We start from the raw sequence: 72,089 nt of genomic DNA, 5'->3' as shown, positions 1-72,089 counted from the left end.
AGGCCCCCATTGGATCTAGATTGCATCTACGTAGGAATAGATAAACTGTGTATGTACAAATGGCTGATGTCCAGGCAAGATCATTCCAGGCCTCCTCAAGGGTACTCAAAACACGGAGCTGCTAAAATGTGTGCTGAATACCATTTCTCTTGTTTTTAGTAGGTAAGCAGAACAATGCAAGAAATGTTCACGCAGGGCCCCAGAAAGGGAGGCAGGTCTATAGGAAAACATTGCCTATCATCCAGAGGTTGATTCCTAAGTGTCATTCTTCACTGAAAAGATCCAGGGATATTTTGGGAAATGACAGGATCAGGGATATTTTGTTAAATCAGAAAGGAAAGACATCGTCAAAGAGCCAAGCAGAACTAAGGATACCCAAGCTAGCTGGAAGGAGCTGCTGCTACTGATGGATCTGGTACTATTTGGAGTTGAAAATAAGATATAGAAAAATCTTCTTTCTGACTGGAGAACACTGATAGCTAACCTGAGTACAGGCATAAATAGCAGGAGCTAATTGGAATATAATGAAAAACAACCAGAATCCAGACTTGGTGGCTCAATCTAGTAAAACCAATTACTCAGGCGCCTGAGAACAGAGGATTGTGATTTGAAACTAACCCAGGCAGCAAAGACTCTGAGATATTTGTCCTCTCCTTGGTTATTGGTCTTGAACTCTTGGCCTTGGCACTGTTCCTAGACACATTTTCCCAATGTGCACTTTACCTTTAAGCCACAGCTTCACTCCAATTTTTCTAGTGGTTAATTGGAAATAAGAATCTCATGGATTTCCTCCCCAGGCTGGCATTGAAGCACAATCCTCAGATCTTAGCCTCCTGGGTATCTATGGCTACAGGAGTGAGCCACCAGTACAAGGCATTGTAACAATATTGTATATATATGTATATTACATATTATAATATGTATTAAATTTTATATTTATGTTGTATATGTTATAAGTTATTATATGGTCTATGATATATAATATAGCGTATAGTAAATATATCATATTATGTATTATGAGAAATATATTGTGTATACTACATATGGACTATATAGTGTACACTTGTATAAAATGCATAATTATATAATATAAAATATATATAATTTATAATGTATAATATATTGTATATAATACATAATGTATAATATATTATATGAACTATATAAAATATACTCTACATACTATACACCATATATAATACATAACAAAAATTGTATAAGCATATTATATAATGCCTATTATATCATATATTACTCATATGATATATTGTATAAGTTATATATTATATAACATGTGATATATTATATGTAATACATAATGACATAATATGCACTGTTATATGATATTCAATATATAACAGTGTACATAATGTTTTATAGTATGTATATATAGTATATGCAATGTATATATAATATTGCATATTATATATACATTGCATATATATTATATGGTATATATACTATAGTATATATTGTATTATGCATTACATAATATATATTATATAATAATATATTATATATTAATATGTGTTATACATATATAGATTGTGTGTGTGTGTGTGTGTGTGTGTGTGTGTTCGTGCGTGCGAGTGTGTGTGTGGGTACTCTAGTATGGTGCTTGTTTGAATGCATAGAACCAGAAATTAGATAAAGGAAAAAGACTATAGTCGAGCATGCCACATGTAAAAGTAAATATTAATAAACAGAATAAAATTTTGTCTCAAAAAATAAACTGAACAGAAGAAGCCAGTCATAAAAATGACATATTACTTTATAATTCTTTTTACATGAAAGTCAAGAAAAGGTGAGAATAATTGTAGTGATGGTCGATCAATCGTACAACCTGTGACTCAGTATGGAGTTGAAGTTTACTACAGAAAGACACGAGATCTTTTAGGGGGTCAAGGAATACCTTTATACTTTGTGGTGGCTGTGGATAAGTGTGAATTCATGAGAATATTGAAATGCTATATATGTATAGTATTAAGTCATAATTTACTAACGTGATTTAAAACTAGGCAAATGATAGGAACTTTAAAAGAACAATTAAGTTATTAAAAATAGTAAAGAATTCAGATAGGAGTCCATGTCTATACTGACAAGTATGTGAATATTTAATAAATACGAAATGCTGTTCTTTCTCATGATAGAATGCTAACTGATCAATATAAATTGAATGAGAGAATTTAGTGTAGATGCCCCTTCCACATAATCTAATAGATATGTTGTACATCCCAGAGCACTCAAACCTCACACAGTACATAGTGATGTCTGAAATTGAATTTATGGGAAATATGTACAAGTCCTTTTTTACAAGTCATAAGACTTATTTGTGTGTGTATGCCTTATTTGTGTGTGTATGCCAATCCTGGGGCTTGATCTGAGGGCTTAGGCACTGACCCTGAGCTCCTTTTTCTCAAACGTAGTGCTCTACTAATGGAGCCATAGAACAACTTCTGGCTATTCTTGAATAATGTTTGCAGATAAGTGTCACAGATTTCCATTCCCAGGCTGGTTTCAAAACAGCAATCCTCAGATCTCAGCCTTCCCAGTAGCTAGGATTATAAGTATGAGCCACCATTGCCAGCTCTCTCATTAAATTATTAGAGGAGAAACATCAGTACACACTGAAACAATGAATCCAAATATTTCAGAATCTAATCAGGAATACTTTTTCAGAGGTAACCTACAGCAACTTCTTTTGAGTTTTTATTAGCATATATAGAGACATTTTCATGCAGACATAAAATGTACTCAAATCAAAAGTATTCATTTTTTCTATCCCTTCTTAAGGCAATTTTGGTAACTTTTACTTGGTTTTATTTTTTTGGCAGGTCCTGGATCTTGAAATCAGTGCCTGGGAACTATGCCTATGCTTCTTTTGCTCAAGGCTAGCTTGCGACCAAATAAGCCACAGCTCCACTTCCTTTTTTAGTGGTAGTGTACTGGAAGTAAGACTCTCACAGACATTTCCTGCTCAAATTGCCTTGAAATAGGATCCTCAAATCTCAGCCTCCTTCTTAACAAGAATTACACTTGTCAGCCAAATTTTCCAGCTTCATTTTTTTGTCAGTCCTGAGGCTTGAGCTATGGGCCTGGGCATTGTCTCTGATCTCTTCAGCCCAAGGCCAGTGCTCTATCGCTTGAGCCACTGCGCCACTTCCAGTTTTCTGGTGGTTAAATGGAGAGAAATGTCTTATGTACTTTCCTGCCTTGACTGGCTTTGAATCATGATTCTTAGATCTCAGCCTACTGAGTAGCTAAGTTTACAAGCTTTGGCCACCAAAGCCTGTCTCATTGTTCATTTTTATATGTGCATATAAAGTACTTTGACCTATATTTAGCCTGTCTACTTGGCCTTCCCCTCTCTCTGCTACCCCCTGATAGCCATATAATAGCTTTCTTAATCAAATGGTTAAAGTAAACCAATCAAAGGGAGAAATAAAAAGGTTGTTCTGACATGAGCACACTATCACTTCAAGTTAAAAATCGATAAACAGCAAATTAGGCAAAACATCTAGGAGATTCAAATTGCGGGATATTGAACAAAGTAAGTCCTCATCTTCATGTTTCAAGTCAAATTAATAGGAAATCAGAAACTGCTGTAGGCAGTTCTAGGCAACCAGTGAGCCTGAGTAGCCAACTGAGTATGTGATACTGTAGTTTGAAGGAGATATGGATAGTAGTAATGTATTGCTTTGTAAAGTCCCTGACTTCAGTTGTGCTGTGATGATGTTGAGAATGTCTTTGTTCATAAGATGTATGTTACGTCTTCAAGGGTATTGACACTGTAATGGCTTTGACTAAAACTTCATTGGGAAATCCTAGCTACTCACAGGGTGAGATCTGAGGATCATGGTTCAATTGTCTCCATTTAACCACCAAAAAATCTACAAGAGGAGCTGTGGTTCAGGTGGTAAAGCATTAACTTTGACAGGGGAAAAAGAAAACAGAGACAGATCCAAGACCTGAGTTCAATTTTTTAAAAAAATGATTGGGGAGAAGGCAAAAGGATGTCAAAACCAAGAGTGAAATATGTTATCAGAGTTTGGAGATTACCATCTAGGATGCCTTTCACCACGAATGCCTCTTTTAGATGACTTTTTCTTGTGATTTTTGTTTGTAGGCAAAAAGTATTGAATTACAGAATAAAAATATGTCTCTCTTTACCTAAAACAAAGTTCAAAAAGAAGAAAAAGCCTACCTTGTGCATGCCTATAAAGCGGTAGTCACTTGAGGGGATTGAAGAGAGCATAAATAACTTAGTGCCTGCAGAGAATAGGGTGTCAGACCAGAAGAGCAAAGAAGCAGCCCAGGAACCATTGTCACTCTGTGGCCTCACTTCTGTGATTATGTGGAGAACCATGTGTCCACTCACTGAGTCTAAGGATTTTGTCATGGTTAGGAAACCAAGCTAATTCTTTATTCAATCTTCTCAATCTCCCCTGTCTGATTTCACAATTTCTTAACTTAGCTCGTGTCTTTCATGCTTTTTGGAAATCATATTAATTTTTCTTAAAGCTTTATTGCTCTAAAATAAATATTATGCATGTTAAAGGAGATTTGGTGGATGATTGAAATGGAAATAGTGAAGTTCTGTTAAAACAACAAAAGAGTTGCGAAGAGTAAGACCATGGGAAAAGGTGCAATAAAGATAGTGTCTACATAATCTCTTCATGGGAATAGTCTTAGCTGTGTGACATCTTCAGCCCATCTATATGAAGCCACTGTTCCTTATAAATGGTGGCCTTGGGAACTACCACTCCACAAGGAACTGACAAGTGTCACTGCTTTTTTTGTTTTGCCTTTTCTTTTCTTTTTCTTCTTTTATTGTGAAAATACCATACAGAAGAGTTACAATTACATGGGCAAGGTAATGAATACATTTCTTATCAAGCATTGTTGCTTCCTCCTTTGTTTCACCTTCCCATCCTTTCCCCTCGCCCTCCCTTCCAATCTCACTCCCCCAACGCCCAAAGTTGTAAAGTTTGTTTTTTGACATAATGTTTTGTACATCTCACTGTCTTATACAAAGCACATTCCTGGCTTTTGTTATTCTTAGAGAGGAAAAAATTATGTGTGATTTTTATTGTTTTACATTCAGTTAAGCTGGGGTATAAAAGGTCTCAGGTTTCTCACAGAAGAGGACATGACTACTTTTCCATGATTAATTCCATTTCAAGAGGAAAAGCTGTGATTGGGTAAAATCGCACTCATATATTTAAACTAACTATCTGGTGCTATTGATTACTGAAATGAATGAATAAATATATCAGACAATACAAAAAGAGAATCCTATAAATTATTTATCCTTAATCTAAAAGAAAGGACGTGGGTTTGGGGGGTTGGTCCTGGGGTTGGAAGTTGGCCTTGTCTTTCCAAGAAAGTTCTGTGCCTCTTAGAATCAAACCTCTGGCCCTATGTTGAAGTGGGAAAATTGAAGTGGCAAAAATACATGGTTTGCAGGCAACTCTGATCCTCTATTCTAAATTGTGACTTTTGGACCCATAGCTTGGGTAAGTAAAGCTTTATAGATATATTCTAGCCTTATCAAAATGCTTCTGTATCACCAAATGACTTTACGGTATATTTCTCCCTTTTGATCATCAGATTACTTTTTTGGGAGGTGTGGGGTTGGGGGCTAGTCTTGGGGCTTGAAATCTGGGCCTAGGCACTATCCCTCAGTTCCTCAGCTAAAGTTTCGTGTTCTAGCCCTTGAGCCACAGTGCCATTTCCAGTTTTCTAGTGGTTAATTGTAGATAAGAGTTTCATGGTCTTTCCTGCCCAGGCTGGCTCTGAACTAAGGTCCTCAGATCTGAGCCTCCTGAGTAGCTTAGATTATAGGCATGAGTCAGTGCTGCCTGGCTCAGATTGCTTTTAAGTTTGTAACTTTAGAATTGTGACTCTATATCACATGTAATTAACATTCTCTATTAGAAAAGTCATTTTTTGTATAATTATATTTACAATTGGCACATGGTGATCCAAATATTAAGCACCATGTCCAAGTAGTAAGTACCTGAGGAAACAAAGTTTAGTTTCTCTGATACAATGTTGGAGACACTAGTGGTTTAAAAATTTCCTTAGTGAAATATGTAAGAGACAATTTTCCAATGTCTGCTTGGTATGGTAAACAGGATTTCTTAGGCATGGTAACACTTTTCATTTTTCAAAACACATATATTTTATATAGTCCTTACCCCTACCCTAATTCCCTACTATGATTTTGTCATCCCTGTCCAATACTTCGGGATGTAGTCCTCTTTTCTATCATTCTAAATCTCATCTCTATCATTATATGTTTATCAGAATTTGTATTTTGCCCTAATTTGGTGGACATAAGTCCACTTCTCCCACTCTTTACCCCCTCTGACAGATTTTATAGGTAGAAAAAGTTTTTTTTTTCCTTAGTGAAAATATTTCTAATCAGATGCCGGTAGCTCACACCTATAATCCTAGCTACTCAGGAGACTGAGATATACGGATCACAATTCAAAACCAGCAGGAAAGTCCATGAAAGTCTCATATCCAAATAACCACCAGAAAACTGAAAGTGGCTATGTGGCTTAAGTGGTAGAGTGTTAGCCCTGAGCTAATGTGCTCATGGTCAGTCCCAGTCTGAGTTCAAGTCCCATGACCGACTGGAAAGAAAAAGAAAATATGCCTAACAAGACATTTAAAATATTGTCTGGAAGCTTTTTATTTATGGATGTATGGAGAGTATTTGCTTTTTTAAATTTCCAAGACATTTAAAATATTGTCTGGAAGCTTTTTATTTATGGATGTATGGAGAGTATTTGCTTTTTTAAATTTCCAAGCCACTATTTAATGACCATTATTTTAGTATTGGGCAAGTTTACTATTTTAATGTTTTTTTTTCAGTCAGGGGGGCTTGAACTCTCATCGTGGGCACTATCCGTGAGCTCTTCAGCTCAAGGCGAATGCGTATGTGGTGCTGAGGAATTGAACACAGGGCTTCATGCCTGCAAGCAAAGAACTCTACCATTGAGCTACCTTCTCAGCCCACTATTTTAATTTTTATAGGCTGGAGGGTTGTTTATTTTGTTTTGATTTTGCTCATAATTGTGTATGAAGTCAGGGTCCCATACTTACCTTGCTTACTTAGCTGGTAGTCTACCACTTTAATCATAGCTAAAGCATTGCTGTGCTTTGTTTGTTGAAGATGAAGTTGTACACATTTCTGCCTGGGTTGGCTTCAAACCACCGTTCTCCAGATCTCAGCCTTCTAAATCACTAGGATAATAAGCCTTAGCCAGCAGTGCACATATGAATTTTGTTTTCAAAACTGTGGCATGTAAGTCAGATGTGGGTAGCTCACATATATATTCCTAGCTGTTGATGAGGCTGAGATATGATGCCAGCCCGAAGAAGGAAATTTTTTGACACTCTCATTAACATACTACTCAGAGAAGACCCGAAGTGGAGCTGTGTCTCAAGTGATAGAGTGCTAGCCTTGAGCTGAACAAGCTCAGGGACAGTACCCACTCCCTGATATCAGACCCCAGGCCCATCCCGGGGCAGAAGAAGGGAAGAAGGATGCCACATACTAAAATGTGATTCTTACAGTAAATTGTAAACTCTTCTTCACAAACTCTCATACCTAGTCTTCCCTCTTCTCCTTTTTAGAGGCCACACTACTACAGTTTTCTTGTGTCTTAAAGAGGCATAGACACTTGCACTATTATGTAGTTTTTGTTTTACATTTAATTAAATTTAGAACTTTAAATAACTTCTATAAATTATGATATAGATTTACATTATTTACCTTATTGAAAATTAATTGATATTTTTGAAAAGCATAGAATACAATCTTTTTGTCATGGGTCCGAGTGTATACTAAGGAACATTATTGGCTGGAAAATAATTTGGTTGCTTGTTTGTTGCATCGTTTAAACATATATTGAATTTGGTGGCTTTAACCATTTTTCTACCAAACAATGAACAAACTATAAACTATGTTTTCTCATTGGATTTTGTTTTGGTCTTTTGGGCGGTTTTGGCTTTTGGGGTGCTAATAGGCCAATATAGGGCTTGAACTCAGCCTGAAGCTCTTGCTTAGAAATTTTTACTCAAGGCTTCCTTTGTACCATTTGAATAGCATTTCCACTGCTAGCTTTTTGCTAGTTCATTGAAGATGACAATCTTGAGGACTTATTTTCATGGGTTGGCATCCAACTTAAATTCTCAGATCTCAGCCTCCTAAGCAGCTAAAATTACAAGATTTAGCTGAACCCTGGCTATATTCAGCTACTGTTGAAATACAAACAATTATTTCTGTTGGAGTCAGCAAGGGCACATTATTCTGAAGCAATTGTGTATGATTATGTATTTGAAATATATAGTGAAATACAGTTATGTAAGTGTGTGTGTGTATATATATATATATATATATATATATATATATATATATATATATATATATTCGTCAATTTAAATGTGCAGAGGTGAATGAAGATGTATGTGTTGATCTTGAGGAAAGATTTCACCTAGGGCTCTTCACAGACATGGTTAACGAGTACAGAATGCTTGAGGTTAAAATTTAGGAAAATATAAAAAGCATCCCAACCATATGTTTCCCTCCCTAATGCATGCATATCCTGCAGTGTTATGATGGTTACATTAGTGTGTGTGAGCAAGTGCTGGGGCTTGGATGCTGCCCCTTAGGTATGTTACTCAAGGCTAGTACTCTGCCATTTATACCAACTTTCTGCCTTTTACTGGTTATTTGTGGAGATAGCAGTCTCATGGACTTATTTACACAAGCTGGCTTTGAACTGGGATCCTCAGATCTCAGTCTTCTGTGTAGCTAAGTATACAGAGCTGAGCCACCAGTGCCAAGTTTTTCATCATTACTTTTACAACCTACATACATATTCACATCTCTCTCATCAAAAGCACTCACTTTTCACTCTAACTGACAATGTGTGAGGAAAGATGATTAAGCAGATAAGTTAGAAAATGGGCTTCTAGTCCCATTAACATCATTCTGGTAGGTTTTTACCCTTCAGGGAGGGAATACATATTTCCTCTTTCACTCTGTCTTTTTCTAGAAGTCAGTTAAATGTTTCTTACATCTTTCAAAGATATCACAAACACTAGATAATATGTTAATATATGTGAAATTATTTTTGGGTCAGGGGTCTTGTGTGTCTGGAGCTTCAGAGGAACGAGGTTGTTAAGCTGGGCTGCAGGCACAGAGCTTATGTTTTCTGTCTGCTGGTTGCAGATAGGAAGGTTTCCTTCCTGGGAAGGTTTGAACCCATATCCTCTGATCTCAGCTTTTGCTTAGCTAGGATTACCAGCAAGAGCCACCAAAGCCTACCTCAGGTTAGAAGGCTTGTTTTTCATTCTTTCCTTTTTGTTTCCTCTAAGGTCAAATAGGTGGCCTCGTTGTGTGTCATAATAAAGTGTTTTGTATTATGCCTCTTTGCTTCTGGCTTTTCTGAAACTCATTTTGTCAGTGCTTGGTGAACAAAATTGTTCTGAGGCCAGTAGCATTTTCCTTCTGAGATGTGAGGTAGTTTACTTCAATCACTTATCACTTTGGCAAAGCAAGCAGGATTTTTCTGTTAAATCCTACTTCATGAGAGAGCATTATGATTAGAAGGTATGTTCACACTTCAGTATAGTCCCTATTTTATAAATTTAGGTTACAATATTGGGTGGAAGAATGATTACTGTTAGATTAGTTTGATAATTATTCTCTAGGTTTTACTCCTTAAGGATCATTAACTCAAAAGGGGATTAAATACATTCAGACAATAGTAGAAGGTGACTACTACTAATTTGATGTATGTGGGCAGATGATCAGAATTCTCATGATTACTAAAAAGATTTCTTCCAATTTTCGGTGGTAGACTGCTATGCTATCTGTGAGGAGACAGTGATGCTGGAGCTTTGAAAAGTGGCTATGAAGCAGGATTTGGGAGGAGAGCATTTGGTAGGGATACCTTTTCCAGGGCTCGTGAACTAGAATCCCCAGGCATGAGGACTCAGAGTCACATATTGTTTGTTCCCTATCTTGGAACTTGAATTGAGAGCCTGGAAACTGTCCCTGACTATTTTTTTGCTCAAGGCTAGTTCTATACTACTTGAACCACAACTCCACTTCAAGATTTTGGGTTTTGAATTATAGATCGAGTCTCATGGAATTTCCTGTTTGGTCTGGCTTCAAATCTGATCCTCAGATATCAACTGTAGAGAGCTGCGTGCAGCCGCACCTGGAAGATGGCACCGGCTTCTGCCCTCCGCCTTCCCGATGGCGAGTGCTCTCTGTGGTAAACAACTCCTTATATGGCTAAGGCAAAGAATCTGGCTTGCTTCTGTGCACCTGAACCTATTGGTGGTTCCCACGTGACGTATCAGGGTTGGCTACCCAGCAGGTACTTAAGGCTGTGGGGAATTCTCCCCGAGGTTGAGGTCAGAAGATTGCTCAAAGGTCCTGAATAAACTGCAGAGAGAAGAGCTCGGTGTCACGTCTTCCTTGCTGGTTGAGGAGGTCGTGACAGGTGGTAGCTCATACGGGGACTCAGCCATAACCCCAACGAGGACTCAGAACTCTCTGCGGTCAGGGTGGTGCACCGGTAAGTTCCCAGGTAAAAGGGGAATCCGTGACAAGAGCGGGGGGGGGGGATTTTTGCTCTTCTCGGTAGATAAAGAGAGAGCGAGAACCCGGGGCTAGTCAATAGAGTAGCCAAAAGTGAAAGTAAAAGATTGTTTACCAGGTTAAGATTTTTAAAACATGGGCTCTTCTTCTTCACACCCAATTTTTTGGCTCTTAATGAGCTACTGCATTCAAAAAAGTTAAAAATAAAAAAGAGTACTTTAGAGAGATTTTTGGATGAATGTGACATCATTGCCCCGTGGTTCGCTGTTTCCGGAAGCCTCATGGTGGCCTCTTGGGAGAAACTAGGGAGGGACCTAGATTTTGCCTCTGAACAAGGAACGCTTAAGAGTGGAGTGAGACCAATATGGAAACTGATAAAGGCTGTCTTGAGGACCAGCGCTGTGGTGGGGCAGTGGAGAATGGTCAGGCCGCCCTAGAAATGCTGCAGGAAGAAAGATCGGAAGGGGCTGGGAAAGTAGGGGGCTGGGAAAGTAAGGGGCTGGGAAGGTGGCTCAGTGGTAGAGTGCTTGACTTGCATGCATGAGGCCCTGGGTTCGATTCCTCAGCACCACATAAACAATAAGAATAAAGCTGGAAGTGGCTCTGTGGCTCAAGTGGTAGAGCACTAGCCTTGAGCTGAAGAGCTGAGGGATAGTGCCCAGGCCCAGAATCAGGCCCCACAACTGACAGGAAACAAAACAAAACAAAACAAAACAAAAGAAGGGCGGACCACTAACTAATGCTGAATTAGCTGCTGCTGTGGTGCAATTAACCCAGAAGAAAGGGGGAGGCTCAGGTGCATGCTTTAGATGCGGCAAGATGGGACACATAAAGCGTAATTGCCCTGAAAAGGGAAAAGTGATAGAAACAGGAAAAGGGACAACAGCCTAAGCAGCCTGGGCTATGTCCTAGATGTAAAAAGGGGAAGCATTGGGCAAATGAATGCCGATCTGTGAAAGACATCAACGGTCAACCCTTAATGCAGGCCCAGGAAAAAACCTATTCAAAAAACGCTGCAAATTTGTCTAAACAGTTGTCTAGTTATCTTTTAGGTAATTGAACTGGGGAGTTCGACAGCCTGATGGAAGAGCTCAGGGTTGCCATCGTCATGGTGAACTCGACCCGAGTGGATGCCGGATTGGCAGAGGGGTTATCTTCATGGATCTCCACTGCTATGAATCAACTTAAGGAGTGGGCGGGTTTGGGAGCCCTGACAGGCCTCCTGGTATGTCTGTGATGCATTTGCCAAATTAGAGGTTCTCAGGATCGCAATGCAGCCATGATTATCCAAGCCTTTACAGCCATTGGAGCAGGACAGTCCCCCCATGTATGGCTTGCTAAGACTGGCCTTTTTTGAGCACAGGATGCGAGGCTTGAGCACTGCACTTGGGGTCCACCGATGTCATGAGCCCCAAGAAGAGCATGTCTGATTGCATGTGGGTTGATACCCTAAGTCCTACCTCTGTAAAAAGTTATCGGACGAGTCTGGTAATCATTCGAGTGGATAACACCTGAGTGAAGATCAGTACAATGTCCCAAATTTCTTCTACAGAGATCAGACCTCTACTCTTGCCTGTTGCAAAATAAAAAAGGGGGAACTTTAGAGAGCTGCGTGCGGCCGCACCTGGAAGATGGCGCCGGCTTCTGCCCTCCGCCTTCCCGATGGCGAGTGCTCTCTGTGGTAAACAACTCCTTATATGGCTATGGCAAAGAATCTGGCTTGCTTCCGTGTACCTGAACCTATTGGTGGTTCCCAGGTGGCGTATCAGGGTTGGCTACCCAGCGGGTACTTAAGGCTGTGGGGAATTCTCCCCCGGGTTGGGTCAGAAGATTGCTCAAAGGTCCTGAATAAACTGCAGAGAGAAGAGCTCGGTGTCGCGTCTTCCTTGCTGGTCGAGGCGGTCGTGACAATCAACCTCCTGAGTAGGTGGGATTCCAGGTGTGAGCCACCATAACTTGGCTAGCATCACATTTTTAAGTGTTCTCTAGGTTTTTCTGATATGTGTGGCTACCATTTGAACAATTTGGCTGCAGTGGGTCACATCACAATTAGAATAAAATCAATTGTTTCTCATTGTAAGCTGCAGAACACAATATCTATCTAATTTATTCCTGTCTTCCTCTCTATTCTGTTTCTTCCATATTGTACCATTTCTTTCTTGCTTCGTGAGCTTCAGCATGTCAGTGCTATTTACCTTTTTTGAAGCAAGTCAGGTCCTTTGCCTTCATTGGGGTTTTACTTGCTGTTCTCACTGCCTGGAGAACCTGCTCCTCAATAATTGCAATGATGGTGGCCCTGCTCTCAGATAAAATGTCTCCTTCTCAGGGATGTCTCCTCATCCCCACTGTGAAGTTGTTCCCACCACATCACCAACCTTATGCCTCTGATTTATACAAATTATCGTAGTGATTTCTGTTTTTTCTTCTCCAGTGTGAAAGCTGCATGAAGGCAACTGCACTCACTTCCGTCTCTCTAAAGACAACAGTATCCCTGGTCTTTAGATCACAGGAGCCTTGTGTGGAGTTGAGCCTGCTTCAGTTCTGGTAATCTTAGAATCCAGTCAGGACAGCTAATCAAGCTGTAGTCTGGTAGCCAGATGTCATTTCCTCTCATTCTTTCTGCCTCTCGGGGTAGCTGAGTCCACTATATGGCAAGATTAGTGCCTGACCCCTATTTACTCTCATGGCAAAGGTGGCTGTGACATCATAGAAGTTTATGGCCTGAGCTGGGAGTTTGGATTAGTGGCAGACTGCTTGCCTACCATGCATAAAACCTGAGGTTCAGTTCTTCAGTAGCACACAAACAGAAAAATCAACAAGTGTCACTGTGGCTCAAGTGGTAGAGAGCTAGCCTTGAGAAAAGAAAGCATAAGGGCAGTGCACACACACTGATTTCAAGTCCCAAGTCTGGCAAAATATAAGAAGTAATATATGACCATTTTTTTGAAGCTGTGGGGGGGACCCACACCCACACCACACCTATACCACCACCTGAGGCACCCAAGACAGTGGGTTTCCACACCCAGGAATCCTACTTACTCAGGATGCTGAAGTGTGAGGATCAAGTTGAAGCCAGTACAATAGCTCAGCAACCAATCACTCACTCCCTGATATGTTCAGACTCAGTGTAGGTGCTTTCATTCTTTCTCTATATCTTTTCTTCCTTCCTTCCTTCCTTCCTTCCTTCCTTCCTTCCTTCCTTCCTTCCTTCCTTCCTTTCTTTCTTTCTTTCTTTCTTTCTTTCTTTCTTTCTTTCTTTCTTTCTTTCTTTCTTTCTTTCTTTCTTTCTTTCTTTCTTTCTTTCTTTCTTTCCTTCCTTCCTCCCTCCCTTCCCTCCCTCCCTCTCTCCCTTCCCTCCCTCCCTCTCTGCCTATTTCCCTCCCTCCCTCCTTTCTTTCTCTCTCTCTTCCTTCCTTCCTTCCTTCCTTCCTTCCTTCCTTCCTTCCTTCCTTCCTTCCTTCCTTCCTTTCTTTCTTTCTTCCTTCCTTTCTTTCTTTCTTTCTTTCTTTCTTTCTTTCTTTCTTTCTTTCTTTCTTTCTTTCCTTCCTTCCTTCCTTCCTTCCTTCCTTCCTTCCTTCCTTCCTTCCTTCCTTCCTTCTTTCTTTCTTTCTTTCTTTCTTTCTTTCTTTCTTCCTTTCTTCCTTTCTTCCTTTCTTCCTTTCTTCCTTTCTTTCTTTCTTTCTTTCTTTCTTTCTTTCTTTCTTTCTTTCTTTCTTTCTTTCATTTTGTCAGTCATGAGGCCTGACTTCTGAACACTGGGTTTGGGCACTTTCTCTCTGCTCTTCAGCTGAAGGATAGTACTCTACCATTTGAGTCACAGCAGCACTTCTGGCTTTTTTCTGCCTATGTGGTGCTGAGAAATGAAACTCAGGCCCTCATGCATGTACCACAATCACTCTACCCCTAAGCCACCTTCCCACCCCTCATTTTATTTTATAAATTAAGAAAATTAAAAACATGCATTCATTGATTTCTCATTCAAATTATTGAAATATACTATATGTTATTTAAGCTGTTTTAAAAATGTTTTTCTTGTAAAAATACTGTACAGAAGGGTTACAGTTACATGAGTAAGGATTCCTAACGAGCATTGTCACCTCCTCCTTTCTTTTTTCCCCTACCATCCCTTCCCTCCCCACCTCACCAAATTCTCCCACCCACCCTCTACCAATGTTGTAAAGTACAATTTCAACAAACTGTCTTGTACATCCCATTGTTACAAAGGGATAAACACTATCCTTATTTAAGCATTAAGTTATTTCCTTTCTCCTCCTCACATAAAAAATATACATACAAGATGCAGGTCACTAGAAACAAATACAGTGAAAACAGGTGTAATACTGTGTTGGAAGAACATACCAAAGAAACAAAAAATGAATAGAATATTATAAATACATTAAAAACAATAGCAAGAAAGAAAAACATTAGAGTTCCTGTCTTGGAGTTCATTTCGCTTAACGTTATCTTATAAGGTCATATGTACTTAGCTTTTGAGCTTTTCTGCTTGCCTTAAACATATATTATTTATTGCTAAAAAGGGAGGCCTGGTATACTTCACTTAATATATTTTTTATTTTTTAATTTAGTTTTATTGTGAAAGTACTGTACAGAGGGGTTACAATTACGTGGGCAAGATAATGAGTCCATATCTTATCAACCATTGTAGCCTCCCCCTTTGTTTCCCCTTCCCATCCCTTCCCAGCCTCCCCCCATCACCCCCCACAATCCTCCCCCCAACACCAAAGTTGTAAAGTTCATTTTCGACATGACAACGTGAACTTCTCATTGTTGCAACGGGTACACCAGTCTCCTTATTTAAACGAATTGTTTTTCTCATTCCCATCCACAAATTATACCGACATCAAATACAGTGAAAGCAGGGGTTATACTGTGGAAGAGGGACATACAAAGCAACAAAGAAATAATCTTATAAATGCATTAGAAACAAATGCATTTAAGAAAAAAAAACATTTAAATACATATATTAGGCTTGATTTTTCCTAACATCACCTTATCTGACCATTCCTGCTTGACGCAGACATATACTAGATATTGCAATTAAGGGAAATCATGGGACCAATGTTTCTTTGGGCTTGGCTTACTTCAATTAATATAATTTTTTCCATGTCCTTCCATTTCCTAACAAATGGGAAAATGTCATTCTTTCTGTTGGAGGCATAGAATTCCATTGTATATATAAATGCCACATTTTCTTGATCCATTCATCTACTGAGGGGCATCTGGGTTGGTTCAATATCTTAGCTATAGGAAATAATGCTGCAATAAACATAGTTGTGCTGATAGCTTTAGTGTTGTCTTGTTTGAAACATTTGGGTAAATACCCAAAAGTGGGATTGCTGGGTCATAGGGGAACTCTAGCTGGAGTCATTTGAGAACCTCCATACTAGTTTCCAAAGTGGTTGTACAAGTTTATACTCCCACAAACAATGGAGTAAGGTTTCCTTCTGTCCACATCCCCTCCAGTATCTGTTATTAGAGTTCTTGATTTTTCTCATTCTAACTGGGGTGAGGTGGTATCTTAATGTTGTTTTGATTTGCATTTCTGTTACGGCTAGGGAGGTTGAGCATTTCTTAATGTGTCTACTGGCCATCCTTCTTTCTTCTTCATAGAAGTTTCTCTTTAAGTCTTTAGCCCACTTATTTATTGGGCAGTTGTTTCTTTGAGGATTTGTTGTTGGGGGATTTAATTTTTTGAGTTCCAAGTATATTTTAGATATGAGACCCTTGTCCGTTGCATGGCTAGGGAAGATCTTCTCCCAATCCGTGGGCTTTCTATTGATCTTGCTAGCTATGTCCTTTGCCATGCAGAAGCTCTGCAACTTCATGCAATCCCATTTGTCTAACCTTTCTTTGATTTTTTTATGTTTCTGAGTCTCTATTAAGAAAATTTTGGCCTGGGCCAAGAAGACCTAGAGTTTGTCCTATTCCATCCTGTAATGATTTCAGAGTGTCTGCTTTGACACTGAGGTCTTTGGTCCATTTGGAATTGATGCTGGTGCAGCATGAACTATATGGATCTAGCTTTCGTTTTCTACAAGTAGTTGACCATTTTGGCAGCACAACTTATTGAAAAGGCTGTCTTTTTTCCGTTCTATTTTTCTTAGCTACCATATCGAAAATTAGTTGGTGATAGGTCTGTAGGTTCATTTCTCTGTTTTCAATTCTATTCCATTGGTCCTGAGGTCTGTTCTTGTGTGAAAATTGGTATTGATATTACTCCAGCAGTGTTCTTTCTGTTGAGGGTCGTTTTTGCTATTCAGGGTCTTTTATTGTTCCATATGAATATTTGGATTGCCTCTTCTATTTCCTTGATGAATGAGGTTGGAATTTTGATAGGTATCACATTAATTTGTAGATAGCCTTGGGAAATATTACCATTTTCACGGTGTTGATCTTTCCAATCCAGGAGCATGGGAGATTTTGCCACTTCTTAAGTTCTGTTTTGATTTCCTTCATCAAGTTTTTAAAGTTATCATCATAGAAGTCCTTCACTCCTTTGGTTAGGTTAATTCCTAGTTATTTTATTTTTTGTGGGGCTATCACCAAGGGAGTTGCTTTCCTAAATTCAGCCACACTTTTCTCATTGTTGACATACAGAATAACCATTGATTTCTGGGGGTTCATTTTCTACCCTGCTACTTTGCCAAACCTTTGAATCAGCTGAAGAAATTTGGGAGTGGAGTCCATGTGATTCTTTAAATACAAGATCATGTCATCTGCTAAGAGGCAGAGTTTTACTTCTTCTTTCCTTATTTGGATCCCCTTTATGATTGAATCTTGTCTTATTGCTGTAGGTAGGCATTCTAATACTAGATTGAAGTGGAGAGAGTGGACATCCTTGTCTTGTTCCTGAGTTAAGAGGAAATGGCTTTAGTTTTTCAACATTATTATATTGCTGGCTGTAGGTTTGTCATATACAGACTTTATTGTATTGAGGAATATTCCAAGGATTCCTAATTTTTCCAGAACCTTCATCATAAAGGGGTTTTGGATCTTGTCAAATGCTTTTTCTGTATCTATTGAGATAATCATGTGTTCCTTATCATTGCTCCTATTGATGTGATGAATTATATTAATTGATTTGCATATATTGAACCAGATTTGCATCCCTGAAATGAAACCTGTTTGATCGTGGTGTATGATTTTTTGGATGAATTGTTGAAGTAGACTGGCCAACATTTTGTTAAGAAGTTTTGCATCAATATTCATCAAAGAAATGTGTCTATCCTTCTCTTTCTTTGATGAGTCCTTTCCTGGTTTTGGGATGAGGGTTATGATGGCTTCATTGAATGTGTTCTGTAGTGAACTTTCTTTTTCAATTTTATTGAAGATTTGGAGGAGTATTGGTGTGTTGGTGCTTTGAAGGCCTTGTAGAATTCCGCTATAAAGCCATCTGGTCTTCAACTTTTCTTAGATGGGAGGTCTTTTATTGCTGTTTCTATTTTCAGCTTGATATGGGCCTGTTAAGATGGTTTAACTCATCTTGGTTTACTTTTGGCATGTCAATATTTGCTAGGAAATGGTCCATTTCTGCCAAGTTCTCAAACTTATTAGCATAAAGTTTTGAGAAGTATTCCCTTATAATGTTCTGAATCTTGGTTGTTTCTGTGGTGATGTTTCCATTCTACTCTCTGAGTTTATTTATTTTGGTGTGTTCTCTTCTTTTTCTGGTAAGATTTGCTAACGGTCTGTCAATTTTGTTAATTTTCTCAAAGAACCTACACTTTGTTGATTCTTTCTATAGTTTTTTGGATTCTAATTCATTTAATTCTGATTTAATTTTAATTATTTCTTTCCGTCTATTGCATTGAGGTTTATCTTGCTGTTCTTCTTCAAGGAGGTTCAGATGCCTCATTATATTGTTGGTTTCAGTTCTCTCCAATTTGTTGATGTAGGAACTCAGAGCTATAAACTTGCCCCTGAGTACTGCCATTGCTGTGTCCCAGAGGAGCTAGTAATTTGTGTGCTCATTTTTGTTGAATATCATGAACAGTTTAATTTCCTTTCTAATCCCTTCCATGACCCACTCGTGACTCAGCAGGGTGTTGTTCAGTCTCCATGTGTTATACCACTTTCTTTTGTGGCTTTTTTTGTTGAGTTCTGATTTTATTCAGGTGTTGTCTGAGAGAATGCAAGGTATAACTTCAATGTTTCTGAATTTGGGCAAGTTTGCTTTGTGGCCTAAAATGTGGTCTACTTTAGAAAAATTTCCATGTGCTGCTGAGAAACACATGTATTCTGATGCTGCTGTGTGAAATATTCGATAGATGTCTGTTAAATCTAGTTGAACTATATAGTTGTTTAGATCTGCGGTTTCTCTGTTGAGTTTTTTGCCAAGTTTATCTATCTAGTGGGGAAAATGGTGTGTTAAAATCCCCAACAATTAGTATTTGGATCTATGTGTGATTTTAGAGAAAGTAGTGTTTCTTGAATAAATTTGAGTTCTCTGTTGTTTGGCGAATAGATATTTAGAATTGTAATATCCTCCTGAAGGAGAGATCCCTTTATTAGTATGTAGCGACCTTCTTTTTCTCTTCTCACGAATTTGAATTTGAAGTCTATTTTATCTATTAGAATCGCAACTCCTCCCTGTTTATGGGGGCCGTTTGCTTGGTAGATTTTGTTCCACCCTTTCACATTGAAAATGTGTGTGTTTTTATGGGCAAAATGTGACTCCTGAAGTCAGCAGATAGTAGCATCTTGCTTTTTAGTTCAACTAGACAGTCTATGTCACTTAATTGGAGAGTTAAGTCCATTAATGTTGAAAGATAGGAATGAGAGGTATTTGGGAGTTCCTGCCATTTAATCCACCTTCTTTGGGGCTGATCCACTGCGTTCTTCCTATGTTCCTTGCATTCTCAGTTTGGGTGAGGATTCTTGGCCTTTGCTGTGGTCTTGTTTGTTTTCTAAGTGCAGCACATCTTCAAGAATTTTTGCCGGGCTGGTTTGGTGCAAATATATTGTTTAAATTTTTCTTTGTTATGGAAGGTTTGTATATTATTTTCAGTTAGGAAGGACAGTTTAGCTGGGTACAGTATTCTTGGTTGATAGTTGTTTGTCTTTAGGGCATGGCATACATCATTCAAGGCTCTTCTTGCTTTGATTGTCTATGCTGAGAAATCTGAGGTGATTCTCATTGGTTTTTCTTTATAGGTGATTGATCTTTACTCGGTGACAACTTTAACGATCTTTTCTTTGGTCTGAATTGATCCTGTGTGGATTATAATGTGACGGTGTGATGTCCTATTCTGGTCTGTTCTATTTGGAGTTCTCAAAGTCTCTTGTATCTGAATAGGCCTATCTTTTTGCATGATTGGGAAGTTCTCTGCTAGGATCTTGTTAAATAAATTTCCTAACCATTAACTTCTGTTTCTAGGTGCTCCTCTACACACATTATCCTCAGATTAGGCCTTCTGATGGTGTCTTCCAAGTTTTGAATAGATCTATCATATTTCTTACACTTATCTTGGATGGTTGTATGTTCTTTCTCTGTAATATCTAGGCTGTCTTCAATCCCCGAGATTTGATCTTCTGCATGGTCTAACCTGCTGTCAAGAGTTTCGACTTTCTTTTTTATTTATTTTCCTTGTAATTGGTCAGCTTTCATGGCTTCAAATTTTTGTTGCAGCTTTGTTTTACATCTTGAATGTACTTCTTTACTTCCTTAATTTGGTGTTCAGTGTTTATTCTCAAATCACTTAGTTGATTGGTTATGGTTTCCTTGGACTCCCATTCCTTCTGTTGGGTTCCGTTTAGTATTCCCTTTGTGGTCTCCCCGATCTCATTCAGCTCTTTGTTAATGGATTCCAACAATGCCTTTAGTGATCTTTATGCATTCTCATTTTGCTCTCTCAATTCCTGTATTACTCTTTGCTTAGCTTCTCACGTTCATGCCATTCCTGTAGTTCTCTTTGAGTGTTCTCAGCCTGCTCACGCCATTCCTGCCTTTCTCTTTGAGTGATCTCAACCTGATCAAGCAATTCCTGTATCAGTTTTTGAGTAGCTTCCTCACGCTCATGATATTCCTGTATTAACCTTTGGTTTGCCCCTTCTCTCTCCCTATCACATTCATAGAAAGTCTTTGCAAGTTTTCAATCTTTTCCTGTATTAACCTTTGGTTTGCCTCCTCTCTCTCCTTTTCATGGCCATATAGAGTCCTTTGTTCATTTACCATGTTTACCAGCAGTGTTTGTAGAGCTATTTGGGAACTCTCCTCTGGATTGCATTATCTGTTCTGTCCCCTGATTATTATGAGTGGGAGTTAAGATACCCACAGTTGTCTTTTTTCTTGTGTTTTTCTGGCTTACTCTGCCCATTTTGGATGAAAGTAACACCAGTTTGGTGCTAGAACACTATCTTAAGACAAGCATCACCCAAAATTTGTAGTTGCACTGTCCAAATTCTGCAGATACAATCTAATTCAACAGATATATCTCTTCAACATCAAACAACTATATATTAATGGGCTATGAACAGCAAAGAAGAATTTGGCAAACCAGAAATTATTAGGTTTAGGGAGATATGTGGGTAAAAATAGGAATCGAGGGATGTGGGAAGGCACAGGGAGAATTAACTTAACTAAATCAAAATCTCAAAGCGGGAAATAGGTTGGATAGTATGAAAATAGAGAGAGATAAAAAAAGAAGAAAGAGAAAGAGAAAAAAAGAGACACGAAAAAATAGAAAAGCAAAATTTAAAAATTAAAAAGTGCAATGCTTAAAAATTATGCAAATATAAAAACGAAATATTCAGAGAAGAGTGAGGATATAATTAGAGAAGTGGAGGGATATAAAGGAGACGTGAAAAACTTAAAAATAAAAAAAATTAAAATATTATATAGGTATAAATAGTACTGCTATTAAAGAATGTAAGTCTAAGAGGTTTTGAATTGATGAATATATTTCTTGATTAATTGTGTACTCTGTGGGGGATAAGATCTAATAATCAACTACAAGTAATCTGAGGATGTACAGAACAGCAATTAAGTCATACAAAGAAGAATGAAAGAGACAAAAAGGTGAAAAGAATGAGGAAGAAAAAAAGATTAAAAGTTAAATAGAGCTAAACAAAAAACAAAAAAATAAATGTTTTTTTTTAAAAAAGAAAGAAAACATGCACACACACATATACCCCTAAAATAAAAATTATAAGAGGGAGAAAAAAAGTTACTAGAAAACAATTTTTTAAAGGTAAGAATTAAAAGAAGTTTTAGAAAAAAAACTTATGAAAGTTAAAATTTTTTTTTTTTGATTTTTTTGGGTAGGGTTAGGAAAGTCCTGTATTTCCCTTGTGTCCATAACCAGCCTCTTGTTGGAGTCTCTGGTCTTCTTGTGGTGTTTTATTTTCCTGTGGCTTGGTTGGTTTCTTAAGTCAGTTTGTTTGAGAAGGCACAAAAATGCTCTGCTTTACCCAGGATTTTGTGATCCTTCTCCCAGTCTTGTTCAATGGGAAGGAAATCTGTTTTGAGTATCACAAGAGGGAGATGGCTTGTTCCTCTACTTTGGAGATGCTGTGATGAGGCTAGGTTCTGGGTAGAGTGGAGGCCTTTCAGCAAAAAGTAGATTTTCCCTGAGGGGTTAGCTCCTGAGACACTCACAGAGCCCAGCCTGGAGCCATTCTCAGGATTTATGTTTACTGACTTTCAATTGATTGTAGAGGCTGCTAAAGGGATGGACAGACTGTTGCTCTGTTTCCTAGTGAAGAAAGCCACTCCTGGGCCTGGCAGCCTGAGCCGGGTGACTTTTCCCTGGGTTGAGCTGAGTCTGGCACGTCAGGTTAGGTTCTTGTGAGCTCCTAAATGACTCCAGTTTTCTTCCAAGGCCTGATTTGGAGCTAGCAGCTCAGCCAGGCCCTTGTCAGTATCAAAGATGGAGATCTCCAGTAGTGGGGGATGAGAGGTGGCTTCCCTCCTCTGCTCTCTGAGAAGGAGTGAGGACGTCAGGCTTCTACTCACGCCGAGTCTTGGTTCCTGGGCTGTCTCTGATCTGCTAACTGCAGGATGAAGATGTCTTCTCCTTGTCGGTTCTTGCTGGTGTTGAATAGAATCTGCTCACTTGCCGCATCTGGCTCTTTCATCCCGGACTCTCTGTGTTGCAGGTATGGCGGCTATGGCTGCAGCTGCTGCAGCCACAGCCATAGCCGCAAATGCTGGCAAGTGCTCAGATCTGTCTCCTTGCCAGGATTTTCCTTCTCTGGCCTAACTCTCTGTACTGTGATGGCACACTTGTGATTCTCTGACTTAGGTCTGTTCACTGGAACACTAAAACTGCTTTCTATGGGAGAGCTTGTTTAACCTCCAGTTTCTCCTCTGCCATCTTCCTGGAACTCCAAGACTTCTTCTTATAGCCAGACTTTCTCTGCTTTTTCATCTCTGCAGCCTTCCTTGATATTCTCACAAGCATCAGAACAATAACTACTGCTGAGGGAATGAAAACAAGAATAGAAAGAAGGGCCACAGAGGACAGCATGGTATCAAAACCCCTTTCTGTGATTGTTAGTTCCATCAGGGGGATGTCATGGTGCACATCTGGGAGATTCTTCACAGAACAGCTGAATGTCCTATTGTGTGGAGAGCTGCAGGGGCCAGACCAAAGATGGCACTGGCTTCCGCCTTCCGCCTTCCCGATGGCGAGTGCTCTCTGTGAATAACAACTCCTTATATGGCTATGGCTTGGCTACTGGCTTGCTTCTGTATTTGTGACCCTATTTGTATATGCCGCATGGCACCTCGGGATTGGCCATCCAGGAGGCTTATAACCGGAGTGCGGGTGCGGGGAAGGAGAAGCTTGCAGATGAGGTTCCCGAATAAACTGCTTTGAGAAGAATCCCGGGTCATGTCTTCCTTGCTGGTCGAGGTGGTCGCAACAGGTTAGGGTTGCTTATGCTTATGGATGTATCCCCTTTGTATACATTTCCAGCCCAGGAGATCTGATCCTGAAAAGTGCCTGCTGTGGTTGGGTACTGGAAAGACTGATAGTGAAATACAGATTTTGTGCGACTGCTGCTGGGAGGACGGTACTTACAGTCTATGGTCAGTTTGTCAGTGACATATGAAGATGACTTGAAGGTACATCTCAACTTGACATTTTCTCCAACATAACCTGGTAGGTCAAAAGCTGCACTAATCCTGCAAGAGTAGGATGCCTATCAGGGCAGAGAAGGTGCAGCCCTAGCCTCAAGCGGCTCTGATCAGCGGCATCCCGGCTGCTCCTCAGGTATCTGCCTAATTCTTTCTGATGGAGGCATGGAATTCCATTGTGTATATTTTCTTGATCCATTCATATACTGAGGGGCATCTGGTTGGTTCCATATCTTAGCTTTGGTAAATAATGCTGCAATAAACATGGTTGTGCTGGTAGTTTTAATATACTCCTTTCCAAAGTGGTTGAACAAGTTTACACTCCCCCCAACAATGCAGGACGTTCCCTTTGACCACATCCCCTCCAGCATAAGTGATTATAAAATTTGTGGCTTATAGCCATTCAAACTGGGGTGAGGTGGAATCTCAACATTGTCTTGATTTTCATTTCTTTTATGGCTAAAGAATTTGAGCATTTTTTCATGTGTCTATTGGCCATTCCTATTTCCTCTTCAGACCTTTCTCTTTAAGTCTTTAGCCCACTTATTTATCAGGCAGTTGTTTCTTTGAGGATTTGTTTTTGGAGGATTTAATTTTTTGAGGTCTAATTATATGTTAGATATGAGATCCTTGTCCATTGTAAGCCTAGTGAAGATCTTCTCCAAATCGTTGGGCTTTCTCTTGATCTTGATAGCTATGTCCTTGGTCGTGCAGAAGGTCTGCAGTTTCATGCAATCTCATTTGTCCAACCTTTCTTTGATTTTATGTGTTTCTGGGTCTTTATTAAGAAACTTTTGGCAAGTGCCATGAGCCCTGGAGTTTCTCCTTTTCCTTCCTGTAATGTTTTCAGGGTATCTTCTTGGGCTCTGAGGTCTTTGATCCCTTTGGAGTTGGTTCTTGTGCAGTGTGCTTTATAAGGGTCTAGTTTTAATTTTCTACAGGTGTGAAACAGTATATGTTTTATAAGTCATTGTCCATCTCTGTAGAGCCCTCCACAAGTTTATATGTATTTGTAGCTTGGGAAGGGAAATAAGAGTTAAATCAGGACAGTTGGAGGCTATGGTTTATAGGGCTCATTTGAGACGCTTTTGGAAGGAATGATAACTTTTTCCATCTGATGCACTACAGATGGCAGTCTTGGTACAGGAATTGAGTAGACTGCTATTGGATAGGAAGCTTGTACTGATTCCTCCTGATTTTCCCCTGAAGACAAGGAGGGTGAAGTAGCCATGGGCATGAATCTGTGTGGGGTTTGCAATAAATATCTATTGACTGTGTATTTCTAATTTCTGTTGCCACAGGCAAATGAATGAAAGGATTTTTCCTTTCGTACTTTAGCTGTAACTAGATATTTTTCATTTTCTAAATCTTATTTTATTGTGAAGATTCTATAGAAAGGCTACAGTTACATGAATAAGGCAATGAGTACATTTCTGGTCAAGCATTGTTACCCCTTCCCTTGTTTTTTTCTACTATCCCTTACCTTCTCCTCCACCCTTCCCCACCCAAAGTTGTAAAATTCATTTCTAACATACTGTCCTATGGATATCATTGTTGCAATGGGTCATCCTGTGTCCTTGTTTCAGCATTTTTGTTATTTTGGTTCCCCTCCCTAAATTAGAAAAATGTATATACAAGGTGCACGGTAACAAAGTCAAGTCAAAGTCAAAAGGGGATATATTGTAGGAGGAAGAATATACATGATATATTTAAAACAACAACAACAAATGAGCCCCAAAATATAGTACCTTGTTTATATACGACATTTAGTCTAAAACTCCTTAGACATATTAAGTTTGGACTATTTCTTTTTTTTTCTGCCAGTCTTGTGGTTTGAATTTGGGCACTCTACTGCTTAAGCCCCATTTGAGCTTATTCTGAGTAGTATATCTTATATAGAATGTGATAACTTTTCAGCCTGGGCAGGTTTCAAATAATGATCCTTAGATCTCAGCCTCTTGAATATCTAGGAGTACAAGCATGAGCCACCAGCACCTTGCTTGAATAATCCCACAGTTTTAACTACAGATGTTTTCATATCCCCTACCAACTATGCTTCCTGACCCTTTTTTAAAGTTATTTCTAAATAGCTTATGGAGGATTTTGAGCATTGCTTAATCATTTTTTCACTTTCATTACTAGTTGCACACTCAGAGGTTTGATGGAGTTACTTCCACACACACATATGATGTACTTGCTCATATTCACCCTGCCTTCCCAGTGTCCAGCCCCTTAATTCAAGGCCCAGAACCACTGTACACGTGCAAACATCCACTGACACTCTCAAACACACACACACACACACACACACACACACACACACACACACACACACACACACACACAGCAGAACAATTAGCAAAGGATATAATGTGGACCAGGAACTGCAAGGAAACATGGGAAGGTAGATTGTCTTTTCCCAGTTCCTCTGCCTTCCTCAATTCTCTGCTATTCCTTAGAACAATTCAAGCCTTACACAACTCACATCTGTCTGTTGTGAACAACCTGAGCCTGGATTCCAGTTTGCATTCATAGGAAGCTGCCGTTGCTTGGATAGCTGGTCCTCAGAGTAAGCAGAGGCTCTCAGGTCATGTTTTCTTTTTCCATGTGTAGTGTCAATGCAGACCCTGAGACAGTTAGCAGCATCTTGAAGTGTATTGACATCTGTGTGAGCTACAAGACTCACCTCAAAAAACTAGCAAAGGAAGTGGGATGCAAAGTAAAAATCCTGAACCAATGGACCTATAGGTGACTGAGAGTCAATTTCCACATTACTGAATAAATACAAGGGCAAGTCCATTTGAAGAGGCGTCTCCAAACATTTCATGGGCCCACATGACATGTCTGGCAGAAAGCCACTTGTGTGTGTGTGTGTGTGTGTGTGTGTGTGTGTGTGTGTGTGTGTGTGTGTGTGTGTGTGTGTGTGTGTGTGTGCCTGAAGGCTGGTCTGGGGCTCAGGCTCAGGCTGGGTGCTGCCTGTCCTTATGCATTTTTTGCTCCAGCCTAGTGTTCTACCACCTCAGCCACAGCTCCACTTTTGACTTTTTTGGTAATTGATTGGAGATGAGAATCTGATGGACTTTCCTACCCAGGCAGGCTTCAACTGTGACCTTCAGATCCCAGCCTCCTGAGAAGCTAGTATTAAAGAAGGGATGCACTGGCACCTGTCAAGAAGCCTCTTTTTGGGGGGGGGGTTGTCCGGTTGTGGGGCCTGAACTCTGGGCATGGGTGCTGTTCCTCAGCTCTTCAGCTCAAGGCTAGCACTATACCACTTGAACCACAGCGCCACTTCTGGCATTTTTCTGCTTATGTGGTGCTGAGGAATCGAACCCATGGCCTCAAGCATGCAAGGCATGTGCTCTACCACTGAGCCACCTACCCAGCCCAAGGAAGCCTCTTAAATAACAGATCTATTCATAGGGAGACAGGAATTGCCTCAGTCCAAGAGATGGTGTTGAGTTTTCATGTTTTGAAAGAATAATTACACTCAATAGCAAAGTATGAAGTAATATGGAAGGAAAGAAGGCAGCAAAATTTCATAAATCTGGGGTTGTGAAAGCCCATCGAACATGAGACTTTCATATAGGAATAAGAATAACATCTATGTGGCAACATTGAGGCTCACCCATATGGTCACATGTACTGTTTGAAGCCCTGTTCTCACATGATATGTTTCCAGAAATCTGGGATTCTGCTCTGTAGAAGATGTTTCCCAGTCACACTGGTAATTCTCTTAGTTCTGTTTTTCACACTTCTCATCCTTCATTCTTAGTATTATCCAAGTATCTTTTCCAATGCTGCTCCAGAAGATGCTTTCAATGTCACTGTAAGGATTCATTTAATAAGAGAAATATGTTTGAAGAACTTTAATACTTATATTAATAATATAATTACTAATAAAGACTAATATTCAAGAACTATTATAAGATCAATAAAACATGATTTGTAGCAGCTATGTGGCTTTGGTATTAAAGCTGATAGCAGACATGTATTCCTAGACCATTATGAATCTGTAGTTATTGCAATCTTACAATGAAAAAGTTCTTAAGAAAGAAAATGTCTTGATAATATAAGCAACCCAATAGTTGTTGAATAAGACCTATATAGTGAGGACTTCTGTTGAGCTGGTACAAACTGGTTCTTGCCCTGAAAGCATCACCTATCTGTTCTGAGAGTCAGTCAGGGTTAAGTAGGGACACATGCTTCCAGATGACTGATCTGCCTGGCATTCACTGCATAAGTCCATTCAGGCCCACAGCCCTATAACCAATATAGGACAACATTCAGAACAGTCTTCTTGTCTTTCAGATTCAAGCCTGTAATCCTAACTCATTAGCAGACTGATATCTGAGGATCACGGTTCAAAATCACCCTGGGAAGCAAAGTCTGCAAGATTCTTATCTCCAGTTAACCAGAAAAAAGCCACAAAGGTATAAACTGAGAAACAGTAAAGGGGTGTAATTGTCCCCCCAAAATGGATTCTTTACCTGACAACTGTTTAACTGACTTAACTGTTATTCCTCTGAACATCATCTTCCTAATAATATTTTTTTAAGAAAAGGAAAGATGAGGCTGGGAAGGTGGCTCAGTGGTAGAGTGCTTGCCTTGCATGCATAAGGCCCTGGATTCAATTGCTCATTACCACTTAAGCAGAAACTATGCTGGAAATCACGCTGTGGCTCAAGTGGTTGAGACTAGCCTTCAGCTGAAGAGATGAGGGACAGTGCCAAAGCCTAGAATTCAGGCCCATAACTGGAAAAAAGGAACAAAGCAAAAGAAATAAAAAGGAAGAGAGTTGTTGCCAGGCTCAATGGCCAATCCTCTAATCCTAGCTATTCATGAGGTTGAGGATCAGTGATTGAAGCCAACTTGGGCAGGAAAGCCTGTACGAATTCTATTTCCAATTATGTCCAAAAAACTAGAAGTAGAATTGTGGTTCCAGTGGTGAAGTAGTAGCCTTGAGGGGAAAAAATAAACTTCAGGGATAGTGTCCATTTCCTGAGTGCAAGAAAAGACATTATGAACTTGGTTTATCTGTAACTGTGATGCCTTTGTTACAGACGATTATGGACTGAAACTCTGAACACGGCATTCTAGGTCTGGCATTTTTGTGCACAAACTGTGTGCATAACCATCTTAACTCCTTTGCTATTCTATAGTTGCAGGTTTAATTATCTTCTCACCATGGAAGAGGTTTCAGTATTTACTTTCTCTAGAGTACCTGCTTCCTTGTCCTCTGCTCTTTACTCACTGACAGCAGTATTTTACCTGAGAACACAAAGAGGAGAATTGGCAAGACCTTGAAAGAAGGGAAGTTGCTAGAAGTGGGTGAGATGCTTGAGATAATGCCCAGGACCAGGTCAGAATTTTTTTGTGAAGACTTGCCATGGTGTGTCAATCTTTATCAATATGCTGAGGGTACTTGGACATAAAGAGGAGGCCTCAATGCCTACTGGTGTCATTCAGACTACACAGATATAAGCCAGCTAATCATGCTCTCACTTTCCCAACATGGAGTTTTGGTCCCTGCATGTCAAGGGAACTCAGGATCAAGCATGGACAGCTATCCACACAACATCCAGTTGTGACCTCTACATTGATACAGCATTGAAAGCAGTTCAGCATGAATCACATGGAGCTTGTCAAAATCATTGAAGGGATGGGAAAGTGGTTCTTTGTTGTATGGACCAAAGCAGAAAGATCACCATACAAGTTTCCTTTTAGAGACCCCACTTCTGTTCAATGGCCAAGAGAACATACATGAAAACCTCCAGAATGAGGAGGTATGTATACCCCTATGTTTCTAACCTGGACCCTTTACTGCATGATTTCCCAGAGCTTATGGAAACAATGAAACTAAATCTCTCGAAGATTTGGCACTGAAGTCCCTCAGAGACCATTGCCTACAACTGTGAGGAGAGCATAGGAGTTAAAATGGCCTGTCAGAGAGGGGAATACCCACAGAGTGTCTTCGTGACATCGCAGGCATCCAGGATTCAGATAATTTGGGAGGGGTTTTGAAAGCCTCTTTGGTGTGGATGGTGAAACATTGAAGCAGTTGGCACCGAGGATGGGAAAGCCAGTTGAAGAGTACATGGGTCCCATCAAGTCCCAAGATGGGCAGATCTACTATCAAGAGAGCTGGACATTGTGATGGATATGTTACATAACTGCTTTTGCTCATGGACAAGTCTTAGGCACATGTTATATTAGAGTGACTCTGCTGTCTACTACCACAAATGCATGGAAGAGAGATAGAAACTTGATACAGTTGCTGACATCATCAAGATCATCCTAAGGAAGAACTTGATAGACATTATCATCTGATTGTGTGTCTGGGTGATGGATGGGGGGATGTGTATGTGTGGAAACTAGGGCTTAAACTTTGGGCCTGGACACTGCCCCTGAGCTTCTTTGGCTCAAGACTTGCACTATAGCTCTTAAGCCATAGCTCCATTTCCAACTTTTGTGATATTTTATTGGAGTATCACAAGTACTTACTTACACGATAAACTTTAATTATGAGGTGATATGATTTTAAAGATGACATACTATACTACTATGCAAATGTAACATATAAAAATGGGAGTCAAAAAGACACTCTAAGGACTATGTAGGAGGTTTTATGAAAGCCGTGAAGTTATATCTAAAAAAAGTGTTATTAGAGACTTAGACAACAGTGTTAAATTTCTTGTACCGGATAAAAGAATGCAGTCAGTTATTTCTGTTTAAAGGTCTAATATTATTTTTTCTCTTTTTACTGTGTTTGTAATACATGCTACTAATATTAATATGTGTATTGGACTCAAGCTGATTTGTTGAATCTAGAAAAGTTTTGAGAGGTTGAACATCACCTCAATAGTACTCTGAAAGATGATATCTGGCCATGGAAGGGTTAAAACAGAGCTCCGGAGAGGGTTAAACTATTGCCCTTTCCATAGTGCTTTAAAGGCCTTGAAACCTGGGAGATAAAAGAGAAGTCTCCTTTCTCAAAACAATAAGGGAACCAGTGTTACTCACTGTGGTGGCTCTGATTGTAATATTGATGCTTCATTTTTGCATGTATCCATGGTAACCTTCCCAGTGTGAATTCAAATAAATATGATTGCTTGTGTGACCTGGAGCCCAGGTGCCATTGAGCCTTGGTACCCTGGGTCCTCATTGATTTTGTTCGTTTTGTCTACACTTGTCTGTGTATTTTCTAATATTCTTCAGCTTGGTATCCAATTGCACTGCCTTGGGTTACAATTAGCATCAAATAAGAATATTCTTGAACTGTAAAAGATAAAAAGCTTACAAACTTTCTTATCCCAAATGACTTCAAACCACAATCCTCAGATCTAAGCCTTCTGAGTAGCTAGGATTACAGGCATGGGCCCCTGGAAACCAGCATTCATAAGAACACTTGATGTCTTTCTTGGGCAATGTCTGCACATCTCAGTCCTCCTCAGCTCTGTTCCTTCCTGTTGCTCAAGCAGAGTCCAAAACTTTCACTCCTTTGTGTTCAAAATCCTTGAGGTTATTAAATTGACTTGCTCACCATATACCTCCTTTCTGTAAATCAATAGAAGGTTTTACTCCTTACCATCGATTAATTTTATTAACTAAATTAACTGGGATCCACACAGAGGTGACATGTCCTTTTCTGGATTGTACCCTGTACACCTATGTTTTACTTTATCTAATAAAGTTAACATTATTTACCTTGTTTGATGCTTCTTACTTTTTCCATATTTATTCCTTCTCACCTCTCTTTCCCTTGCACAGAAGGAAGAACCATTTGGAATGGTGAAGAGTGTGTTTTTAGTCATTCTCTGAAAAGCTTTACCAATGGATCCTGATTCCCAAGTCCTGTGTAACTGGCCTGTAAAGTCTTGTTCTTTAATCTCTCCTCAGCTTACACAAATGACCAATTTTATCTAAAAAAGGCTATAGGAGATGAGTTTAGGAATTCGTTTCTGGTTATCAGTCAGGAATCCTTATTACCTGGTCACTGTGCATAAGTTGTTTCTGTTTCATTTTTATTTGAATAGAACAAGCAGTGTGTACAATTAGTAGCCGAATTAGATTTACAAGTATTTTTTTTTTTTAATTCAGGGATAGCAGGCTCTCTTATTTGAACCACAGATCAACTTCTGCCCCACATACTTTTCTTTTGGTGGTAAATAGGACGGTGTCCCACAGGAAGCCAAGGGAACTACACAGTATCCTTAAATCTGAGGACTGCAGTTCACAGTCAGCCTGGACAGGAAAATCTATGAGCGTCTTATCTCCAACTAATCAGCAAAAAGTCAGAAGTTGAGCTGTGGTTGAAGTGGTACAGCAGCAACCTTGAGCATAAAAAAAGCTAAGTGAAAAAAAGATGTAGCACTAAGAAAACCACAAAATAATTTTTTTAAAAGTGGAAGAGAGCACAAAGAGTCTACTAAAAATGATAAAATGACCAAGAATCTGGTGGATCACACTTGTAATTCTACCTACTCAAAACACTGAAATTGAGGATCACCATTCCAAGCCAGCCAGGACAGGAAAGACCATTGTGTGCGTGTGTGTATGTGTGTGTGTGTGTGCATGAGTGTGTATGTGCCTTTCTGGGATATGAACTACAAGTATTTTTTGACCATTTCTGATCTTTTGGAGGTTAATTTGAGATAACAGTCTCATGAACTTTCCTTGCTCCTGACGTTGAATCACAATCAGCACAATTCAGGACCCTATGTTAATCTCTATACTTACTTCCAGCTAACCACCAAAACCAAAAACTGAACCAAAGTGCAACTGTTTTAGAGCATGCTATCCTTCAGCAAGATTGGTGAGGCCCTCAAAACAAGCCAGAGAACCAACAAATAAACAAGTGAATGTATGTGAAGAAGAAAAGAGTCAATGAGTTTTTAAAATATAGACGCATACCTTTAATCCAATCTGAAATCTAGGGATCACAGTTCGAAGCCTGCCTGGGCAGGAAAGCCCAACTAACTTGAGTGTGCTAGGCATGGGCTAGAACTTGAGATTTTTTGCTCAAGTTTAAAACTACTACTTACCGTCTCATGTGGTTAATTGGAGATTAGACTGATGGGCTTTCAAAGCCCAGACTGGCTTTAAACTGTAATCCTTAGATTTTAGGATACTGTGTAGTGCTATTGGTTTCCATGGGACTCTTATTTCCTATTAACCACCAAAAAATAAAAGATTGAAGTTAAGCTACGGCTCAAATAGTAGAGCCTGCTAGCTTTGAAATGAAAAACAAAATACCAAAAACAAAACAATCCTCAGCGAGAGTAAGTAGGCCTTGAATTCAAGCCTCTGCCCGCTCCCCCTCAAAAAAAAAACCCTCAAGAGTAGAGTTTTTGTTCGTGCTAGCTTTGAGCAAAAAAAAAAAAATGATTCAAATGGTTTTTCTTTCTTGCTATTTTTCTTAACATATTTATAAGATGATTTCTTTGTTGCTTTGCATGTCCCTTCCCCATGGTATTACCCTGTTTCACTGTATGTGATGATGTTATAATTTGTTGAGGGGAAGGGAGAAAATTGTTTAAATAGGGATACAGGTGGACCCATTGCAACAATGAGATGTACAAGATGTTATGTCAAAAAACGAACTTTACAACTTTCGCGTGGGGCGGGGGGTGTGGGGGGGATGGGAAAAAATGGGAAGGGGAAACAGAGGAGGCAACAATGCTTGATAAAAAATGTACTCATTACCTTGCTCAAGTAATTGTAACCCCTCTGTACAGAATTTTCACAATTAAAAAAAAGCCAAAACTCTCATGGACAGTGAAGTCAGTGAACTAGTGTGGCCTAAATGTATAGCTTGTTAGTTTTGATCTAAAAAACAAGCCAGGTGCCTCTGGCTCATGTGTGTAATCCTCGCTACTCAGGAAGCTTAGATCTGAAGATGACAATTGGAAGCCAGCCTAGGCTGAAAAGTCCCCTGGTGACTGTTTTGTCCAACTAAGTAGAAGTGGCACTGTGGCTGAAAGTGGTAGTGTGCCTGCTTTGTCCCTGAAGGCCGGTGCGTAGGCACTGAGTTCAAGCCCTACAATTGACAAAATCAATCAATCAATTAATTAATTAATTACTGAGCCTAAATGGGTATGCCCTAATAATAAAAGACATGAACTTTCAAAAAGGAGGAAGAGACAATCAAATAAATGAAAAGGTGCAAAAAGGAGGATATTGAAGCTTTCTAAATAAAAATTGTAATCCTACCTGTTCTGAGGACAGTGGTTCAAAACCAGCCTGGGCAGGAGACATTTTACTGTGTTCAATACTGAGGCTTGAACTTGCTATGCTTTGCTCATTGCTGGAGGTCTACTTCTTCCTACGTGTTGGTGCTTATTAGATATAATTGTCTCATTGACTTTGTTGCGCAAGACTGGCTTTGAACCATGATTCTCAAATTTCAGTCCTCTCTGTAATGCTCTTGGCTTGCTATTGATATTTTAATCTCCTATTAACCACAAAAGATGCAGAAGTTGAGCTATGGTTCAAGTAGTGAAACCAACTACCATTAAGGTAAAGGTAAATAAAACCTCAAGGAGACTCATCATGACTTAATTTCAAGACTTAACAACCACCACTCAATTAATCAAACAAACAAACAAAAAGAACCTCAGTCACATTTACCTGAGTTTGAGCCCTAGAAGAAGAGCTACAAAAAAGAGAAACAGCCTGTAGTTTACCTGTGGTCAAAGTTGTAGAGCATGGTACTTTCAAGAGGAAAGGAAAAACTGAGCATGAGAGCTAGTGCCTAAGAACAAATGACAAAAAAAAGAAATAATAAATAACTGAAAAGGTGAAAGAAGAGGTAATTAAAGATTTCTAAATGTTGACTCACAGTTATAATCCTGAAGGCTAAGGCCGCTGAAATCTGCAGATCATGGTTGAAAGCCATGTTGGGCAGGAAAGTACATGAAATTTGCTTCACTGTGTTCAGTTGAGGGACTTAAAGATGAAGTGTTTTGTTCATGGCTACAGGTCTACTATCTTCTGCCTATTAGTGTTTGACTGGAGATAAGAGTCTCATGGAATTTCTTTACAAGGCTGACTTTGAAATATAATCCTCCAATTTCTAGCCTCTCTTTACTGTCCTTGACTACCCATGGGACTCTTGCCTCATTTTAACCACATAAAAAAGGCAAAAGTTGAGCTGTGGCTCAAGTAGTATAGCCTTCTACCCTTCAATTAATTAAGTAAATCAATAAAACCTCAGAAAGAGATGGGAGGGATGAGAGCGAAAGTCAGAACATCTTACAATAAGCAAAAGGAAAGAAATGTAAATATCACCTGGAAGAAATAATTGTATTGTCAAAGCTTATAGAATTGTATTGTCAAAGCTTACAGAATTCACAAAATTTAGACCATGATAATGACAATTTACCTTGTGAAGGTTAAAATATATTTGTGACTTCAACTAAATATTACTTTTCCACAATTCTCTGCGATAAGAGAAATTTATGTAATCACCTAGTCACAATAATAATATAAACCTCAGAAAGAGTCACTAGGAATTAATTTCAACCCCCAACTCAACAAAATTTCCCAATGAGGGCCTTAAACAAAAATATACTATGAGCAGGAGCTGAGTTTTCACACTCTGAGCAAAAGCCAAATGAAACAAAAATTAGACAGTGGTAGACCTATGGCCCAAGTAATAAAGCAAGCTACTTTTCTTAATTTTAATTTAAATTTTTTGTGAACATACTGTACAGAGGGGTTACAATTACATGGGCAAGATAATGAGTACATTTTTTACCAGGCATTGCAGCCTCCTCCTTTGTTTACCCTTCACATCCCTTTCCAGCCTCCTCCCTGCCCTCCCACCGAATCCTCCCCCCACCCCCTGCACCAAAGTTGTAAATTTCGTTTTCGACATGACAACTTGTACTTTTCATTGTTGAAACAGGTCCACCTGTATCCTTAAACAACTTGTTTTTCACCATCTCCTCCACAAATTATACCGACATCAAATACAGTGAAAGCAGGGGTTATACTGTGGGGGAGGGACATACAAAGAAACAAAGAGATAATCTTTTAAATGCATTAGAAACAAATGAATGAAAGAAAAAACATTAAAATACATATATAAGGGTTCATTTTCCTCACATTACATTATCTGAACTTTTCGGCTTGACTCATACATATACTACATATTGCAAATAAGGGAAACCATGGGACCTATGTTTCTTTGTGCTTGGCTACTTCACTTAATATAATTTTTTCCAAGACTTTCCATTTCCTAATAAATGGTGCAATGTCATTCTTTCTGATCGAGGTATAGAATTTCAGTGTGTATATAGAGCACATTTTCTTGATCCATTCATCTATTGAGGGTCATCTGGGTTGGTTCCATATCTTAGCTATGGTAAATAATGCTGCAGTAAACATAGTTGTGCTGGTAGCTTTAGTGTGGTCTTGTTTGTAAACATTTGGGTAAATGCCCAAAAGTGGGATTGCTGGGTCATAGGGCAGCTCTATGTGAAGTCTTTTGAGGAACCTCCATACTGCTTTCCAAAGTGGTTGAAAATGTTTACACTCCCACCAACAATGCAGTAAGGTTCCCTTCTGTCCACATCCCTTCCAGCATCTGTTGTTGTTAGAGTTCTTGAATTTTGCCATTCTAATTGGAGTCAGGAGGTATTTCAGTGTTGTTTTGATTTGCATTTATTTTATGGCTAGGGAGGTTGAACATTTCTTCATGTGTCTATTGGCCCTCCTTCTTTCTTCTTCAGAGAAGTTTCTCTTTAAGTCATTAGCCCACTTATTTATTGGGCAGTTGTTTCTTTGAGGATTTGTTGTTGGGGGATTTAATTTTTTGAGTTGCAAGCATATTTTAGATATGAGACCCTTGTCTGTTGTATGGCTAGTGAAGATCTTCTCCTAATCCGTGGGCTTTCTATTGATCTTGCTTGGTATGTCCTTTGCCATGCAGAAGCTCTGCAACTTCATGTAATCCCATTTGTCCAACCTTTCTTTGATTTGTTGTGTTTCTGGGTCTCTATTAAGAAAATTTCGGCCTGTGTCAAGGAGACCTAGGGTTTCTCTTATTCCATCCTGTAATGTTTCCAGAGTGTCTGCTTTGACACTGAGGACTTTGATCCATTTGGAGTTGATTCTGGTGCAGGGTGATATATAAGGATCTAGTTTTAATTTTCTACAAGTAGTTATCCAATTTTGCCAGCACCATTTACTGAAGAGGCTGACTTTCTTCCATTCTATTTTTTTAGCTCCCTTATCGAAGATTAGATGGCTATAGGTCTGTAGGTTCATTTCTGGGTTTTCAATTCTATTCCATTGGTCCTGAGGTCTGTTCTTATGCCAGTACCAAGCTATTTTGATTGCTATGGCTTTAGAGTAGAGTTTCAAATTTGGTATTGATATTCCTCCAGCAGTGCTCTTTCCGTTGAGGAGCGTTTTTGCTATTCAGGGTCTTTTAATGTTCCATATGAATTTTTGGATTGCCTCTTCTATTTCCGTGAAGAATGTGGTTGGGATTTTGATAGGTATTGCTTTGAATTTTTAGATAGCCTTGGAAAATATTGCCATTTTCACGATGTTAATCTTTCCAATCCAGAAGCATGGGAGGTTTTGCCATTTTCTAAGTTCTGTTTTGATTTCCTTTTTCAAGATTTTTAAGTTTTCATCATAGATGTCCTTCACTACTTTTGTTAAGTTAATTCCTAGGTATTTTATTTTTGAGGGGGTTATTACAAATGGAGTTGCTTTCCTAATTTCAGCCACACTTTTCTCATTGTTGGCATAAAGACAAGCCATTGATTTTGGGGAGTTAATTTTATACCCTGCTACTTTGCCAAAGTTTTGAATCAGCTAAAGCAAGCTACTTTTAAGAGAAAAGAAAAAGAAAACCTGAGTATGAAGGCAAGGCCCTAAGCCCCTGACTTCCCAGAATGGAAAGTGGATCAGTCACGGAATCCAACAGTTTGTGCTTATTCTTTTTATCACAGCTGAATAATGCCCCTTCAGTTCTAGGCCCTCCAATAGGAAATGGAAGTTAGGCTTGTTCTTTGCTTCTGGCACACAAATAATTTGTGTAGAAGAAACCTATCCTCTTGCTTCCTAGATTCCAGGGTTCAGCCTCTCTTGTGAATCACGGTGGGAGGTGGATGGCAGTGTGACAAGAGGTTCCAAATAGAGTGACAGCAATGATAATGAACTTGCAGCTGGCAGCTGGATGCCAGGGCTAGGTGGCAACTTGTAGTGCCCTCTGATTACGCAGCAGTAGGGAGACTGAGTTGGAGCACCTGCTGGCTCTGCCTATCAAGTCCACCCCACCACCAGAGGTATAAATGGGGATCTGAGTTGGCTGTGTCAGATTCCTGCTCCCCAATGCTACCTGTTTTCCTCTGTGCGTAACACTGCTGAGGACACACATCCAACTTTTCTATAGCCTTGCACAATGAGGAAGATTGTGTACATATAGGCAGGCTAGAGTGGCAACCAGATTGGCGCAAAGATGAGCATGGCATTGGCCTAGGATCCTAGTCTCAAATATAGGGGGAGGAGGAGGAAGAGCACAGGGTTGGAGGGTGGAAAAAGTGGTGGTCTTGGCTAGGCTGAGGTAGGTGGGGCTCCATAGTGGTCCCTAACCTTCTGCAAATAAAGTCCCCCAGATAGCTTCCCCAATTTCCCTAATTTGTGTGCCCCGGGTGGGTGTGGTTTTTAAGTAAGGCTGGGGTAGTTTCAAATCCTTTGCATGACTTAGTCTTACCTGAGATTCAAGTCATTGTACTTAGTAACCTGGGAAGAGAATAATGCATTTTGGGTCTGGTTTGAATGAAAGGAATTCAGTGTCTTTGAGCTGACAGATATGGAGGATTCCCTTTCTGCCAACTGATGAGTGTCAAATAATTGAGAACAGTTCTTCCATCTTAATGGAAATTTCTCTGAGTTCTCATGCCTCATTTCAGCTCCGTTAAGTTGGGTGATCTCTAAATCAGTGGTTGTTGGTGTATGCTCTGAGGACCCTTGGAGTTCTGGAGACCCCTCTAGCTGAGTCTTCAAGATACTGCTTTGGCGGATGGCCAATAGACACATGAAGAAATGCTCAACATCCCTAGCCATAAAAGAAATGCAAATGAAAAACATTGAGATACCACCTCACTCCAGTTAGAATGGCAAAAATCAAGAACTCTAACAACAACAGATGCTGGAAGGGATGTGGACAGAAGGGAACCTTACTGCATTGTTGGTGGGAGTGTAAACATTTTCAACCACTTTGGAAAGCAGTATGGAGGTTCCTCAAAAGACTTCACATAGAGCTGCCCTATGACCAAGCAATCCCACTTTTGGGCATTTACCCAAATGTTTACAAACAAGACCACACTAAAACTACCAGCACAACTATGTTTACTGCAGCATTATTTACCATAGCTAAGATATGGAACCAACCCAGATGACCCTCAGTAGATGAATGGATCAAGAAAATGTGGTATATGTACACAATATAATTCTATGCCTCCATCAGAAAGAATGGCATTGCCCCATTTGTTAGGAAATGGAAAAACTTGGAAAAAATTATATTAAGTGAAGTAACCCAGGCCCAAAGAAACATAGGTCCCATGGTTTCCTTTACTTGCAATATCTAGTATATGTATGAGTCAAGCGGAAAAGGTCAGATAAAGTGATGTGAGGAAAATGAACCCTTAGATATGTATTTTAATGCTTTTTTCTTTCATTCATTTGTTTCTAATGCATTTATAAGATTATCTCTTTGTTTCTTTGTATGTCCCTCCCTCACAGTATAACCCCTGCTTACACAATATTTGATGCCAATATAATTTGTGTAGGAGATGGGGAAAAATATGTCGTTTAAGGATACAGGTGGACCTGTTACAACAATGAGAAATACAAGTTGTAATGTCGAAAACGAGCTTTACAACGTTGGTGCGGGGGGGGGGGGAGAGGCTTGGGGGTGGCTGGGAAGGGACGTGAAGGGTAAACAAAGGAGGAGGCTGCAATGCTTGATAAGAAATGTACGCATTATCCTGCCCATGTAATTGTAACCCCTCTGTACAGTATGTTCACAAAAAAAAATAAAATAAAATAAATTAAAAAAAAGATACAGCTTCGGCAATATTATCTCCATATATGTCCACGTTCTCATCATAGAATCTAAACAGAATATGGTGTCATATAAGATGGAATACTCATAGAAGAATGTAGAGGTCTTTTATTCAGCCAGATCACAGAGATTAACAAAACTAAAATACCACCAATTTCTGTGCTTTTTTAATTTAGAAAATGTAATCATTTTTTACAAATAGTGTCAACAGGACACGCGTTTCTTATAGTTACATTAAAATGCATTGTTCGGGCAGTTAACGTCCTAGGCCATAATACACTTCTCTTTCCATCTCAGTTTTAGGAAATACTAAACGATGAGCACAGCATTGACTGCACTGGAAACTACTATGGAGACAGCAGCTTACAGCTGCAGAGAATCAAGGTATATTACAATGAGGCAGCTGGTGATTGTCTCCCATCTGGCTTCCCATACCATGGCACAATAATTCCCTAAGGAAACAAGGAAGGAGTTGGTGCCTTTCTAAGGGTAGTATTGTAATTTGAATTTGGGACCTTCATCTTGTAAGTCAAGTGCTGTATCCTCCTGAGCCACTCAACCAGATATCTTAATTTTTGAGTATACTCTTGGGAATTTAAATACAATCCAAGATAAGGACTCAAATGTTTTTATTTCTTGGTATTGTTTCTAACATATTTATAAGAAGATTTCTCTGTTGCTTTGTATGTATCTCCCCCATGGTATAACCCTGTTTTCATTGGATGTGATGTTGGTATAATTTGTGGACGGGAAGGGAAAAATCAAACTGTTCACAAAGGTATGCAGGTGGACCCATTCCAACAATGAGATGTTCAAGACGTTATGTAGAAAACGAACTTTACAGCTTTGGTGTTTGGGGGGAAGGAATGTGAAGGGATAGAAGGGGAACAAAGGAGAAGGCAACAATGCTCAATAAGAAATGTATTCATTACCTTGTTCATGTAGTTTTAACCCCTCTGTATGGTATTTTCAAAATAAAAAAATTGTAAAAAAAACAAATACAACCCAATGCCATTTTATTGTGTGCGAGTCATCCTTCTAAGCTGAAAATCTTGGCACTGACCATGAGCTTCTTTTGCTAAAGGCTAATGTTCTACCATTTAAGTCACATCTCCACTACCAACTATTTTGGCTAATTTCTTGGAGATGAGAGTCTCCCAGACTTTCCTGCCCCAGCTGACTTCAATTTGTGATCCTAAATTCTCAGACCTTTGAGTAGCTAGAATTACATGCTTCAGCAACCAGAGTCCAGTTACATTGCCCTCTTTAAAACACAGATTGCATTTCTAAAAAAAATATTTTAATTCAAAATTTAAAATTTTTGGGGGGTCCGGATGTGGGGCCTGAACTCTGGGCCTGGATGCTGTCCCTGAGCTCTCCAGCTCAAGGCTATTGCTTTACCACTTAGACCACAGCACCACTTGTGGCTTTTTACTTTTTGCTTATGTGGTGGTGAGGAATCGAACGCAAGGCCTCATGCATGCAAGGCCACCAGCCACACTCAGCCACCTTCCCACCCCCAATTTTAAAATTTTAAAGAGGGATGTTCAGTCACTAATATGCATGAGAATAGTCCAAATTACAAAGTATAAACTAATTGTCTCACCCTGAAATCTATAACACTTCTGGTCTTGAGCATTTTGACTATGAATACTTAGCCAACAATGATTTTTTTAAGGTTTTAAAGTAAGAAAGCATTCTTCTGATGTAGAAAAACTAATGTGTAAACATTGTTTTAAATGATTAATATTGTCTTTCCTAATACAGACAGCCTAACTGAAGTCTACAGATTAGATTTTGAATTTTTGTAACAGTCAATGTAAAGTTCATTTAATTTTATATTAAGAGTTTCCATTCTACATTAGGGTATAAAAACAGAATCATGGAAACTTGGCTTTCGTGTGTAATAAACCAATAAACAAGTTCAAACAAAAGGATAAAGCTATTTAATTTATTTGATTTGTGGATCTACATTTTGGGATGTTCTCACCTTGATATTTTGTGTAAATATTGTTTAAGTAACGTCTAAGATTCAATCTTCTAGTTCCTTGGTTGAAAATGGTTGTGTGGGATTGTGTCACTCCTATGAACAATATTTTAGATTGTGTCTTTATTAGATCCTGTATATCCAGCAAGATGGCCAGTTTTCTTTATGTGAATGTTTAGAAAAGGGGGCATTTTCAAACTGGTATTTTATCATTTTAACTGATGTCCCTTTGGCCAACTCAGGTTAAATGGCTAATTGCAAGTAATTGCCCAAGTTTCTTCTGAGTATTTGAATACAGGGATATGCGCTATTTGATAACCATTATTGTAACATTATAAGACAAAAAATATATATTGTGTATATTTTTCCCCAGGAAAGACTTATACTTGAATTCCCCCTATATCTACTTGCTGAATAGCCACACTTGGCTCTTTTATTTTTGTCGGACATGGGGCTTGAACTCTGGGCCTAGGCATTGTCCCTCAACTCTTCAGCTCAAGGCAAGCAGCTCTACCACTTGAGCCACAGTGCCATTTCTGGTTTTCTGTTAGTTTATTGGAGATAAGAGTCTCATGGTTTTTTCTGCCCGGGCTGGCTTAGAACAGCGATCCTCTGATCTCAGCCTCCAGAGTAGCTAGGATTACAGTCATGAGACACTGTTGCCTGGCACCTGTCTCATTTTCTTGAGAAAGCTAATTGGGGAAGGGAAAGGATAGTGGGATAACAACAAAGGGAGCGGTAACAATTTTTGAGAAGAAATGTAATTTCCTTACTCATGTAACTGTAACTCCTAAATGCAGCACATTTACAATAAAATAAAATTAACAAAACAAAAAACAAAAAAAAAAAACAAAAGTTTCTTGCTTATAGGCGCTGGTGACTCATGCCTGTAATGCTAGCTACTCAGGAGGCTGAGAACTGAGGATCAGGGTTCAAAGCCAGCCTGGACAGGAAAGTCCCTGAGACTCTTATCTCCAATAAATCACTGAAAAAAACCTGTAAGTGGGGCTGTGGCTCAAGCGATAGAGTGCTAGTTTTGAGCTGAAGAGCTAAGGGACAGTGCCCAGGCCCAGAGTTCAGCCAAATGACCAACCAAAAAAAAGTGGTTCTCATATTTCTTTTGCCCTGTAAGGCTCAAACCCTGATGCTCATCTTTGCCTCCTTAGTAGCTGAGAATTTGGCCACCATGCCCAAACAAAGGAATGAATATTCATGGAAATAGACAACTACAAATGTTAAAGTTGCTGAAACCTTTTGCATGTTGATTCATGCTCAAGATTTCTTTTGTTTTTCCATGTCCCAAATGCTGTAATTTCTGTAATAAATGCTGAGAGCCACTTAGAATCATAAGCTCTTCCCCTAAGTTCCTTGTCAAATATAGGTATAAGTCAACACTTGTTCCCACAGGCAACAAATAAGTTCCTAGGGACATCATGGTGGACCTAGAGCCTGGAACCTTAGCCTCTGCCCAGAGCTTTAGGGCATACAACTTCATATTTGGCATGTCATAATGGTCCATGGGTCCTAACATCAAGGCACCCCAGTTCCCTTTGCTAGACAGAGCATTTATCCATCTAGATATCATCCACACATAACCCACCTATTCCAGTCCATGGGAGTCATGCACCTGGCCACTCAAACAACTCAGATCAGTGCCACTCTGCAAGCCCTCCATGACAGAGCAGCCTCTGAAGGGAAAGAACAGCCAGCAGAGATAACCTCCAGCAAGGTTTCAGGGCTTCTGATCATTTCAAAGGCCTGGCAATAACAGGGAACCACTTCAGGACACCAGAAATGAAAACACAGCAACGTGTGAGCAAGGTTCAGACAAGTGCTTGCAGCTTAGCTTCCCTCTGACGTCATTGTGATCCTGTCCCTCCTGTGAAAGTAACTACATTTCCAGTATTGAGGCAGGGTTTGTTTTTCATTTCTAGAAGTACTTAGTTGGGTTAAAATGTATCTTCCTCCACATTGTCTTTACTTACTTTACAACCTGTGTGATTTTTAGAGTCCCAGAAACATTGAAAATATTCCCTTTATTTCACCAAATTGTATCTAAAAGAATAGCAGTGTTTGCTCAGAAGAGTCCTGGATGAGATGGAGTTCACTGAGGATGAGAGAAATATAAATGACCTAGTGTCTGAGTACCAGCAGTGACAAGATTCCACTACTGGTGAAGAAGGGGAATTTGAAGAAGACTTGGTGGAGGAAGAGGTTTAAGCCTTCCCATTGCTAGCAGTGCAACGGGAGTGCCAGAGCTTGTCTACTACTTCTCAATTGAATGGTACTATCCTGAGCACTTTATATCCTGCAGTGCGGTCCTTGCTGTATATCATAATGCCTAGCCTTGTCTGTCATGAACTCACTTACAGTGAATGTCAACAAGTGGCTTTATTTTTTTGGAGGGGTCCAGTCGTGGGGCCTGAACTCTGGGCCTGGGCGCTGTCCCTCAGCTCTTCAGCTCAAGGCTAGCACTCTACCACTTGAGCCACAGCACCACTTCCAGCTTTTTTTTTCTGCTTATGTAGTGCTGAGGATCAAACCCAGGGCCTCATGCATGCAAGGCATGTGCTCTACCACTGAGCCACCTTCCCAGCCCAATGTGTGGATTTCCTTTAAATAGGATTGTTTAAAAACCCCATTTATATAAATAGTAATTGAAGTGGACCCTGAGATGAGGCCGAAGCTGGTATGATTTCATTTTGATCTAGGCCTTTGTTTTAGGGATTTTAGACTTGGTTGGCCTACTTCCTGGAATGAAGAAAATCCATCTGGTCCCCCTCCCCTTAACAAACTAACCCACCCTTGACCAGTTAAAGACTAACCCATAAAACAGGTTGTAATCTGGCTCCAACTGTTGACATCACTTGCTTACCATAAACCCTGCCTTTTGCACATGCTTACGTTAAACTCTGCCTATTGGCCACCTGTGTGTGGTCTGGTATGACTGTACAATCCTTTGTTTGTGTTATGATCCCAATGGTCAACTGAGGGTGACCAGGCTTAACCTCATAGGTTTTTGCCTTTAAAAACCAAAGAATGGGGTCACTAGGGGTCCCAGTATCAGCTCCCGATCCTGTGCTGTGGCTCTTACTGGTCACAGTAGGAACTTCCTCAATAGAGTTGCATCTTTGTTAACAAGTTTGTTGTGGTGGGCTCTGTCACTGTGGATGACTAGGTGGGTTTGCCTGCCTGAGTAGGGGTCTTCCTACTACATTTAATGGGGATCATCCAGGATAGAGTTCTTAGCTGCTCCAAACGGAGGGGGATTGAAGTCCCAGGCATGGAAGACAGTGTGTGGGCACTCAGCTGTTGGAGAGAAGTTCTGAGAAAATCCTCAACGTAAGCGCAGTTGACCTAGATAACGAAGTCGCCAGAATGAGGTCAAAAGTTGAATGAGTCTGAAAGCAAGAGAGTCCCCTCCAGCCAAGGAGGTCCAGGGACTCCTGGACCCCTCAATTCCACCAGTCTTAGCAGTCCTAATTGGATGGGGGCTTGCTTGTGGAGAAAATAGGTTGAGAGAAAAAGTAACTTTTGGTTTGGGGATCCCTCCTCATTCTGTGTATAATCGTTTCTGTCTGTGTCTCATTGTGCTTTTGCTTTTGCTTGCCATGTTTGTAATTGGATTTACTTTATGGGAAAAATATGGGACAAAGTAAGTCCACTCCTGGGACATCCCTAGACCTTGTCCTACTTCATTTTAAATATTTCAAAAAACAAACAAACAAACAAAAATCCCTGCTAGTTCTACTTTTGTAACTTGCTTCTTTGTCAATTATGAAAATGACTCTGACCACCTGCAAATGTCCCCAGTTAGATCTCAGCCTCAGGCCTCGGCTGAGGGTATGAGCATGGGGACAACCTGCCAGTCTGAGGGGACTTCTTTCTCTTGACCCAAGATGACAGGGAATTCTCCTCTGTCTTAGAAGGCCCCTGGGTCAATGTTTGCAGGAATCTAAAAGAAAAATCCTCCGGAGGTGAGCAAATGGGGTTCGAGTCCCTTGGTGAGTGAATGGTGGTGAGATATTGCCGCATTCACTGAGATCTGATTTTGTCTTTGTGGCCACTTATCTGTCTTGTTTACTTTGGTGTGTTTTCTGTTCTATGTTTTCTGAGGTAGGGAAGTTCTGGGTGCGAGTTGCAGGCTCACTCAGCAGACTCTGGATTCAGCTTCCTAAGTGGGAGCAGCACAGAGTTCTGGTAAGGATGAGATGGGGCCAATTAGTCCCCAACTCAGACTTTGGTTCTTCTCTTGTCCTGTTTTAAAATTGGTTCTAGTTTTAAATGAGGATTCTTAGTTTTTGTGTTTGTGTTTTTGTTATTTATTTGAACATCTCTGGGAGAATAAAAGTTCCAGCCTCCAGCTAGGCTTAATCAGACCTGCTTTATCCCCCTCTGTGAGGCATGGAAGTTTGATGGACTAGCTTGGTCTCCTTCAAGCCTCAGACTGAATTTTCTCCCTATGGAGGTTGCCTGAGGGGAGGGTGTAAACTGCTGTGAGCCTGGTTGAGAGACATTCAGCTGGTCCTGTTTAGTTTCAGGTGACCCCCCCTCCCAGCCTTCCTCCAACTAAAGGTATTCAAAAGATTATTTGGTGAAATGCCTTAGGAAACATTCAAGCCCTGGGAAAATGAAGCTCAACAAAGGTGTTAAAAAAAAGGAAAATCTTGTCTTAAATTCTTGTTATCTGAAGATTTTAGAAATTGTACGTACATGATGTTAATTTTTGTGCACTTTAAGATCAGTGTGAGTGTGTTTTTTATGTGTGTGAACATGTTCAAGATAAGAATTGTCAGCATATCATAACAATTGGGTACGTTTAAGTTTAAAATTCAAAAGGTTCTGAGGTTTGGATATTACCAAATATTTTGAAGAATCTTTTAAAAAAAAGCATAAAATGCTTTTTAAGGATTATTTAACTTGAAAATTAAAAATCTGGTATTTTGAAATCTAATATTTTAAAATGCACAAAGCTGTTTACACTGTAATCAAGTTATCTGCCTTAACAAAAATGTATTGGCTGGTTGAGATTTAGTTCCCTTAGTTAAAATTTGTGGATAAATATTGGAAATACAAATATAAAGTTAGTTTAACACTGTCAAAGACGTTACCTGTACTGTCTGTTTAAAACTGTGTATTTCATTCAAGAACCAAGAGAAAAGAAAGGGGAAAAACTTAGAAGCCAACAAAAGACCTATCTTTAGGGGTGAGGCAGAAATGCAGTTCAGCTGGTCATATATGGTGGGACAGGTTTGGGGGGGAGTCCACAAATGGTGAGATGGGCCCTGGGAGGAGTCCACGCATGGTGAAAGAGGGCAAGCTGGCACAAACAGTTCATCTAACCCTAAAGATTCAGATTGGGTGTGTACCCATTCCATAGGAGGAGCCAAGTGGCCCATCTTTGTTCTATCCCTTTTCCTGTAGCTAGACACTGGAAACATGATGGTAAAAATTAGTGTTGTGATGATCTGATTAGTATTCCTAAAACTGCTCCTTGGATGTGTTAAAATTAAATTAAAGAGGTGTTATAAAGAGGATTAAAATTTTATTTGTATAATGTGAATTGCTTTCAATAATCTTCTACAATTAGGATATGTTTTTACAAGTCATAAAGGTGTTAAGTCTAGCTTCTTGGTACAGTGATGGTGATTGCAATTCTTGCATTAGGGAAAATTTATCATTTGTGTTTAAAAATTTTATTGTATATCTGTTTTAAATCAAGCAGCCAGGAGACAATGAATGACACTTGGCCTCAAGATTTCAAGGGATCTTTGTGAAATGCAAATGAAAACTAAAGTATAAAGTATTAAAAGGGATTGAGAAGAGGCTTAAAAAAGTAGGAATTGATTTTTGGATATAAAGTTTAAAAGTAAAATCATTCTGAATATTTGCCCCAAAGTGCACAAAGGAAAAATTAGGATTACCAAAATAATTTTGCTATTCCAGTTTGCTCTTATGTTTGTTTGTTTTTTTAACAGTTTCCAGCAAGCCCAGAGAAAAGCACAGAGGATTTTACAAGTTTGTCAGTTGTAACTCTGGCTCTTAATAAGTTCCAGGTAAGAGCATGCTTAAAAGTACTTCTATGTTGAAAACCATGTTGCTTTTAATTGGAGTAAAGTGGTCTTTTAGTTTAAATAGGGATACAGGTGGACCCATTGCAACAATGAGATGTACAAATCGTTATGTGGACAAATGAACTTTACTACTTTGGTGTGGGGGGTGGGGGGGATGGAGAGGAGATGGGAAGGGGAAACAAAGGAGGCAACAATGCTTGATAAGAAATGTACTCATTTTCTTGCTCGTGTAATTGTAACTGATCTGTACGGTATTTTCACAATTATATATATATATGATTCATTGATCTGCACACAGGTTCAAAGCCATCCCAGGCAAAAAAAAATCCCTGCGAGACTGTCACCTCTAATCAGCCATCAGAGTGCTGAAATTGCAAGCAGAGTGGCTTTGGGACTCAAAGTGGCAGACTGCTAGCCTTGAGCTGGAGTGCTGAAGGACAGCAATCAGGACCCAAGTTCAAGTCCAGCAACCAGCTAAGGGAAATGCCAATGTGGGATTTATCTCAGTGTGGAGAAGACACTCCTGGGACAAAATCAATGGAAGGGCATCCAGAGGCAGTAAGCCACTGCTTGGGTGGCAGAAATAATGTCATATCCTAGAGTCATTTGTGCATGGCCCTTCACAAATTGGTCAGAGCCAGGAGGTTATGAGAAGATAGTTTGTAAGCATTCCTAATGTCCATGACTAACTACCTTGTAAGGGACATTAACTTGCCAATCCTCTGTGATAGTAGTAAAGAGCTAAAGTTATAAATTGTGAGGGATAGTTTAATTCCCAAGTCCTGTATGTGCTAAAAGCCCTAATTGGCATTAACTGAGCTGACACCAGCCTCATGAAATTCATCTGTCCCAAAAAAATGGGGGGATTATAAAACTGAGTGTGTTTCTATTGACATCTTTCTAAAGGCCTGCACAGATAACTTAGGCATTGTAAGGTCATGAGAGATCACATTCGTAAGTCATCCAGAAAGATGCTTTTGCAAACCAGTGTGCTAAACAAGCTACACTGCTGTAGCTGGAGAAATGGTCTGTAGAGTTGTCAAAAGTTAAAATATTGTTCTTAGTGAAATCTTACCCTAGTAGCCTCTTTGTAAAATAAGCTAAGCTTATAAGTTCCTGGCAAGGTAGGATCAACGCCCCTCATGTCAGCTTGAAGAACTTACAGAAGATGGACCTTCGCCCATAACCCCCCTTTTAAGAACAAGAGTCCAGAGTCCATTTTGGAAAAATGAGGCAAAATATATAAAATAATAATTATTATTACTTTTTAGAAAAAGGTATAAAGAATAGTGTTAACAGGTGTGCAAAGGTGGAGACTGCATCTGTCAGAGATGATTACATCTAAGTCTTCTGTGTCTGTTTACCAAAATATCTGATTAGTAAAACGTTTGTCACTTTGGTAAATTATTCTAGGCTATTGTCTAAACAGTATTAAAAACCAACGGGGCCACAGCCTGCCAAGCCTATGTAATGTATCCTTAACCAGTCTGTGTAGGAATTTGCAACCCAACACGAGTGTGACAGTCCTTTGGAGCCACTGCTGCTGCTACAGCCTGACAGTCACCTGGAGAAAATCTACATAGTTACCCTGACCACCTCCACTGTGGAAGAAGTAGACCGAACTCCTGTCTGATTTCATCACCTGATACTGCATCACGGTTGAAAGCTGCTAAAACTAAGATCTTGTGGGACATTCTAACCTGGACTATCCTGAGTAGCAGTGAACAGCTAAGTACCTCTACGCTCTTGAGTTCAAGCAGTTAATCTGATAGCTTCTAATAGATTACAAAACCCACCATTTCTAAAAAGAAATTGATTATATGTGTATGTAGAGGAGCCCAGTATGACCCCTGCTGTTACGCTCAGATGAAGTGTTGCTCAAGCAAGGCCAGAGGCTTGTCAACATACAGACAACACTTGTCACCATCTAAGCAATAATAGCTGAACCCCATTATAATGTCATCCCTCTTATTGTTCTCCTCCCTGATATTTTCAAAACTTTCCATAAATGTGTACAGACTTGCAGCATCCAGTGCTGTGGAAGGAAGGGTTGTTTCTGTTAAGCATGCTGCTGCCTTCTAAAATTACAGAATCTAAAGGAACAGTGGAGAAGCAGGGATCCCACTGAAAAAGAACTGTAACAAAATTAAAGCTTCTTTCTAACATTGAAATGTTGGACATTGCAGTTTCCTATCGGCAGACTTACTGACTTACACACAGGAGGACGAATGTGCATGTTCTGTGCAAGAGTTCTATCTGTTCTTTGCCACCACCATGTCCTCCTCCACAATGTGGCGGCTTAGATTGGACTTCATACTTGGAATTTCTTTCAAAGTTAGAGTTCAGGCAGCCAGTGACTTCTCTAGTTCCTGCATTTAAACATAAGAAAGATGATTTAAAGGAAACCTTAAATCAAGCTGCTGCTGTTCTCACACATATAAGCAATTCCTTTGTTTAGACTCAAGGGGAGGAGGACCAGTCAAGGAAAGGCACCTTAGGAATGAGAAACAACCCTGGCCTCTTAAAGACCTACCTTGGTGGTCAGCCTCAAACCAAGTTGCTCTGAAAGGAACATTTATTCCTGCTCCCCTTTTCATTGCCTCAATTATCTCCCTAATGTTTAAATAACTCACTCTGGTATAAAATATAGGTCACCACTTCAATTTAGAGGACAGTGAAGTTAATATTTAGTTGAAATTTATTTAATAATGCTATATATATATATATATATATATTTAAAAGTTGATAAATAGGTGACATCTCCTTTTAATAAAACTAAAAAATGTATTGAAGTAGTCATCACATACAATTTCTCTTCAACAGTCATTATTTTTAGGCTAACTTTCTAAATGAAAGAGTATAAGACTTTTTAAAAATATAATTAGTGCAGATATATCAGCCAAAGTTTCATCGGCCTGTGGATACACAATTTGTTGGTTTGTCTATTTTTCTTTGTGGTGGCTATTAGGAAAAGTAGGAAACTATCCATAGTGATACCTGGCATTATTTTTTGCTGTATTTATTTTAATTTTTTGTGCTGATCCTGGGACTTGCACTCATTGCGTGAGCACTGTCCGTAAGCTTTTTCTGATCAAGGCTATGACTTTAAAACTTGGGCCACAGTTCTACATCCAAACTTTTGGTTGTTAGTTGGAAATAAGACTCAGACATTCTGTCATTGGGCCCAACATCAAACTGAGGTTCTTTTGTCTCACCCTCCAAAATATCAAGGATTATAAACACGAGCCACTGTTAGTCATATTATGTGTTTTTTAAAGAATCTGTCAATAATAATAATAGAAAACTATTACTATTACTAAAGGCTCAAACCTGTAATCCCAGCTATTTCAGACCTAAGATAGATAGGATCATGGTTTAAAGCTTGACTGGTCAGACAATTCAGAGTTTGTTATTTTTTTAACCCGTTGGCCCCAGGGTTTAAATTCAGGCCTAGGCACTGTACATCAGTTGCTTTTCATTAAGGCTAGTGCTCTACCCCTAGAGCCACAGTGATACTTGCAGCTTTTCCTGAGTAGTTTATTAGAGGGAAGAGGTAAGGAGACTGCACAGTTTGGCTTTGAACTGCCCTCCAAAACCTAATCCTTGAAAATAGCAAAATAGTGATGCTTACCATCAATTAAGCAGCAAAAAAACCCCTGAAGATATGGCTCATTTCTTCAGTGGTGTAGTGTCCACCCTGCTTGGAAAAAGTTACAGAAATTCAAGCCTCAGTGTTGGCACATATGTACACAGAAGCATGAACACACATACATACATATAAAGGTCCTATACACAATTCCATGGGATGAAAAAAGAGGTAAAAAATGCTGGGAAGATGGCTCAAAATATTAATTTAAATTAGGAAAAAAATAAATAATTTCAATTGTTAAAAAAATACTACCACAGCCGGGTGGCAGTAGCTCATACATGTAATCCTAGCTACTCAGGAGGCTGAGATCTGAGGATTTCAGTTCAACTCCAGACTGGGAAGGAAAAGCCCATGAGAGCCTTATCTCCAAGCAACCATGCAGAAAACAGTAGTGGCACAGTAGCTAAAGTGGTAGAGCACTAGCCTTGACATGAAGAGTTGAGGGTTTATTTAGCACCCAGGCCCAGAGTTCAAGCCTCCTGACCAAGAAAAACAAACAAAAAATCTGCCATAGCTGATTGTGACTTAGGTGGTAGAGTGCTTTCTTCCCATATAGAGGTATGAGTTCAATCCCCAGTGTTGTTCATACCAAAACAACCCAAGAAAAGCACACTAAGAACTATGTAACAAAAAATACAGCTTACATTGTAAAGAAAATTAAAACTTAGAAATATAATTGAGTAGAGCTAAAAGGAGAACCATGGCTCAATTGTTAGCAGCAATACACAGCATCAAGTAGGTATTAATTTCCATCAAAACAATCTAGACATTGAATCCAATACTATGATAAGTCTACACAGCAATTTGTATAGATTGGAGGCACCATCAATTAGGAAAAATAAGCCTTGAGGAATGGCAGACAGGAACTCAAAAAGAAACAAGACATTTAGAGACATGCAAGCACATCTTCTTTGCTTCTAAATACACCCTGAGAAACAACAGGCTGCATTCCTCATTTTAAGGATAAACAGCTGTTGTATGGCAAAATGTATTTTCTCCTGGAAGAAATATACTAAAGAGTGAGTCACCAAATAAATAATCAAGAATTCAAAAGGTTTAACACCAAGAGTGAAAAAGACAAAATAAACAATTACCTGCATGACTTTATGACAGACTTTGCTTTATTAGAGAAACTCCCCTGATGTCAAGCAGCTCTATGCTTCTCTCTGTGACAGCACCCACATACTGAGTGTGCTTCTATCTGTCTGTTGCTGTTTGTTTGCTTGCTTACTCAATAAAGCTATGCCAACTTTTCTTGCCATGGTGACTTCTCTGGAAATTCTTATTCCGTGACCAAAGTCAAGGACCTTAAGTAAAGAGAACCTAGTTCTGGAGGGAAACTTTAAAAACCCTCACCTAGACCCAGTGACTGTTGCTTCAAATACTTAAGAGCTGGGTGGGAGTGTAGCTCAGTGCTAGAGCACTTGCCATCCACGCAGAAGACCTGGGTTTGGTCTCCAACAATAGAGGAAGGGAGGGATTCTGAAAGATCAAAGACCCAAAGAATGAGGAAGAACAAGTGTGGACACATCACACCTGAAATGAAAATTTATCACACTGAAACACAGTAATCAAGACAGTCTGATATTAAAGCTGAAGAAACACAGTAAGTTAATAGTAGAGAAAAAAGAACCAAACCTACCTGGGAACTTGAGATCAGATACTAGATTATGCAATAAACAGCCACTAGGATAGCTAGCTATCTATATGAATAAATACAAAGTACACCATTACTTAAATCCTTTGCAAACAATTCCTAAAACAAATAGGGACGCAAAGGTAGAAAACAACTCATGGAATTTTAACGAATAACAAGTGAGTGTTTTAAGAATGGAAAATTATTTCCCAAAGGAAATATAAATAGGAAAATACCAACAAATTTGTGTATATTACAACTTAATATCTATTATTCAGTAAGTGACAGCAAGAGATAAAAAGCCAAGTTCTATTAACATCGAAGACACACCTCACAACCCCTGCACTAAAATTGGGTTTCTACAGGTCAGGAAGGAAGAAGAACCACTTACGTGGATCAATGGAATAGAATTAAACCTCAGAAATGAACACACAGATCTATAGCCACCTAATCTTCGATAAGGGAGATAAAAAAATAGAATGGAAGAAAGACTGCATCTTCACTAAATGGCAAAATTGGTTAATCACCTGTAGAAAACTAAAGCTATATCTGGATATATCACCCTGCAACAGAATCACCTCCAAATGAATCAAAGGCCTCGGAGTCCGAGCAGACAAACTAAAAACATTAAAGTAGGGAATAGGAGAAACCCTAGTTCTTCTTGACACAGGTCAAAATTTTCTTAAAGAGACCCTGAAACACAACAAATCAAATAAAGGTCACACAAATGGGATTGCATGCAGCTGTAGAGACTCTAAATGGCAAAGCACATAGCTAACAAGATCAATAGGAAGCCCACGTATTGGGAGATCTTCACTAGCCATAAAACCGAGAAGGGTCTCATATCTAAAATATACTTGGAGCTCAAAAAATTAAATTGCGCCACAAAAAATAGTCAAAGAAACAACTGCCCAATAAATAAGTGGGCTAAAGCCTTATAGAGAAACTTGTCTAAAGAGGAAGTAACAATGGCCAAAAGAAACATGAAGAAATACTCAACCTTTCTAGACATAAAAGAAATGAAAACAACATTGAGATTCCACCTCACCCCAGTTTGAATGGCTATAATGAAGAACTCTGACGGAGGCATAGAATTGCATTGTTTATATATACCACATTTTCTTGATCCATTCATCTACAGAGGGGCATCTGGGTTGGTTGTATATCTTAGCTATGGTAAATAATGTTGCAATAAACATACTTGTGCTGGTAGCTTTAGTATGGTCTTATTTGTGATCATTCAGGTAAATGCCCAAAAGTAGGATTGCTTGGTCGCCGGGGAGCTCTAGGTGCAGTTTTTTGAGGAACTTGCATACTATTTTCCAAACTGATTGAATAAGTTTAAACTCCCACCAACAATTGCCCCATTTTTTTTAGTAAATATACTTTATTCTCCTCTGTATTTGCTCTATACCTTGTTTTACAAAGTTATGAAGTTCACAGCTTTATGCCAAAATGTAAGAAGACTAGGCTTATTTGTTTATAAACATTTTTGCAGTCAGGTGTCATCTGAATTCTTCATTTGAATCCATACTCAATACTGAAGAAAAAAATCAGAAACCAAGGGTACTGGAGTAGAGTAGTGCTGTGGCTCAAGTGGTAGAGTGCTAGCCTTGAGCTGAAGAGCTCAGGGACAGTGCCCAGGCCCAGAGTTCAGGCCCCATGACTGAAAAAAAAAATCAATTTCATCAGTATTTTGAGGCTGGGAAGGTGCCTCAGTGGTATAGCACATGCCTTGCATGCCAGAGGCCCTGTGTTCGATTCCTCAGCACCACATAAGCAAAAAGAAAAAACCAGAAGTGGCACTGTGGCTCAAGTGGTAGAGTGCTACTCTTGAGCTGAAGAACTGAGGGACAATGCCCAGGCCCAGAGTTCAGGCCCCATGACCGGACCCCCCCCCCCAAACAAAAGGGTGGATGGACCCGACTGAGCAAGTATGGAAGTGCTTTGTGCTCCGCCAAGTTCTATGTGAGAGTGGATGTGCGACCATCCTCTAAACCAAAAAGCTCTGCTTCCCACACAGTAGCTGACTTCACCTACTGCCCTAAATGTGTGGTCCTGCTGAGCCGCATGGTGACCAGGGTTTCCCAGATTTGCTCTGAATTCAAGATTTTAATGCAGCTGAACTGGAATCAAATTGGGGTCGAAGGGGGAAAGGTTGTTGAAGACAGTTCTCCTATTAAGAAAAATACTGCCTCATTTTTTAGGAAATGGAAAGACTTGGAAAAAATTATGTTAAGTGAAGTAAGCCAGGCCCAAAGAAACATAGGTCTCATGGATTCCCTTACTTACAATAAGTAGAATATGTCTGAGACAAGCAGAAGCAGTCTGACAAGTTGAAGTTAGTCTAAATGAGTCCCAAGATAAGGACTCAAATGTTTTTTTTTTCTATTATTTCTAACATATTTAAAAGATGATTTCTTTTTTGCTTTGTATTTCCCTCCCCCATGGTATAACCCATGTTTTCCCTGTAGTTGATGTTGGTATAATTTGTGGAGGGGAAGGGTAAAAAAATTGTTTAAATAGGGATACAGGTGGGTCCATTGCAACAATGAGATGTACAAGATGTTATGTTGAAAAACGAACTTTACAACTTTGGGGGGCCAGGGAGGGAGATGGAGGAAAGGGATAGTGAGGGGAAACAAAGGAGGAGGCAACAATGCTTGATATGAAATGTACTCATTACCTTGCTCTTGTCATTGTTACCACTCTGTACGGTATTTTCACAATATAAAAAACTTATTAATACAAAAAAGAACTCTAACAACATATGCTGCAGGGGATGTGCCCAGAAGGGAGCCCTACTGCATTTTTGGTGGGAGTGTAAACTTGTTCAACCACTTTGGAAAGTAACATAGAGGCTTCTCAAAAGACTCCACGTAGAGCTCCCCTATAACCCAGCAATCCCACTTTTGGGCATTTACCCAAATGATCACATACAAAGCCATACTAAGGTTACCAGCACAACGATATTTATCACACCATTTTTAACATACGCAAGATATAGAAGCAGCCCAGGTGCTCCTCAGTAGAAGAATGGATCATGAAAATGTGGTATATACATACAATGGAATTGTATGCCTCCATCAGGAAGAATGATATAGCCCAATTTGTTAGGAAAGGGCAAGATTTGGAAACAAATTATGTTAAGTGAAGTAAGCGAGGCCCACAGAAACATAGTTCCCATGGTTTCCCTTATTTACAATAATTAGTATATGTCTAGGACAAGTAGAAAATGTCAGAAGCTATGTTCTTATGATATGATAAGATGAAAGTATGTGAAATGCACCCCAAGATTGGGACAGATGTTTTTTTGCCCTTAATGTTATTTTTTCTAACGTACCTATAAGGTACCATGTGATTTTTTTTTGTTGCTTTGTATGTTCCTCCCCCACGGTCTATCCCATTTCACTGTATTCGATGTTGGTATAATTTGGGGAGGGGAAGGGAAAAAATCAAAATGTTTAATAAGGGATACAACTTGACCCATTGTAATAATGAGATGTACAATACACTGTTAAAAAATAAACTTTACAATTTAGGCAGGGGTTAGGGATGTATAGTTGTGGAAATGGGAGGGAAGGGATGGTAGTGAAAAAACAAAGGAGGAGGCAACAATGCTTGATGAGAAATGTACTCATGTACATTTCTTTCTTGATAAGAAATGTACTCATTACCTTGTTAATGTCATTGTTACTCTTCTGTATGGTTTTTTCATAATATAAAAAACTTATTAATATAAAAATAACTCTAATAACAGATGCTGGAAGGGATGTGCCCTCATGTAATTGTAAACCTTTTCTCATGTAATTGTAAACAATCTCTACAGTATTAAAAAAAGTAAAGAAAATGAGTTCATCATGTTCTGTAGCAGGTGGATCACTGGTTTGGAAGGACAGAATCTTTGCAGGCTCTAAGCACATAACCCAGGGCAATGCAGTCTATAGCCTGGAAGCGAAGCCTGAAATACTCTGCGTATGGCCTTCCTTCCCTTGAAACCACAATTTAATAGGAAGAGGCAAATGTGTGTACCTCAAGCTTTGGTATGCACAGTTACAATCACATACACAAAAAACCCCACCCGGGGATTATTTCCCAGAAACGAGGAAGAAGGGCCACAAAATTGGTGTATCTGGGATGAGAGTAACTGGGACTACTGGGAGGAACCAGCAAGATGCAGTCCACAAAGTGAAGAACAGTTAACTGGGCTCCACCTCGGGGCAGTCTGCAAGACCTGGCCTTACTTCTCCTAGGTCTAATGTGGCACCTGCCTCGCGACTTTGGCACAACCTGCATACATTCCAGTAAACACATGCATTAATGCACAAAATCCGTTACCAGCAATTTGTTCCCTCAATTGTAGAGTGGAAGGGCACCCACTTATGTCAGACAGGGACAGAAGGAGTGTTGGTTGAGGAGGACAGTAGCATCCACAGTTCCAGTACTATAACCTTGGGATACACAGACCATGGTGGAGAAAGCAAGTTGGGGAGGGGAGAAACTACAAGATCTGGCCTCCCTTCTCTTGGTCCTGTTGAGCATCTCCAGTTCAATCTGGCATCATGTCTGTGTGTTCGTATGAATGTATACACAGGGGCACAACCTTTCTCCCAAGATCAGTTTCTAAGTAGGGGTGATGTGGTCCACTTACCTCGAAACCAGGGCATGTGGGATGGCACCATCACTTGGAAAGAAACAGACCAGAAAGATGGAAGCGTACCAGGTGAGGATGAAGAGGTCCATATGCAGAACCTCCTTGTTGCAGTTGAAGCTATAGTGGGTTGTTGATTGTGGCAGCATCCCCAGCTCTTGTCCCATAATCCCCAGGAAAACAGGCCACAGCCAAGAGAGGAGGTGGAACAGATGTTATAGAAGCCTCAGAAGAGGGGGTGGAACCAAATTTTCTCAAAACAGGGCTGGGGCTGTTCTGAAATTTCTCCCACATGGGTCAGGGTAGAAATTACAAAACAAGGAATGAAGGAGAGGGGCTCATGTACCTTATGTGGTCCTCTGAAGATAGCTCCCACAGCTGGGCCCACATTGAGCAGGAAGGTCATATGGTGAAGCTGAAGATCCCTCAGGCTCCCCTAGTGGCTGTGCCAAGCATAACACCAGTTGAGAGAGGGAGGCAAGGGCTGCACCTCCAACCCCATAAATGCCAGTGGACATGGGGAAAACAAGGAACCCGAAACTCTACAAGTCATAGCTGGGAAGGGATGCTGAGAAAACTCTGAGCCAGGGCCTTCCTTCTCTGCGGCCACCACAACTGGATTCAGACCAGTCTGGCACCACTTCTGTGTGTTGTATGTGAACACATGCATGTTCCTTCACCTGAACATATTTTCCCACAGGAAGGGCTGAGCCAGCAGGTGGACAGGGAGGGGGGGTGGGGCACTAGGGTCAAGAGGTGAGTGGGGATAAGGGTGGGCAGGGAGAGGGGTACCAGCTGGGAGGAGTTAGGCCCCACTTTCATTGATTCAGGACTGTTTAGGTATGGCTCCTGCCCATGGCCCCAAAACTGACCAGGAAAGTAGAGGTCCCACATGGTCAGGATAAAGAAGAACCAACATTAGCTCCAGTACCAGCAGATGTATGGGAACTGAGCAACCAAATGTGCTACAAGGTCAAAGGTGTAATGGTGGACAGGGAAGACTCTGATTCCCTGCTTTCCTTCTCCAACGACTGTGTTGCCTTGGTTCAGTCCAATTGCATCGTCTACTTACGTGCATGCCACACACATCCTTTCACACAGGAAGGGTTGGGATGCGGAATGGTGGGAATGGGTGGCAGGGGATGTAAGGGATGGGGGATGGAGTGGGGAAAGCAAAGGGTAAGGCAGGCACTTGGGTGAGGAAGCATGATTTGGGGTGGACAGGGGAAACAATTGGTTTTGGGAAGGTGAAGGACGGTGTAGGGTTGCTGATGGGCAGGGGGATAATGAGGAAGGGGACCCCAGTGGAGAACCTAGCAATAAAAAGGGGAGAAGAAGAGAGATTCAGCTCACTTAACACTTAAGAGCCCTGTCCTAGGGATGGCTCCTGCTGGGGGGCAGAGGAGAGAATGGAGAAGAGGGCAATGTAAGGGGGCGAGAGGAGGGGGACACTACATTGAATCTTGGTCTTTGGTGATGGCTCCAGCAGTTAACTGCACAGTGTCCTTGAAAGTGGAGGTTTGCTGGCTGGTGATGCCTAAGAGGCACTGGGGGGACCATGTCTCTGCAACAGATGCAGCACCAGTTAGGAGAGGCAACATCTTTCTCAGCTCCAATGCCTCAAGAAGTTGCTTCATAACAACAGGTGACTACTGAGGGCATGACCAAGAGGGGATGGGGGGTGACTTCTAAGTCCCTATCATCCTTCTATGGAGGATTTTCATTCCCTCACCCACAAATCTTCCTACACTGAGAAGAGTGGGGGCGGGTTGAGGGTGAGGTTCACACCATCAGTGGTGGAGAGGAGAAGATTAGAGGGAGTTGTGCCCCTTTACCTTGAAACTGGGTCTTGTAGGGTTGCCTTTGGCAGATGGGTCCCAACACCCTTAACCCAACTAAGGTTTTTGGGGCACTGGAGGGCAGAGAACTGGGCAGGGGTGGCCCATGTGTTGAGGGGACAGGGGTGGGTGTGCTGAGTGGTAGTCGAAGTGGGATTCTGGCAGGGGATATTGGGGCCCAGGAAGAAGGGATGGGCCACTTCAGTTGAAACTGGTCTGAGATGGGAGGCTCCCATAGAGGAGCAGAGAAGAAAATGCAATAGAGAGGGGTTTAGGGAGGGGAGCTCTCTCACCTCAAATCAGGGTCATCATGGGATGGTGCCCACAGCTAGGCCCACACTGAATAGGAAGATGGAGGTCCACACAGTGAAGGCAAATATCCCTCAGGAAGGCACAGAACTGGTTGAGGAGATGGCTGTGAGGTCTGCATCTCCAGCCCCACAACCACCAGTGAACTCAGGTAAACCAGAGAGCCCTGGGGCTGTCCAGGCTTAGCCAGGCTTAGCCAGGCATGGAGGAGGATCAGAGTCTGACCTGGGCTTTCCTTCTCTGTGGCAGCCATAGCTCATGTTTGGAACATTCTGGCACCTGGCATTATGTAGTAAGTGCTGGACATAGGCACATCCCCTTTCCCATGCCTGTGTTCACACGGAAGTGGAGGGCCAGGCAGTGAGGGCTGTGAGATGGGTGGGTCAGGAGAATGAATGGAGCACTGAGGGGTGTCTGACATCAAGAAGGGGATTGATCCAAAATGGGGGGTAGAGCACATAGCAGGGTGGAAGGCTGGGAAAACATGGGGAGGTAATGGGCAAGGTACGTATCAGAGTGGAGGTGTTAGTAGGGGAGGAAGAAAAGGGGTTGGGTCCACTTAACAGAAACAGTGCTGTCCAGTAGAGTTCTCTCCATGTGCTGTGTGCTGTGCTCATCTGTGATCTGTCGGAGGTAAGCCCAGCCTACTAGAGTCCCCATGCCCCAAAATATAGACTAAAGGAATGAAACTCCATCTAACTATTCACCTGGCAGGGCAAAACTCTCTGGCATCCTGGGAAAAGGTTTGTAGTAAAGACCAATTCATAGAATAGCACATATCTGGGGTAACAGTTTAATATTACCTATACCCATGAGACATAGTTAATGTATAAAATGTATTCAAGTGATAAGTCCTTCTTTCTTTTTTTTTCTTTTCCTTTCTGTTTTTTTCTCTTCCTTTTCTTTACCTCTATGTTGTTCCACAACTGGAGCTTGAACACAGCTTCTAGGGCATACAAAAATTCACTGCCCAAGGGTCTATTATTCTTCACCTCCTAGACCTCCATCTTCCTGGTCACTGTCAGCCCAGGTTTGGGTACCATGGTCAGATGTCATTACCAGCCTTCCTTCTCCCCATTTTCCCTCCCTCATCTCTCAATACACTGTAGTCAATCACAGTCTTTATGGTTTGGGTTCTTCAGTTTTGATTGCCTGAGGTTTGATTGGTCCAGATATAACACACTTGTTAGCTATGGCAGGTGCCAGGGGAGGCCTTTCTTCTTCTTCTTTTCCTAACACATCCCAGGAGAGTTGTCTGTGTTTCAGGAGATTTAGTTGAATTACTTTCCACTTTCTGGACTTGGCCTCCTGATTTTGTATCTTCTTTTGTATTTATGAGGATTGAACCCAGGACATTTCATTAGCTAGTCAAGAACTCTCAATGAACTATAAACCAGCACCAGAACATCTTTTTAAAATTCTCCTTACATCTGAGTGTAAGATGGAAAGAAAATGGTATATTCCACTGTATTGGAATGTTTCAAATGTTTAGGTTTTGAGTAATCTAATTAGACACAATCATAGTCTAGAAACAGAAATGTTGGTAGAAACTGATATAGAAACAGAAATATTGTTAGAAACTTATTATGACAGGCTTTTCCTCACTATATAGCTGTTGAGGGATACAACATATCCTTGGAAACTTAGTGATGATGCCTTCAACATCTACTCATCAGGAACATAAGTTCATCTCAAGTGAGTTTGCTGTGGTCTGAAGCTCCCCTCAGGTTCCTCCTTTTCTATCTTGCATGCTACATTCCATACTCACAATATCCACCATGCTCAGTCTGACTGTTTAGATTTGTTGAAAGGTTGTGAGTTAATGTATGTGTCATCCTAGACATCTTAACATTGAGTGACGTGAGGAACTTCACCACAAAAGAGATCAATTCAGTTGCATTGATGATTTAAGATAAATTTTCATATCTTGACCACAAGCCTCCTTTTGTAGGCCAAACACTTTAACTTGAACCAAAATGATGCTATGGCAAAAATGATCTTATAATAGTGTTTCCAAATCCAAACACGAAGTTCCTTTGCTTAAGGCAGAATGAAGTATGCCAGCCAATATATTCCCAGAATTTTTCTTTTGTTTTGACCATGTAAAAAATTTAATTTTGGTCATGAGGATTGAAATTTGGGCCTAGGCACTGTCCCTCAGTGATTCAGCCCAAGACTGGTGCTCACTTGAGCGACAGCTCCACTTCCAACTTTCAGGTGATAAGAGTCTGACGGACTTTTCAGCATGGGCTGTCTTTGTACCACAATCTCATATCTCAGCCTCATGAGTAGCTTGGATTACAAGTGTGAGCCACCGACGCTTGGCAATCATGTAAAAGTTTTAACCATAATTGAAAATGCTAATGTATTTTTTGCAAAAATGTATTTCTTAAATATAAATATATTTAGAAAAAAATAAATATATATTTAAATTCTCATGCACTTTTCCCATTAGGCAGTTCAGACGATATTAATCAGAATTGTTGTCAGATTTATTTGTGTATATGTGTGATGATGTTTGAGTTTGAAGTTTGGCCCTGGGTGCTGTCCTCTATCCCAACCACCCTTTTGATTTTGCTTGCTCAAGGTTAGCGCCCTCCCACTTGAGCCACATATTCCAGCTTTTTGTTTTTCAGATGGAGATAAGAGTCTCTTTTTTCCTGCCTGTACTGGTTTTCAACCATGATTTTCATATCTCAGCCTCCAAAGTAATCCACTTACATTTAAATCAAGTGATCTACTGAGTGTTTCCCTGTCCTCTTTTGTGAAAATACACCCCTCCTCAGCACCAAAGATAAAAGAACAATTTAAAAGTTGTTATGATATTACAAATCCAAAGAAGATACTTGATATATTTATTATAAATGCTAAGATAAAAAATTTGGGGCTGTTGAAAGACAGAGTCTTTTTAGTGTCATTTTTGAAAAGTGAAGAAAATATTCAGAGCATTCTTAGATAAAGGGAATAAAGTAGACCTGTTTTTGTGGAGTATTAATGATAAGAACAGTCGTTTTTTGTGTAATTATTGTAGCTACTTGAAACAGTTTCAAAGCACAGATTCTCAGGTATATTTTCTGTGTAGTAATCTTTGAATTCTAAAATTCTTTGTTTTCTTCAGCATTTTCAGTTTGTCCTAAACAGCTATCTCATTTGAAAATACACCTTGGTACAAGGGGTCTTCTGTAGTTATTTTACATTTTAGGAAAGTAATTTTAATTTTTAAAAAATCAGAGAATCTAATAATGATAATAATTTTCTGATGTCTTTCACATTCCTCCACATTTAATTATATTGGTTTAATAGGCTATTAGTATATTTATTGGTTTTTAAGTTTGATTGTGATTTTGGTTTTTGTACTGGTATTGGGGCTTGAAATCATTGGGTTGGCCTGTCACTAATGCCAGCATTGATGGCTCATTCCTGTAATGATGGCTACTCAGGAGACTGAGATCTGTGGATCAAGGTTCAAAGCCAGCCTGGTCAGGAAAGATCATGATGCCTTTGTCCTCAATTCATGACTAAAAAGCCAAAAGTGGAGTATGGCTCAAGTGGTAGAGCACCAGGCTTGAGCAAAGAGCTAACGTGCCATTATGTGTAGTTCCTGCCAAGGGTTTTGCTCTCTTTGAAGGGTGAGTTCCTTTTCTTTCCAGGTATACCTGAACATTTCACAGCTTTATGTATGTATCCACATGTGAATAAGGCTTTTGTAAAATGTCATTGCAAACTTGATTCTTCTCTTCTCACCATTAGTGAGTTTGTTGGTAGCCTGAATTGTTCTAAGAAAAATGGAATGTTCTAGAAATTTCCATGGGATGTTTATAGACGTAGGTCAGAATTTATAGTTCTTTTGGATATGATATCTCTATGGAAGTCCAAAGATATCTTTAAGTACTTTGTCCAAATGAGACAGGAATTGAAAACACTTTAAATTTTTTAGTTTTAATCAGTCTCGTATTGATTTGGGATATAGGAATTTTAAATGCTGTAATCAACTAATTTCATTTGTAGGAAAAGTGACAGAAAGGAATGTAGCTGACGATATAGCATAAGTTTTCCCTTTGATTAGTTAAGAAGTTTAATTTAAACTAAGATACAAATCCAATTTCTGTAATTAGACTAAATTAGTAGGAAAGTTACTTTGTTTGCAGTAACAATTACAATATGATATATAGAAAAGTGTGTGGCCAACATATTTGTGTAGTTGTGTAGTTAGATATTTTTATGGTGGTGTTATAGAATTTTAATAAATTACTTCAAGCACAAGGAAAAACTTTGAGAGATGTTGGAGCTTTACACAGAGAAGAGAAAATACCAAGTGGTCTTCAACAAATGTTTTCATTTTCCTATTCTTTTTTGTGGTTGTGTGTGTGTGTGTGTGTGTGTGTGTGTGTGTGTGTGTGTGTGCGTGTGTGTGCGTGTGTGTGTGTGTGTGTGTGTGTGTGTGTGTGTGTGTGTGTGTGTGTGTGTGTGTGTGTGCTGGTATTGGAGTTTCAACTTAGGGTCTTCTGCTTTTACTTATCTTTTCCCTTAAGGTTGCTGCCCTACTACTTAAGCCATACCACCATTTCCAGGTTTTTGTTAGTTATTGGCAATATGAATATCACAGACGTTGCTGCTTGATATCCCTTTAAATCTGGATCCTCAGATGTCAGTCAACTATGTAGCTGGGATTACAGGTGTGAGGCAACAGCATTCTGAGAGATGCATTTATTTATTCATGTTATGTGGCAAATTACCACAAATTTATTTGTTCATCCATTGAATACCAAATATTGTAGGTTAGAAGTTTGGGCTAGTAGTTTGGGTGTTGTTTGTCTATAGCAGAGGGCCACCAGGCTAGAGTCTCGTGGAATTTGGGGATCTCTTACAAGCTTAAGGGATGCCTGGTTGGATGTAGGTCCTTTGGTTGTGAGACTGTGGTTTCTGCTTTCTGGTCACCTATCATACACTCACTGTTGTCAGCTCCTAGACACCCCCATACTTTCTTGACAAACATATTCTCCTTACTGCTTGATTCATTCTGTTGGCGTCATTGACTTCTAGAAAGGCCTTAATTTGCACTCACTCCTTGGAAATAACTTATACCCAACTCTTGTGGGACCCAATTACATTTGTAGAATGTCCTTAATTTTGTTTTCTACCAGAGCATATTGTGGGGTGAGATCCTGGCCAGACTGGAAGATACAAGACTTCCCAAGGGTCTGAGTTGTTGTGTATCACCTGATACATATGAAAAGCTATTTATTAGCTGGGCACTGGGGCTATGTGGAGTATGAGATCTGAGGCTGTCGGTTGAAAGCCATCCAGGGCAGGAAAGGCCAAGAGACTATTCTATCCAATAAACTCAGAAAACTGGAAGTAGCACTGTGGGGCTCAAGTGTTAGAGAACTCGCCTTGAGCTGCAGAGCTGAAATACAGTGCCCAAGGTCCAGAGTTCAAGCCCACTGCCGAAAAAAAATGTGGAAAAGGGTTTTTATTATTCTGTCCTCAATTTCAGATACTGGTAATGTTAAGTTATTGATTGACTTTAGCCAATGAAGTGTGAAATTTAAGATAGTTCCTTACGTCGAGTGGAAAATAATTTGGCAGTTATAGGGAATGAAAAATAGGAGTTAAACAGCATATATTGAAGAGCAGTGGCAGTGGGTTCAGAGATGGGACAGAGGTAAACACGTTAGACATATTTTAGACAGAACATGTGGCTGTGAATGTGGTTTAGTGTTAGAGTGCTTGCTGAGCATGAATGAAGCCCTGGGTTCAATTAATCAGTACCACATAAACAGAAAAAGCCAGAAGTGGCACTGTGCGTAGGGTGCTAGCCTTGTGCAAAGCAGCAGCTCAGTGACAGTGCCCAGGACCTGAGTTCATTCCCCAAGATTGCCAAAAAATAAAAAAAAAAAAACATGTTAATAATGCATTTGGGAGGGATCCGGAAGCAAATTCCGCGCTGAATTTTTCCTCTATTTCAAAATGAAGACATCATTCCAGAAAGAAAAATGGGGCATAAAACTGGTCCAGAAAGAACATATCTTATGAAGAAATACAAGATATTTTTTACTGCAACTGTCCTGTAGAGATTATCCATTAGATATAATGGTGACTTGTAACAGCACAAGAGCTCGTTGTAATAGCACGAGTGCTAGCTAAGATTTTGTACGGGTACTGGTCCTGAGCCTTAATAAGGCTCTAGTTGCTATTCCTATATTTTCTCTCAAGAATACTACTATATTACTTAAGCCACAGCTCCATTTTTGACTTTTTTTGGTGATTAATTGGAGAAAAGAGTGTCATGGACTTTTCCTGGCTCACCTGGCTTAACAATGTTATCCCCAAATCTCAGCATTCTGAAGAGCTAAGAATACAGTTGAGGACCATTTGCACGAAGAGAAGCATTTCTTTTTCTGTGAAAGGAATTAAGAATACAGATTCTTTAGGAATACTCACCCTCAGTAATAAGTAAATCACCAAGAACAGTTCCCATGAATACACACACACACACACACACACACACACACACACACACACACACACAAGCACATACACAAAACCACATAAGCATCTCAGGGTTCTGTTTCTCTTTCCCCAAAAGAATAGCATATTCTAAGGGGCAAACTGTGGTGTCACAGGCCTGTAAATCCAGATATTGGGATGTAGAGGTATAGGAGGATTGGGTACTGAGGGTGGCTTGATTGAAGTTAGCACAAGACCCTATATAAAAAGCAAACTAAAAAATAAAAAGGGTTGGGAGCATGCAGGCTCAACTGGTACCATATCTGCCTTGTAAGTGTAAGGCCCTCAGTTTAATCCTCAGTTCCATGAAAACATAGAAAGAATAGCATCTAAGTTCATTTGGTCATTTAACAAAATCCTTGAAGCTGTATATTTCATAAGGAATAAAAGGTCTATTTCAATCACAATAGCAGTGGCTGGAAAGTCTAAATCACATGGTAGCACATGGGACAAGTTCCCCTAGGTGCATCATATCACAGAGCTTCTCCGCATCATGACATGTGCTAGAATGACAGGGAGTAAGGGGCATAGATTGATTTCAAAAACTTAACAGTGACACTGTTAGTCCCTTGAAAATTGATGAGATGGCATTAATCCATTTATGACTGAAACTTCTCTTAAAAGTTCCACCTCCTTATATTGCTACATTGAGAATTTAAGGTTCAGTGTGAATTTTGATGGTGACAGACCATCACCACGCTTCTGACAGAAGCAAGTGAGACCATTGGAAGCTGAGGACATTCATACAACTAGGCACCTGGGACAATTACTTCGGTCTCATTGATGCTGATATTTGCTGTGTTTGGGGCCATCTCACAGCCAGGATCCAAAGAGTACATGTCTGTTCGATGCGCCAGCTTCAGTTATGCTGACTGTGATATAAACTGCTACACAACACAGAGAACAAGGATGGAGATGGGCAAAAGAATAGAGGTTTCACATTTTTCATGATAATTAACATTAATAGATTTATGTAAGTAAGTCATTAGAAAGCTCTATGTCATTACAAAATACTTACATAGAGCCATTTAATAACTACTATATGACCTGGAATGATACTTTGTAGAGCAGCCTGTTTACACAAAATACACACAGTCCTATGAACACAAAAGATGGAAAAGAAAATAAGCACTGGCCTAAAAAATTAATTGTCAACCTCAGAGTCAAAGCGGATACCTTGAAAACATTACTGGAAGAAACAAGAGAAACCCTAGGTCTCCTTGGCAAAACAGGCCGAAATGTTCTTAATAGAGACCCAGAAACACAACTTCAAAGAACAGTTGCACAAATGGGATTGCATGAAAGTTCAGAGCTTCTGCATGGCATAAGACATAGCTAGCAAAATCAATAGAAATCCTATGGATTAGGAGAAGGTCTTTACTAGCCATACAATAGACATGGGTTTCATATCTAAAATATGCTTGGAACTCAAAAAATGAAATTCCCCAACAACAAATCATCAAAGACACAACTACCTGATAAAAATAAGTGGGCTAAAGACTTGAAGTGAAACTTCTCTGAAGAGGAAATAACAATGGCCAATAGACACATGAAGGAATGTTCAACTTCTCCAGCCCTAAAAGAAATGCAAATCAAAACAACATTGAGATTCAAACTTACACCTGTTAGAATGGGTATAACAACAGATGCTGGAGGGGATATGGCCGAAAGGAAACCCTACTGCATTGTTGGTGGGAGTGTAAAACTTGTTCAGCCACATTTGAAAGCAGTATGGAGGTTCCTCAAAAGTCTCCACATAGAGTTCCCCTATGATCCAGCAATCCCACTTTCGGGCATTTACACAAATGATCACAAACAAGGTCATACTAAAGTTACCAGCACAAGTATGTTTATTGCAGCATAATTTAACATAGCTAAGATATGGAACCAATCCAGATGCCCCTCAGTAGATGAATGGATCAAGAAAATATGATATATATATATATATATATATATATATATATATACATGCATATATATACGTATATGAATTCTATGTCTTCATCAGAAAGAATGATATCTTCCAATTTGTTAGGAAATGGAAAAACTTGGAAAAAAGTATGTTAAGTCAAGTAAGGCATGCCCAAAGAAACAGGTCCCATGGTTTATCTTATTTACAATAACTAGTATATGACTAGGACAAGCAGAAATGTTCCAAATCTATGTACATGTGATCAGATACGATGAAGTTAAGTGAAATGAACCCCAAGATAGGGACACAAGTGGTTTTTCCTTTCTTGCTATTGTTTCTAATGTATTTATAAGGTACCATGTGATTTTTGATTGTGTTGTACGTTCCTCCCCCCACAGTAAAACCCCTGTATTCACTGTATTTGATTCTGGTGCCTTGCATCTTGTATATACACTTCTCTAATTTGGGAGGTTAAAGGAAAACAGAATATGCTTAAATAGATATACAGGTTGACCCATTGTAAAAATGCGATGTACAAGACAGTACGTTAAAAACGAACTTTTCAACTTCAGAGGTAGGTGGAGTAGTTGTGGAGGTGGGAGGGAAGGGATCGTGGAGAAAAACAAAGGAGGAGGCAATAATGCTTGGTAGGAAATGTACTCGTTACCTTGCTCATTTAACTGTAACCCCTCTATAGAGTATTTTTACAATAAAAGACTTACAAAAATTAATTTAGTGTATGGTTATGGGTTAGTATTAGGACTTGAACTTATGGGCCTTCCACTTACTTTCACGCTTCCAACTGATATCTATATTTGTCTTTAATATTTTATTAATCTTTTTTCAAGGAAAAATCAAATAACAGTGTCCCCTAATTATTGTATAAAATAAATTTTGGAAATTTTACACTGTTAATTGATTTTTGTTACATTCATCATTCTATTGTCTTCAAGTTTCTAGTATTTCTTGGAAGTTAAAGACAGGCTCTCTGCTGCATTTATTAGGAAATCTTTTACCTGGTTCTGGTCTATAATCCCAGCTCCTAAGGAGGCTCAGATGAGGAGAACGTTGGCTTGAAGCAAAAGCAGAGAATTCCATGAAACTGCATCTCCAAAATTATATATATTTATTCACATATAATTACATGTAATATATCTAATATGTAATATATTTGTGAGATATATACATAAATACATACTATATATCTGCAGGAGATGGGCACACTATAAAAATAGAAGGCTATGATTTAATTTCAGTGCTGTCATTCTGCTTTGGCATTTTTTTAAAATAAAAAATAGATGACCATGATTTCATTTAATGTCCTGTCCAATATCATTTTGTTTATACCAGGCAGGCTGTACCTCATATCACACATGAGTGCAAAAATAATAGGGATTAGTGCATTACATATTGACTCATCAGGACATAAGAAACATTCCTCAACTTGGTTGAGCCAATCTCCATTTTTTTTCTATACTGTGCCTCTGCTTTGGGTCTGCAGTTTACAGTTTCAAGATGATATTTTGTCTTTTTGGGTACAGGTGAATGGAGAAATGTATGTGACCTCCAAGACAATTACCTGTATATGGCTAAAATTCATATATTCAAATGGAAAATTTGCCATCCTCATAGAATACAAATGAGACTCTCAAGCACCAGATGTCTACTTTGTAGCCACTGTAATTTTCATGCAGAAATATTTTATAGGGAAAAAATTAATGTATGGAATATGTCCTTCAGCAACTATTCTGGGGACATCCTTATGCTCATACCAAAGTCATTGACCTTCACATTGCCTTTGTCATCCAACACGATGTTGTTGGGTTTAATGTCTCAGTGTTCATTTCTATATTCGTTAAAGTAATGCACAGTCCTCAAAATCTGTCTGAACAATCATCTGACTTCATTCTTGAATAAGTGGTAAGATTTTCACATTTATCTTAGAAGGTCTCTGGATTTCCAGTTCCACTGCAAGGTATAGGTGCTCATCCTTCTCCCTCACCTGGTATGACCTGATCATGTGTGGGTGATAGAAAATCTTAATAATGTCCATCTCATTTAAAAATTTTTTGTGGGTCCTGGGGCTTGAAATCTGGGCCTGGGCACTGTCGCTGAGCTCTTCAGCTTAAGGCTAGCACTCTACCACTTGAGCTACAGCATCACTTCTGGCTTTTTCTGTTTATGTGGTGCTGAGGAAATGAACTCAGGCCTCATGCATGTAAGGCAAACATCTAACACTGAGCCACCTTCCCAGCCTCTCCATCTCATTTTTAAACTGAAAATTGTTGAACTCTCCCTTCAGGATTACTTTTACTATCACCCCAGTGTCTATGAGGTGGTGCTGGGGCAACTTTACATATCCATAGCTACCATAGTCAGTGATCTCCTCCTTCACACTGTATTGTTCAGGGAAAATCTTCTCCTGCCATAGCCAATTATCTTCTCCATACTGTCTTGTTCAGTGAAAATCTCCTTCTCTGAGGAGCTTGAGGATAATTCACTCTGTTCTTCCATCTTTCTGCTAAGATGGCAAGGAGTAAATCTACGTAAACTTAGCTAAGAAAATAAAAAACCCAGAGCAATAAACAAAAGAAAATACCCAAACTCAAAGAAAACATAGCCCCCCTCCAAAAAAAAAAAACACTCAAAATCGTCAATGTAGCACTGAATCTAGTAGGTCACCAGGAACTCCCAGCACTGTCATGGAATGCAGAGACTACTCACAATGGCTGCAATGGACCAATCACAGCTTGGCATGAACCCACTGGATCTTTTGGTCTTGAGCCTGGAGGACTGTTGCCAAGATTCCCACAGGGACGTGAGTGATGCCACTGCTGCTGCCATGACAGTGTTGCAGGAATTTCAAGTGCATCAGAAAGTGTATTCTTTTCTTGGTGGCTTCCAGGTCCTAGTGTTTGCTCCCAAAGATTTTGTCCTTGAGTAGTATCCATGTCCTCATGTCTGCTCCTGCTAGAACGCTGGCCATGTGCAGGAGTCAAACATACACCAATCAGTGGCTTACATTCACTATTTGTGCAGGTCTTGGAACTTGCTCCAACAATCTAAAAACAAAATTGATTCCCATGTATTTCTAGGTCATTGGGCACATGACAAAGTATCCAATTGGAAACTTTCATTAAAGTGGATACAGATTTTTTTTTACTTTGACAATAAAGGGAAAATTCAAACTAGTTAAGGCACAGCAGGTGTCCCTATTTGTTGAATTATAACCCTCTTTGCACAACTGCTTAAAATAAGCTTAAAATCTTTATTTGTTATGGAGTTTATTTATTGTTGGCACCATAAAATAAATCATTTCTGGTCTTTAAAAGGTTGTATTATCCGTATGCACTTTGGTGTCTTCTAAATGGAATCCAAGACGAGTCCCATAGCTTTAGAGTAGAAGTAAAACAATATCACATTCAACAATAACATGTGGTTGCAAGAAGGCAGGTAGTATCAGCCTACTGTAAAGTGACTATTGCCAGGATTAATCCTCTGTAGAAACTCTTTTTTCTTTTTAAAATTTACTGATAAAACACACCCGTGTATTAATGGCAATGCATTACTACTTTAATACAAATTAGGCATGTTCTCTATTCAACTCAGTGAATTTTGACAACTATTTAATTATGTAATGCAGTCCACTTATAAAGTCAATAGGTTGGCACTTTTGTCATTTCCATTAAAATGCGAAGAATCTAAGACCAAGAAAG

At 39.7% G+C, this 72,089-nt stretch overlaps 1 pseudogene; it reads right to left on the bottom strand.

The window, feature by feature from the left end:
• Window positions 1-22,920: 22,920 nt before the first annotated feature.
• On the bottom strand, window positions 22,921-57,971 carry LOC138809255 (myelin protein zero-like protein 3 pseudogene; annotated as a pseudogene).
• Between the last annotated feature and the right edge of the window lie 14,118 nt (window positions 57,972-72,089).

Source organism: Dipodomys merriami, unplaced genomic scaffold (assembly GCF_024711535.1).
Source record: "Dipodomys merriami isolate MVZ:Mamm:240054 unplaced genomic scaffold, mDipMer1.0.p SCAF_1024, whole genome shotgun sequence".
NCBI classification, from domain to species: domain Eukaryota; kingdom Metazoa; phylum Chordata; class Mammalia; order Rodentia; family Heteromyidae; genus Dipodomys; species Dipodomys merriami.
This window is presented reverse-complemented; position numbering and strand designations above follow the sequence as displayed.